Source organism: Saccostrea cucullata, unplaced genomic scaffold (genome assembly GCF_032062105.1).
Source record: "Saccostrea cucullata isolate Sc308-1 unplaced genomic scaffold, CSIRO_AGI_Scuc_v1 ctg1378, whole genome shotgun sequence".
NCBI classification, from domain to species: Eukaryota; Metazoa; Mollusca; class Bivalvia; order Ostreida; family Ostreidae; genus Saccostrea; species Saccostrea cuccullata.
In genome coordinates this window covers 50,592-122,680 of record NW_026922879.1, presented here as the reverse complement: position 1 = coordinate 122,680, position 72,089 = coordinate 50,592, and the positions used below count along the sequence as shown (strand labels likewise).

Here is a 72,089-nt window from a genome sequence, read left to right as displayed (position 1 = left end):
GATCCAAAAAATAAAACATGTTTTTTGATCTTCAGAAACAGAGCTTTCATTATGTATTGGCATATTTTGGATCAGAGGTTGTGCTCTATATGAAATATTGAAAAAAAGCTTCAACTTTAGGTCATTTTCAAAGGAATTTACAGGATATTAGGAAAATGACGCATTTCATGACGTCATAATGCATTGACTAGATGGAAAATTACGTCACAATTAATAGATACGTGGTAACCAACACTCCAAGTGATAAATACTACATTTGCAACCTAAACTGATCAGTTTTGATTTTTCAGAAATTCTCAGGGCCAAATATGGCCAAAAGTGGCTCTACCTCTTAAACATATTCATTATAATGTATCGATTAATTTCTATTTTACCCGTTAGCATTCATAATCAAATGAGAGAACTATAGTGCTCAGCAATACATTTTTACGAGTTTATGATATCAACTCATGTTATGTTCCTTGTAAGGGATTCCCCATGTTTCGAAACTAATCACATTTTAGTCTGAGTATTTTGCATACAGGGTCTTGTGTAACATTTGCTTATTTACAATATCCATGATGTACAGAATATTGATTGATTGATTGTATGTTGTTTAACGTCCCTCTTGAGAATTTTTCACTCATATGGAGACGTCACCGTATGCCAGTGAAGGGATTCAAATTTAGACCTATACTCGGCACTTAGGGCCATTGTGCAGTGAGGGTTCTTTATCGTGCCAGCGCCTACCGTGACACGGGACCTACGTTTTTAAGGTCATATCCGAAAGACCCGTGACTTTCACTTCTAATGCCGAGCGCTTGGCGAAGGAACAGTCACTACCTTTGTTTACGTCTTAGGTATGACGCGGCGCAGCGAACGAGAATCGAACCCGGGCTTCCCGATCACGAAGCGAACGCTCTACCACTAGGCTACCGTGACCGGTAATCTACAGAATAAGAATATGTTTCCTTGTATACTTTGAAGTGTTAATAAAGTTAAATATTTATCATTTATTTTATTGGATTTTGTGTCAATCCGCGAGAGAAAATAGTGCAAGGGACAGGTAGTAAAAAATGTTATATGTCGTGCAAACAAAGTTTTGATTTTAAATCAATAAATATTTTCTATTGTAAGTCAGATTTAAAAGGACATTTTGAAAGAAAACTCATAAAATTGAATGTTGTAAAAACCAGATTATTTTTACAAGATTGACGTGTTTTTTTGGTATATAAATAACTAATCCTTTCACTGATCCTGTAGAATGCAATTTTTCCGCGATAACTAGTGATGAATCATTTAACACATAGAACACAATCTATGATTGTAAACAAAGCGAGAAAAACATAGTAAAGAAGATAGAAGTAATTCAAAGTTTAATCTTAAAGGGAATAAATGGGCTGTACAAGTTGCAATAAAATGTTTTAAGTTAATTTTCTTATTCCTTGTGCAAATAAAAGGCAAAAAAATAAATGGGTAACTGTCTTTCACAATTCAGATGTATCAAAGCAAGCTTTAACGTAGGTCGCGGGTTTGCTGACGTCGATAAAACTGGGCACGCAATCGTTATAATTTTGGCGACTTTCTTGTGCACATCTTACTATGACGTCACATTGAAAAGGAGAAATTTAGTACTTATCGTCATTTAGTCCAGCTTCGCTAGCCAAGGGTTTCTGAGACGTCTTCTCATAAGCCTCAATGATAGATGTGCAGTCAAAACAATAATGTATTCGATTGTGTTCTCTGAGGACAAACAAGAGCAAATGCGGTTCCAGATCTGGTTTCAAGCATAGCAAGCATCAGATGTAAAAGATTCCTCTTTTCTCAATGACTTTAAGTGCCAATCATAGGTCCACTTTTTTCCGCTCTCCACTGGTAATTTGTGGCGTCTCCATATGAGTGAAATTTTCTCGAAAGTGACATTTAAGCAAACAAACAAACAAACAGACATTGTATCTTTCAGTTATCTCCGTATCGTGACTTTTAGGGACTTGTCACAGGATAACATGACAAACATAATCCTCTTCTTTGCCTTCCAACTATCGGACATTATCTTATGAAAATCGGTTGGTTAATTATTTGAATTTATTAAAAAGTCACAAAAAACAGTAAAACTCGGGTTTATGGCCCCTTAAAACAATAAAAATCAAAGCAGAGCAATCGTGGATCTATAAACCATCAATAACCTCAGAGGTGGGATCAGGATCAGGAGTGAGCATCCCCTGCTCACCGGTCACACCTACCGTTTGCTTCATGACATGACTAGGAAATAATGCAAGAAAATCGTAGACAATTCAGTGTGTAAATAATTTAATCGCCTAGCTATTACTAAGTAAAAATCATTTAGCATTTGACTTCATTATAGATTGTGTTTACTGAAAAGACCATAAAAATTACGAAATGATGATTTTAAATGTGACTGTTATCCTTGTGTCATCAACTTGTTTGTTAATACTTATTTTTAGAAATTTTCATAATGTGAGACATGCTCCGGCGTTTCGAATCATCCGAGAGATTTAAACCCTGTATGTTGGTATATGTTAAAGCTCGATAAATTTCATTTTTTTCATTAATTTCCTTATTGATAAACAGGACATCATTATCATCTACATACGATCTTGAAAAGAAGTCAAACCGGAGAAATTTACAATTGCGGATGAAACTTTTATCCAAGATAAATTACTAAATCTAAAAACATGATGAAATGTTGACGTGTGCAGTTCAATTAAAGTCAGTAAAATTCTGGGGACGAAGGTTGCTGTCAAGGCAAATCGCACATAGAGCTGTTCACTGTCATGAATGCAAATATCCTTTAACTTTATCCTTTGTAATCAAGGTAAGTGAAGTGGAATATAATTGAATAATAAGTAAACACCCGAATCCATCCCTGCCTCTCCCATTTGGGCTTGTCTTCCGGATTGTTAAATGTAAAATTAATTTTAAAAATGTTGAATCTTCTTTAAATACACTTTAAAGTTGTTAAAATAAAGATCCTGAAACTTTCAGGCAAGAAAAACCACGTATAAAAAGACGTACCACACCTGTATACATAAACTCTATAAGGGACGCAAGCTCCAATCTTGGAAAAAATACCCCCGCACACTTCAGCGCCTAATCTTTGGTAATCAAAAATATTATTGGTTAGATATTTAATAAATGATTAATAAAAAGAAATGTCAATTAAACTTAAATTAATTTTTTTTTAAGTACAGCGTATCCAAAAAATGTCAGAGAACGAGTCAGAGATAGAAAAAAAGAAAGTTTTTGATTAAGTAATACAAATGTAAAAGCCGTAACGTTTGTCGCATTGTCATAGTTCTAACTACTAGTATTTTGTAAAATTAGGTACCCATTGTTACAGTGTATATATTTATTTAATTTTATGACGTTTTTGTTTAACACAATTCCCACCAAAATATTAATAAAAAATAAATTATATTTTGTTTTATTACACATTATTTTTATTTTATGTCAATTAAACTTAAAATAATGTTTTTTAAGTACAGCGAATCCAATAAAAATGTCCATTTAAACCGTGAGACCTTAGATTGATGCGGCATTGCAAAGAAGTCGAGTGCAGTTATGGGCCCCGGTAAATGTGAAAAAATAAACAATCAAATTAAGCAAAATTTTTCATCCCAAATCATTAACTGATATCTAAACCGTACGATTCAGCAAATTTAACCGCTGAAATTCACGAATATACAAAAACAAAACCATATAATGTGGCAGGGGTCAGCCTACATTTGTGATTTTCTATAGTAAATCGAGAACGGTCATTCATTTCAAAGCTTTTGTTTATTATGAGCCTAACTTTGTACAAACTTGTGCAAATGACAAAAGACGAATAATACATTTATAAAACTTGTGTGAAAGTAGGAAATTTGTACACGATTAGGCTGGTACTTAAAATATTAAAAAGTACAAAAAGCACAATATTTTTCCTATGGCGAGTGAGTGCTATTTACCTGTATGACCCATGTTGAACCCACGTGTGGAATAAATTATTTAAATACTGATAGTCACGTGCGTTCTTCTCAGGTAAACATTCCTCAAAGGGTTCCTTACTATAAAAAATCGGCAGGTTTTGTATTATTTAGTCAGTCGTGCCACTTAGAATTTGTATTAATTTTGTGTTTAAGAAAACGGAAGGATAAAGAGAATTTATAAAAGTGTCAAACATTTTTTACATTCTTGCAAGACAATGAAACAGGTATTGAAAGCCACCTAAACAGCTAAACACTCCTATTTCATTTCTAATTCAATGAAACTGTTGTTGTTGTTTTTTTTCAAAGGCAAGAGTATATACCGATTTATTTGTTTGATCATAATGGATACAGGCAACTACACTACTTCATTTATTTTTTTTTTAAGCAGATTTGACAAAAAGTAACATTCCACAACTATGATCGACTTCGATCCACCATCAGATTGTTTTAGTGTCGATTTAAATATATATTCGCTTTGATTTACATAAACGAAACTGAAAGAAGGTTCGGTACGACTTTTTCGGATTTAGGGTATCCATAGGCATTTAAAAATATTTAATTGTTTCAAATCCATGCTGATTTAGGTGATGATTTACGTGCATTTTAATCAGAAATATACACTAGTATCTAAATATTTCCGAAAGAGAACGATTTGATAAGATATTCTAAAGTAAAATGGTACATAAAAAGGGCTCATTCAGTATTGCTTATGTGCACTCGTCCTTTGGCATAGTTATAAATACTAAGACGTCTGAAAACCTGAATAGGTTATTTGCACCATATGACTTTGGCGAAGACCACCGCGGTCATTATCACATAATAAGTGGAATTGGAGGGTAATGGTCCATAAAAAGAGAACTTTATGTGGAAAAAGCTTATATGCTAGATGTCAGCTTCTGATTCAACACCGATCATGCAGCAAAATTCGGCTGAAAGATGGCTGACCCTAATCTTTAAGGACAGTTAACTATCTTTAACTGCCGTAGATTAACGCGTGATTCATAAACTGTTTTATGTTTTCAACTATTGTTTATGTCCCCGGCATACATGGTGTTTTTTTTATTATTTTTTCATTCATTATTTTAAATATTAATAAAATGCATATATATAAGAAATGCAAGATGCATTCTATGTGAATTTCCTTTCCTCGTCCACTGACACCATGACAAAAAAATGACAGCTACGAGAAATTTGACAAGTATATTGGGCACTTGAACGTTCACAAGACAATATATCACTGATATTATCTATCATATTATATATCAATTTATGATTCAATAATTCCCATCTTTCTGATTTGCTGAGATCCAACTATATGGAAGGAATATAATACGTTATATTTAACTGCACGACAATGATTATTTCCTCTAAATTTATCTAAAAATAGATCGGGAAATTCCAACGACTATGACTTCTTTCACGTGAACAAAACATCAGGGAATGTATATTTTCCGGTAAGGGTGTTTATATGGAATGCAGGGACTTCCCTCCAACACTTTACTGAACAACAGATTTTACTTTTTTAGTCTTTCCCTGATAATTCTCCTTCCTTTCAAAATCTGCTCTATGAAAAGACTGACATTCTATCTTTTTTTCTGGCAAATGAAATAGATTTAAAAATGATTAGTTCTCCTTCTCTTTTGTATATGGCTAGAACTTAATTAACAAGTAATGATCTGTATCATTTTATCAGTGAATCAAATAATAAAACAATTATTGCTGTTTCTGGTCAATACAATGATTTAGACATCTATAAAGTACAATATTCACCTCACCTTCGGCCTCGGTGAATATTGTAATCCTCAGATGGCTAAATCATTGCATTTACCTAAAACAGCAATAACTGTATATTATATATTTTGAAACCCACTTATTTATCTTCTGTTCTCCGTTGAGAACTTTTTACATATCTGCATCAATAAATTTTCTTCTTTTTTAATAAAATATCATTGAGGTTAATGACATAAAAGCATAAGGAAAAAAAATTCTTTTTTCAGATCTTTTTTCTCGTATGTCATAATACAACGGAATGCATCACGTCCCTCGACTATCAGAAGCGGTCTATGTTGGACTGTCCCATGAATTAGGGACGCCTACAGAAGTGAAGATTAGAAGGGATGTGATGGACATCTGGGAGTTAATACAGAAACTATTAAACATCGTGAAAGAATGTGACAAAATGCTGAGTGGTAGTAGCCGTGAGGGATTCAGATTAAAGACTTCAGATTCCGATAGCATGTTCTGGCCCACAGACCACAAAGTAATTTGTAATCTCTCTCAGATTAATCACCATGTGCTACAGCAAACTGTGATTCTGATGGAGTGCAATGATCTTCTACCCGGATTTACTAGATTAATTCTGATGTCCCCATCTCAAAATGCGTTGATAAGATTCTCCTGTGTAGCTAGGAATAACAAACTATATATCAGTAGTAAACTCTACCGCGATAATTATTTGCAATCCCTTCGAATCTCTAGTCGAAACACTACAATGGCTTTTCAACATGGACCTTGTTCTTCGTATGTGATAATGGGAATCATAGAAGTAGACTATGCTTTCTGTTTTGGGTCACACTTCTGGCCGACAATGGCTTTGCCATGGATACAGAGATGTCGTCAAAAAGGGTGGTCATCCGAAAGTGTTGTTTCAAATATATTAGGTGGAGGATTCCATGTTGTTCCAATCGGCAGCGCACCTGAAAATGAAGAAGAATGGAGAATCTCATTCTCGCAAGCAGAAAACAAAATTGTTTATTCAATGAATCATACTCAGTGTTTGTGCTATGGCCTCTTTAAAATAGTTTTAAAGGAAGTAATTAATTTTCAAAACCAAACGCCTGTTTTATGTTCATACTTTACAAAATCAATTGTCTTTTGGGCAATTCAGAATGATAGTGCTTTGACATGGACCCCTGAAAATTTACTGCCTTGTTTCTGGAAATGCTTCAAATTATTGATATACTGGGTACATATTGGGACATGCCCAAACTTTTTTATACCTCAATGTAATATGTTTCGATTGAAAGTGACTGGGTCTGTACAAGTTTCATTATTCAGTCATTTATTTGCCTTATATAGCAAAGGGGTATCATGTCTACTTCTTAGTTCAGCCTTGAGATCTTTCCTCAGTAAAGCCATTCTAAATAGAACATTTAGAGTTTGTACAGACGAGAGCAGAATGATATCCAAATCTGAATTAGAACTTGGTTTTTTTAATGAAATAAAACCATTAGGTATTCGCATTTTTCATCTTGAGGAATTTGCAGCTTACATGACACAGACAGAGAGAGTAGTAAGGTTAACGTTGACGGTGTATCAGGCAGTTGCTTTACAATGTACGATATCCACTGTGTTACGAAACACTGCCATCTTTTTACAGGATAGCATTAATGTAGATAGAAATCGCAATAAGATATATTATAAGGCTTATAAAATACCCAATTTGCTAAGACTTTCCTACAATTAGGTTATGTTTCGGAAATTCTGTATCTAGCTATTTACCTCTATAAAACACGTAGGTATGAAAATTCACTCAGATATTTATGGAAAGCAAAGGAGAAATTGTGGCTGCCATATAGTATGTATGAAAATATAGATGCCTACATACAATGTGTGGTAAGGATGTCTCTGGGCAATAAAATACGGAGAACTCTATTGAAAGATATTTTTTTTTGAATTCGAGTACACTTACATTGATGAACTAAAATTAGAAGAGAAGATCAGTAGACAGCATGGGAATTTACAATTATTTATACCACCATTAGTGATATTACACATGTTATTTACACTGAATCATCACAGACTGGGTGATACAGTCAGGACACAACAATCTATAAAGGATCTACATGCACTGCTACTCTATGATGAAGAAGAGATGTATGTATCATCTAACAGAAGAGATATTTCATGGCAAATACTTGGTATCTGTCAACAAATCTGTGGGGACTCTAAGGGATCATTAGAGTCCTATCAGTGTTCGTTACAGCATGAACCAACTCATCAAATTCAGGAAGCGACACGATTAAAAATGCATAACCTTGCTCATAAAATGATATAAGGCTTCATCTGGGTGTAACTGTCGATAGATCCTGTTTTTTTTCTGTGTAATGTCCCTTTAACGTTTATCAAATGTAATATCTGTTTTCAGGTGATATTTTGAAGTTTGCATGCTCCTGTATATTTCTCGCTTATATAGCAAATATTGTGCAAGTTACATGTATCAATGCAAGGTTTAATAAAACATACAAAATATGATAAAAAAAAATAATTAAAGGATATTGTCCGATTGTTTCCAAAGTATGCACATGTATAGCGGTATTTATATTTAAACTTTAAATTACAATATATACATTTGTGGTATCTCTCCATTATATAAACATACAGAGAGAAAATATCTTCAATTCTGTATGAAGTTTGTGAGAGGTCAGAGGTCAATATGTGACCTAATCACACGGCGCAATAATATCTACTGGTACATAAAATATAAAATGACTTACGCTATTTGCATTTCATGTATGAAAATGAACAAAATAAGTAAGTAAAATGATAGTTATTTTATTTTCGATGTAAACAGTTCAGTTTTTGGCTATCGATTGAACCTGTGTACATAGAGAAAACTAACGTCTCACTGTTTGTTTACATTTTTCTTCCCTCTTGTCAGCTGCACAGTCTCTAACGTTCATCCTTATTTTTGGGTAGACCTTTGGTTAAATTTTCATGATAAACTATTATTTTGTCTTTAAATTCTACTCACAATAAATATGTAAATCTGTTGAAAAATATCATTGCAATCATGCCATGAACAGCTGCCAAAAACGTCTGTGTTTTCGTAATTCGTAGTTCAATATTAAGCTGTTGCCAGTGTCTCCGTGTTTATCAGTGTTTTACGATAAGTATGCCTTTAGTTACTGAAATCGTAGAATGTTTTTGATCAAATTGCAAATTAATTGGCTCGGCCAAGTGCCTCAATCCATCGGATCCATCCATCCCTTTCCGGCGATCGAAATTCCTCCAACTTTTTATCATCAAACTTCGGACGTGTTTCTTGTGTCTTTTCAACATCGATTTTCAATATTCACGAATAAAAATATTCCCAGACAACAACAGGATTTGATCACGTGACCGACCCACTTCAATTCCCATTGAAGTTTATAAACTTGTTATTTATTTCTAAAATATACATGTATAAACCTCCCTACATATGCAATTAAATGTTTATATATACGTATACTTGTCAAAATTTCTAAGTCCCCAGGCAAGATTTTACTTTACACTGCTCTTATATTGAATTATTTTAACAATATAATTTAATAAGTATACAGGATAAAGAAGTAGCAATACAATTTTTTCTCAATTTATTTTATTGGAACACTTTAACACGATTTGCAGAAACGTTAAGGCACCCTAGAATTAAAGGTTCACAATGTTAAATAATGCATTATCCTCCATTCAAATTGATTTACAACAAGACATCCGTTCCTCAAAGAGTTCAGGCTATATAAAAAAAAATGGATGATTTTGTTGTGTTTGTTGAAAATCTAGCGATTTCTAATGATTATGTTGATTAAAAAGGGGTTAGGTATGCTTTGTTGGTCAGAAATTATGAAGGTTTTAAGTAAAATAAAGTCATATAGTGAAAGGAAACGGAACTCTTTTTAACTTCGACCAACTTTGGTCATTTAAACTTCACTTTTACACTGTTGTGTGGACATACATGTACATCGCATTTTAATCAAACTTTTTTTTCTGTCTTTTGTAATTTGTTTATGAAGGAGAACAAAAGGAAGTGCAAAAAAAAATATGAAAAATACACCAGAAAAACATAGGAAATCGATCTTCATGTTTTACAAAAACGGTCAGAGTCAAGTAATTACGCATTCGATTTCAATTATTTGGGCATAGACAAGTGAATATTGCAAAGTGAAGGCAAAATTGTAAGCAACTAATGAATTGAAGTTGAAGTTTTGAAATTTTTGAAAAATAAAAGTGGGGACTTAGAAATTTTGACAATAATATTATAAAAGTACGATTTCTGTAAAAGGTAAAGAACATACTAGTATATATTATTATATTTGAAACTTGTAAATAAACCCTTGTTTAAAAACGGAGGGAGTTCTTGTTTGTAAATCAATGTGTTTTTAAAAAGAAGTTTTGCAATGTGCTACGATACCCGCAAAGCTGACTACCGTTTATTCATGTTGGAGGACTTATAGATGGACAGCGGAGTAAATTCTGTCAGTATCGTGTATTTGTTTGTAGCTGTGTTTGTTTACTATTTGTAATTATTTATGTTTATCATTAAAACATGTTTAATTCATTTTGGCTAGTGTGCTTTTTTGAAAGTGTGTCCCAGCGAGATATTAATAGATTTGTATTCGGCGCACGTTGCAAATGATTGTTTTCAGTTAATCAAAAACGTCAACTTTTGAATAAAAAAAGAAACAAAACTTACATTTATAGGTGATTCGCCTAATTTTTGATGACAACATTATGATGATTATAACACGTAATACATAATACACATAATGATAACTGTTTGGTTCACAGTGATCTGTTTAAGACGATTTAAAAATTCAAAAAAAGGAAACATGGAGGTGTTTAAAAGTAACTGTTTGTCTTTATTTATTCATTTGTATAATCCAGCGAAGACCTAGACGATGAAACAAGGTGAGGCCAAATAAGTGGCCCAGACATGCTAGATAGGGGACAATCAATTGATTACTATTGGAAATTTTTCAAAAAGTAGACCAGATTCTTTGCAATGATAAGCACCAGTACTAGTGGTATTCGTTAAAACAACACTGTCGTCGATGCGGAATACAAATTAGTTCTCAGAGTAACTTTCGTCATTCATCTGTTTAGCTTCTACTTTTGTATGTGATTGCTGAGGATCTTACTTCATTTCGGGGCACCATAGTTAAACAGCTCCTGGAGAATCCTGTTGTATTTTTATGTTAGATTATTATCATAATTCGTTTTTTTATTATATATAAAAGTATTTATAAGTTTAATTGATTCGATTGTCATAGTTAAAAATATTTTTAAAAGAAACCAAACAAACAAACGACCCCTCCCCCACCCCCCTCGACAAAAAAGTTTCTTATCAGGAAAAGTAACTCAATTTTGTTACTTATAAGAAATTACGATTCAATTATTCCTATTTCATCTCAGTATTAATGTGAAGCATGTCAATATACTGTTGAATTTATTTATTTTTAATAATTAGGGTTGTCTTATCTCTGACAGATTTTTAATCAAACTTTTGTTAGATAGAAAAAGGGGCATATGATGATTTTTGATCTGAATAATATTTCAAAAAATAACAACCTCATTTGCTGCGACATTGCTGATGTGTTAATACACGAATTTCATTCATTTTCTATTTCATCCATTCAATTTTCAGAATAAATATTTCATGCTCGATGTTTTTCACGTAGAAATGCAGGTCTCTAATTGCAATTTTAATTTGACTGAATATAATACCAAAATTAAAAAAAAAAAAAAAGAAACTGCAAAATCAGGAAAAATAAAAAAGTCAATATTTCTATTTGTTTAAATCTACAAGATGAATAATATTTCATCCACCCATATGGATACTTTTTGGTTTCTATGGTAATCATGGCCCAACATTTTTTTCTATTCAACATACATCATTGTTCAAGGGAAAGCTATATGTGGAAAAAAAATTCGAACAATAAAAACTCTGACAAATCGCTTCCACTGAAACCTGTTTTGTTTGATTTTTTACATGAACTGGACTTAATGTTTTTAGTATGTACATGTATGTTAGTTTTTGCAACTATATTGAATACACAACAATGTATAAAGGATTTACATACACTACTACTATATGATGAAGAGGAAATATATTTATAATCTAACAGAAGATATATTCTATGGGGAATACTAAGTATCTGTCAGCAAATCTGTGGGGACTATCTGGAATCTTAGAAAGCATAGAGTTATATAAATTTTTATCTGTGTGTAATAGAATGATTAAATAAATGTCATATCAATGGAGGGGCCGAAAATTATCTCATATGATATACAGTGAAAACTGTTTAATCCGACACCTGAAGAATCCAACACACTGTGAATTCTGACGTTAATTTTTTTCCCATTTTAGTATTTTCTTTGTTTTTAACACTGTACATTCCGACACTCTGTCTATTCCGACATTAATTTTGTCTCACAGTACATGTCAGATTAGACAGGTTTCACTGTATCAATAAGGAGATTAGAGTGAGCAAACAGTTCCAGATACCACCAATGTGAAGATTAGAGGTAAACTAATGATCCATATCAAATCGGAGACTAGAGGTCATCTTATATTTTACATTAATAGGGAGACCAAAGGTCATATTATTTCATACATAAATAGGGAGACTAGAGCACACCATATTTTGTATGTCATCAGGAAGACCAGGGATCAACTAAAAAAGTACATCAATAGCGATATCAGATGTAAAATAAAGTGAACTCTGGTCACCCTATTTATTTACAATATACAATATATAGATGGTTTCATGTCTCCCTAATTATTTAAAAAATAAGTTGACCATTGGTCCTATAAAAGGTGGCTTCTATGGTCTTATGTGCATGTACAATATTACGTGACCTCTGGTGTCCGTTTTAATATGAAACAATATTTACTTTGGTATCCACATTGGTGGTATCTGGTGACTGTTTTGCACATTCTTGTAGCAGCCCGGAGGGCTGCTCTGTACACATAAGTTAAAGTGTTGGTGTAAAAAGATTGACGTGGAAGAAGTTATACAGTATTAAAGATTTTTTAAACATTAAAAAATCATAATGTTCCTTCCCTTTATAAATTACGAGATACAAAATATATTTACTCCATGAAGTGAATGTTTTTGATATTTGATATATAAAGTTGCTTATCATTTACTATTGAAAAAACGACAGGTCCCCTTTTTTTAGAACATCAAATTTCACTTATCGGACAAAAACGAACTCTGCACAGTTCGTGTTTTATATTCTTAAAGTGAAATACATTTTTTTAAAAAAAGGGATGCATGTGTCTAGTTTCAATTTTAATTAATACAGCCGTTTTGTTGCATTTTCATTCGACTATACGTTTTCAAGATATTATACACCTATCCACTGGGTGTGAGTGGGATAGCTCTTTTATCTAACCTGCGACAGAGAACTATCCTACTCACACCCAGTGGATAAGTGTTTTATTATACTGATGTATAACATAATTTCTGAGGTTTGAATTTCAATACTGCAAGAATAATCTGAAATCCTGATGACGTCACAATGCTACTGAAGTGATTATGACATCACCAGTCGATAGATTTAACGCTGGAAATCAAAATTGGAGGCAAAAATTGCATGAAAATTTTCCGAGGGTGGATAGCAAAAACTATACCCCGGGGTAAAGCTTTGCTATGCGTGAACTATAAAAGATAGCTATTTTACCTTCTGAACTTTATATAGGAAACATTTTAACAGAAGTATAATAATCTTGACTATCGTCTCTATCATAGAGACGCATGCCTTTTTCAAACATATCGAAGCGGTTTGATGATCAAGACTCATTTCCATTGTTTACTTTATTTATTTCACGGGCGACAATTGATAGTCACATCAATGTTTTTTTGTCTCCTTATTGATATACAGTTCCTGATGATCTCCCGTCTACGCATTGATCGGGTAACTATAATCAGTAATTGAAATCAGCTGTAGTCGATTAGAGTTTGCTGTGTAATTATTAGTAATCAGTAATCAATCAGTTTTTTGCTAACAAGTAATAGTAATGTAAACAATTACATTGAAAAAATCCTGTGTTCGTCACAAGATGAAATTACACCATTCAGTCGACGGAATGGTAGCTGAATGCCCACCGAATGGTCACTAAAAGGTCAATGAAAAGAACCTTTCCCTTGACTTTTCCGTGATCATTCTGTTACCATTCTGTCGACTGAATGGCAGGTACATTTCAGTGACCTTTCAGTTATCATTCAGTTGCATCTTTTTATTAAATAATCGGCTTATTTTTAACTTAAAATTTTTATTTTACTTTTTCCTGATTTAATAGCATTTATTTTATATATTTTTGAATAAAAAATGAAGAAAAAAATTAATGCAAGAAAATAAAATCTTGCACAAAGCCAGACTCCTGTAAAATGATTAAGAATTGTTATAATGATGTCTTTCAAAAACTGAAATATCCTGCGGTTTTGACAATTAAGAACTATGATTACCAGTTTTAGGTACCTTTATACCTTTATTACGAAAAGTAAACAAAACAGATAAGATTGGATAATAAATCTATGCAAAATATTTTTAAGGAAAAACTACTGATTATAAATTAATAAGCCGGTGAAAAAAAATCGCTGATTTGATACTATAGTGTGTATTAAAAGATAATGGAAAGTTTACCGACAGACGACGAAAAGGTCACTGAAAGACGACGGAAAGGACACTGAAAGTTGACGGAAAGGTCACTGAAATATAACTGAAATGTGTACGCTGAATGGTGACTGAAAGGTACCTGAATTATGACTGAAAGGCAACTGAAAAGTCACGGCAATATACCTGCCATTCAGTGGCTGAATGTCAACTGAAAAGTCACTGAAAGCCGCCTTTCAGTTTTAACTGAAAGGTCTCGTTTCTTCTTGTGTCTATCAGTTATGCATAACTATCCAGCTATGAGAAAGCAGTAGATCAGGCAGGGAATAATAGCGTTCCTGCTTCTTAATAAGGAAGAGTTTTATTCATAACAAATCATTCTATAGTAAACTATATTTATCTATGATTTACTATAGTAAACTATAGTCAACAAAAGGTCCAAAGTTTCCAGTATAGTAAATCAAAGTTCCAAAGTTTTCATTATAGTGAATCAAAATTCCACAATGTATCTATAGTTAATCAAAGTTCCAAAGTTTTCACTAAGTAAATCAAAATTTTTAAGCTTTTACTTACGTAAATCAAAGATCCAAAGTGTTTTACTCAAGTGATTCAAAGTTCCAATGCTTTACAATATCTAAATTGATAGACAAACACGTAGCTACATGTAAGCGAAAACAAAACTTGTCAAACTTCACTTACAAAACTAAAAGAAAGTTGGCTTAATGCAATGAATTGTGGTGAACTAATCGGTATTACGTTTATAGATTTTAGTAAAGCATTTGATTTGGTGAAATATGATATTCTTCTAGAAAAATTAATCCATTACAAATTGACCAAAATGCTATGAAGTGGTTCAAATCATATCTTTACGATATGACCCAGTGTGTTAAATTTGTATCATGTGTCTCCTATATTCTATCTGTCACAGCAGGAGTGCCACAAGGGTATATTTTGGGTCCACTTTTATTTTTATTGTACATAAATGACCTTCCATTATATGTAAACAATTCAAATATTGATATGTTGTTGATGTAACTCTGCATACTAATAATGATACCGCAAGATGTTTAGAAAATACACTAAATTCAGATCTTTATGAGATTGAGAAATGGTGTGCTAAACATCAAATGGTTTTAAATGTAGATAAAACAAAACGTACGTTATAAATTAATGGGAACACAGCAAAGAAATTCAAAATTAGATAATCCAAATTTACAACTTTATGCCTCAAACAAAACAATTGAAATAGTTGAATCTTAAAAAAATTCTTGGTGTATATATTGATGATAAGTTGCAGTATGCAATTTATATTGATTCGGTTTGTAAAACGGTAAATTAATTACTCTTCTAAGGATTAAGAAACTTCTCACTCTACATACCAGAAAACTTTATTTCAATGCTTATAATTTACTATTAACTTTTGTTTGACTGTCTGGGGTAATGCCCCCAAACAGGATATGGACAGACTTTTTACTTTCTCATTCTTCTTCTAAACCATTGTTTGAGAAATTTGGATGGTTAACAGTTTATGTTCTAGCTGATCTATACAAATACATGTTTTTATACAAAATTTTCAGTGGAACAACTACCCAGTATCTTTGTATTTTAATTTCATTCTTCCAATTAGTATAACCTTCGATCTGAAAGTAATTATGATCTACTATTGCCGAAATCTCGTACAAACTTATTCAAGACCTCTTTTCAGTATTCAGTGTACATCTATGAAATAAACTTCCCCAACACATTAGACTCTCTCAATCCCATCGAACATTTAAGCGCAATGCAGAAAATTACATCATTAGCTGTCGCACAATTATTTGAGCATAATAAAATATTGTACAATGTATTTTGATTGTTAATTTTCTGTACATGGACACTTCATTCATAAACTTGTGATTGTAATTCCTTAAACCTATTACTATACATATATATATATATATATCAAAGATGAGCTTTTAATACCTTAGCTTGGAATGATACTGCGCAAATAGATAATATGGCGGAAGATAAAGTATTTTTAGATTACAGACTTAAAAAACACACAAACGCGTCCACCTATGAGTCACGTTTAAAAACGAAAGAAGATCAATAGACATTTAATCTCATTAAAAACATCTAAAATTGAACATGAAAAATACACTTGAAAATGAAATTAATTATTTCTTTTTTTTTTTTTTTTTTTTTTTTTGCTTTTTAATGCATGATTTTATTCACAAAAATAGTAAATGGAATGCACAACAGGCAGTCTTTTAGCCCTCTACCTGATGAGGGCTACTAAGCTCGCCTTTTTATATATATAGTGCAGTCTCCAGTACTTGTGAACATTGATCCCAACCACAGTCATGGACTACAGCCCCGGAGGCTTGGGAGGTTTAAGGACAGTATTGGACTTGATTGAGATTGTCGTATGGATGGAGCCCCGTGGGGATCCGGGTTAGAATAGATCCTCAGTACCCCTGCTTGTCGTACAAGGCGACTAAATGGGGCGGTCCTTCGGATGAGACCGTATAAACCGAGGCCCGTGTCACAGCAGGTGTGGCACGATAAAGATCCCTCCCTGCTCAAAGGCCGTAAGTGCCGAGCATAGGCCTGAATTTGCAGCCCTTCACCGGCAATGGTGACCTCTCCATATCAGTGAAATATTCTGGAGAGGGACGTTAAACAGTATATAATCAATCAATCAATCGTATGGATGGACAATACTAGTTATGATTGAAATGGAGTTCTAAATTGGTTTGAATTATTGAGAATTACACGTGTTGATATTTGATACAGCTGTTTAAACATCTTTTGATCATTTATATTTTTTTTATCATTGTAAATAACATTTTTTTTTGGTACGATCATTTGAGTGAGTGTGTGTGTGTGTGATTGTGTGATTTATTAGTTAATTGTATTTTCTTTATTTTTTTTTTGTAAAGAAATTCTTGTTTTCTTTGAAGAAATTCTTGTTTTCGATTTAAAAGGAAAGCCTTGCTCATTCCACGTTACAATTATATAGGTTTCTATTTTTTAATTTATAAACACTTGTCTCTTTATTAGATCTTACCCATAATAATACAAGGTATTAAACTCCAAATCCGTTGAGTACGCACCTGTACAAAGCTGCAGTCATTCACGTTTTAGGTCAAAATGCATACGAAACTTGTTTACTTACCATTTTCCCTAAAAATAATGCATCTACCCGTTTAGGACTATAATTGCATATTTATGGATACCTGAATAACTTCACCTCCTTATTAAACACAAGACATAACATTCAGTAGAGGAATAGAAGAGGTCATTTATTTACTAAAATAAATGACAGGATAATCAAACAAGACATATGTATATGTACATACAAATAAGACAAAGCAAAACATAATATGACAAATAACCAAACAAGTCATATGTTTAAGTAAACATCAAATAATACAAAGCAAAACATACTAAACATAGATCACAAACGATTATGCAATATTTATAAAAAATGTGATGTACATACAAATCTTACATAATATACTGAATATGATTGAAAAGATGGGGCACATCCGCCGCCGAATATACTAAAAATATTACCTAAAGGTCTTAAAAATGTAGGAGGTGGGGAGGGCGGTGGTTACTTATTTCTTAGGTTAATTTCTCCGTGACTTTATAAAAATGGCGACTGACGCTAGAAAAAACTGCGCATGCGCAGGTACACATACAATCGTTCTATTTAAAGAAAGGGAGCCAAATACAAAAATATTAAAAATCAGTACCCATAAATGTTTTATTATCATAAACCTGTTTTTTTTTTCAAATCTCCATGAAAAGCCTTCAAATTTTGCAAGCCGACGGAAAATTCATTTAACAGGACTACGTACTAGTCCTGGACAGGAATTTTATGTTAACAAATCGTTGGGTTTTAAAATTTAAAAAATCGCCTTTATCAAATATAACAGTTTATTATTTATTATTATTATTATTAATTGAAATATAACAGTTTATCATTCATTGAAAAATTGTCACGGCGCTAAAGGATATCAAAATGACATGAAAGAAGTGCTGCAAAGCTCTTTGTTTCCCTTCCATAACAAAGAGTGATTTTCAAAATATTCTTTAGCCTGTTCTCAGATAGAGAAGCGTTTATAAACCACTCTCAAAGAGATCAAAACTGAGTAAGTTTCCGTAATATGTTGCCGAAATCCATTTTTTAGAATGTTTTCAAGCTCACAAACTTAGCTGTGACGCCTCAACCGCTCAACTATATGATATCATGCGACCTATGACTGCATGACCGTAATCGGAAAATCAAAGAAAATGTAATAATTAAACGGAAAATACAATGTTTTGTCCATTAATATGGATTCATTTTACTCGTGAGACTTGTACCGAAAACATGAATGACTGCAGCTCTGTAGAGGTGGGTAAAATTCAGAGTTTAATACCTTGTATTATTATGGGTAAGATCTAATAAAGAGACAAGTGTTTATAAATTAAAAAACAGAAACCTATTTAATTTCATTTGCAGATTCAATTTTTTCAAAAACAAATATTATGTCGTTAGTTCTGTTTTTTTTCCCTAAGGAAAACTAATTCAAGAATAGATTTGTATCGATGACTGCACTATATATAAAAGGCGAACTTAGTAGCCCTCATCAGCCTCTTGCGCATTCCATTCACTGTTTTTGTGAATAAAATCATGCATTAAAAAGCACAACAAGAATAATTAATTTTATTTTCAAGTGTATTTTTCAAGTTCAATTTTAGATTTTTATAATGAGATTTAATGTCTCTTGATCTTCTTTCGTTTTCAACCGTGACTCATAGGTGGACGCGTTTGTGTGTTTTTTAAGTCTGCAATCTAAAAATACTTTATATTCCGCCATATTATCTATTTGCGCAATATCATTTCAAGCTAAGATATTAACAGCTCATTGGATAATTACTTGTATTCTGAGCAAGGTATGGATATCATCAAAACTGAATATATAATTAACTATTTTAACTACTACATTTATCAGAAAACATATATTCATCATTTTTTTAACTTTCGTTTTCCATTGCACGATGGTAAAATGATTTTGCTTCTAATCATTATATGACTTTGTAAATATATATGTATATTAAACTCAAATCGTCACTTTTCCTTTACGATATATCCTCAAAAGAGGACGAGACCGTTTCTTTTAAATGCCACTGTCATCTTAACTAAGAATGCCTTGTACAGAAAACCTTTTATCTATATAAGATGTCGGAAAAGTTTTCAGACAAGCAAACGGACAGATTCAGGTCATTTTCTGGAAATAAAAAAACGTGGTGTAGGTCAAAAGAGGAATAATCTTTTTTTTTTTTGTTAACTGCACGAGTCTGTAAATTCATTGCAAAGATTATGAAACAAAAGTACTTTTTAGCTTACATGAGCCGAAGGCTCAAGTGAGCTTTTCTGATCAAAATGTGTCCGTTGTCCATTGTTGTCGTTGTCGTCGTTAACTTTTCACATTTTCATCTTCTCCTTAAGAACCTAAGAACCACTGGGCCAATTTCAACCATACTCGCCACAAAGTATCATTAGATGAAGGGTATTTAAGTTTCTTCAAATAAAGGGCCACGCCCTCATCCAAGAGGAGATAATTATGAATTAGTGAAAAATTAATTGCATTAAAAAAAATCTTCTTCTCAAGAACCACCTGGCCAGGAAAGATTAAACTCACGTGGAAACATCCTCGGGTAGTGTAGATGCAAGTTTGTTCAAATTATGACCCCCCGGGGTAGGGTGGGGCCAGAATGGCCGATCAAAATTTTACATAGGATTGTATAGGAAAAAATCTTTAAAAATCTTCTTCTCTAGAACCACTGGGGCAGGAAAGATGAAACACATGTGTAATAATCCTCTGGTAGTGTAGATTCAAGTTTGTTTAAAGCATGACCCCCGGTGATAGGGTGGGGCCACACTGGCTGAAGTTTTTCATAGGAATATATCGGAAAAATGTTTAAAAATCTTCTTCTCAAGTAAAACCATGATTAGTGATATTTATATGGAAGCATCCTCAGGTACTGTAAATTCTAGTTTGTTGAAATCATGACCCCCAGGGATAGGGTGGGGCCACAACTGGGGATCCAAGTTTTACATTTACAAAAATATATTTAAAAAATATTCTTCTCAAGAATAGAAAATCCATGATTAGTGATAGTATTATTTGTATGGAAGCATTTTCAGGTAGTGTAATATTAAATTTATTCAAATCATAGCCCCCAAGGGTAGCGTGGGGTCACAAAGACGGATCAAAGTTTTACATAGAAAAATAAATGGGTAAATCCAAAGAACAGAAAAGCTATGTTTAGTAATATTGACTCCTAAGCATCCTCATGTTTTGAAAATTTAAAATTTGTTCAAATCATGGCCCTTTGGGGTGGGGAAGGAAACAATGGGGAATCAAATTCAAATTATTACAAAGTTATATATAGCATTGATTGATTGATTGTATATTGTTTAACGTCCCTCTCGAGAATTATTCACTCATATGAAGACGTCACCGTATGCCGTTGAAGGGCTTCAAATTTTGACCTTTACTCGGCACTCAGGGCCATTGAGCAGTGAGGGATCTTTATCGTGCCAACACCTACTGCTGACACGGGGCCTCGGTTTTAAGGTCTCATCCGAAGGACCCGCAACTTTCACTTCAAAGTGCCGAGCGCATGGCGAAGGAACAGTTGCTACCCATTTTTTATCGACTTAGGTCAGCCGCGGCCGAGATACGAACTCATGACCTCCCGTTCACGAAGCAAGCGCTCTACCGACTGAGCTACCGTGAACGGTAAGTTATATATAGGAAGAAAATGTTTTAAAAAATAAAATGTTTTTTAAAAAATCTTTTTTTCAAGAACAGCAGTCATATCTGTATTAATACGAAGACATTCTCAAGTAGTTTTAAAATTCAAGCCCCTCCCCATCCCCGTAAATTTTACAGTTCTGATCTGATTTGTGCTATTCCTAGCCGATATTTGCTCAGGTGCCTCTTGTTTTGATTTTATGGTTTGTTTTTATTCCAGTGATCTCTCATCAAAAAAACTGTAACAGAGACAAATATGAATTCAAATTCCACATACCATCCCTAATTCTGAATAAATAGATAAACGGTTATTTCCACGTTAATAGTGTTACATGTACAAACTAAGATGCATAATAAAATTCCATAGTCAGTGGTATATATCTATGTAATTTAATTTTGTTTGTATTTTAGTCTCTCCTTGGTTGATTTCCAAAAATTAACTCAAATTATTCTGTATAATCTGGTTTGTAATGAACACACCACCTTGATTTCCCCTCATTTCAAGTCCTCGGGATTCAATAAAATTTCCAGATTTTATACCTTTAACTTCAAACAGTAGCTCGATCTTACCTCATGTAAACAAACATTATGGCTGTTAGGTCTATGCATCAGTTATTACCTCCCTTGGCTTCCCATCATTTCCGCTACTACGGTTGTATTATTGATTGATTGATTGATTGTATACTGTTTAACGTCCCTCTCCAGAATATTTCACTGATATGGAGACGTCAACATTGCCGGTGAAGGGCTTCAAATTTAGGCCTATGCTCGGCACTTACGGCCTTTGAGCAGGGAGGGATTTTTATCGTGCCACATCTGCTGTGACAGGGGCCCTCAATTTAAACGGTCTCATCCGAAGGACCGCCCCATTTAGTCGCCTTTTACGACAACCAAGGGGGTACTGAGGACCTATTCCAACCCGGATCCCCACGGGGCCGGTTGTATTATTGAGCTGTAGTATTATTAAGCTGCAAATTTGAACTCATACACAGCAACAAAATTTTACATCCACAGATGTTTAATTATTTTAAAATTAAATTATAAGGAATAAATCTAATTCTTGGCAATCTAAATTTTGATAAATTAAAATTTGCGGTATTTTTGCTTATTTTAACCTTCATCTTGAAACAAATATGTTCTCTATAGCGGGTCTTGTATTTTGGTATTTTTCAAAGACACAAAAAATATAAAGGAGTGTGCATTTAGACACAAACAGTGCGATATAACTGTCTTGTGATAACATCTCGTTTAACAATTACAGTCAATTGATTCGTGAGCAGTGTTAAAGGTGCATAGACTCAGATTTGAACTAAATATTTTCTAAAGTTTTCTTTATAATATCACCACTTATATATTGCAATTTCATTTTACACGAAAATATATTGAAAATCTTATTTCATCTAAAAGTCATTGAAACTTCAAGTTTTTAGACGTGTTTGATTGACACATCCTTGTACTCTCACAAATTTTAATTATATACTTAATACGAAGGAAAAGTGGCAATCTTGTTGTGTATGAATGTAAAACATTAAAACAGTTTACTATAATCCAGAAAGTTCAGAGTAGAAATGTTCGAAAGCAAAACATACACACAGTGTATTGTCAGTCCGTGCATTTTTGGTGAGCAGATCACAATTGAACGAACCTGGTAAAACGTAAACATTACAATAACAGAACTCGTCCCCTGTTTATAAAAACTGTGTACGTTTCAAGGGTATGTTCAATTTGCTAAACTCTGTACACATCGATTAGCGCGGACTGAACATTCTTGTGAAGGGGTTTTGCTTTCAAACATTTCTACTGTGAATATAATTATCTTTCTGGATTAAAGTTTTAATATTCCTCATTAATATACAATACACAAGATAACCACTTTTCCTAAGAAATAAGAATAAAATTAAAATTTGTGAGTGTACAAGGTTGTGTCAATCAAAACCGCCCCAAAACTTGAAGTTTCAATAACTTTTAGATGAAATAAGATTTTTGATATACTAAAGTATTTTTGTGTGAAAACATATATAAATGGTGATATTATACAGAAAATATTTGCTTTAAATCTTTGTCTATGCACCTTTAACCCCCCTCCCCCCTCTTACGACTATATACATGTATATATGGTAGTGCGATCCTCAGCAGTTATTTGTTTTTTTCTCCTCATTCGATTTTCTAGGTTTTCTGTTTCCTTCAATATTATACCAGGGTATTGTTTTCTGTCTAAAAAGCTTATGTTATCGTTAAATGACACCACAGATTACAGAAATTACTTTATTGGTTCTATATCAGATGATAATAATATAATTTTACAAAGTTATTTCTACCAATTTATAACCTCATATTTTTCAAATCGTCATGTGTTTTTTATTAAAAGATTATAATTAAAACACCAATTAATAATTTTAATGACAACAATACCTAGTGAAGATAGACTGCAACGCTTAACAAACGCTAGACTGTCATTTAGATTTTTTATGAAGAAAACAGTTTGCAGTTACTTTAAATGATCAGCAATACATTATAGTCTGACTGTATAATTACATTACATTTTTTCAGATGTCATCCATGTTCAATAAGACAAGAGCTGTCAGTTGTCCACGAAGCTGGGATGGATATTTGGAAGCTGCCTCCAAACTTTGTCCTCAGATTGACGGCGAGTATAATTATATTTGTGTCCCAAACCAAAACAAAACAGAGCTTGTTCAATTCTGTTTCAGAAGTGGAAGGTTTCCTGCTTGGCAGTTAGGTACGTGTTATTTGGTTTAAATATTCTCAATCGAATGTTGCTACTGTTTAATTGCTCAGTGTATTTTTGTGTTTCTTAAATCTGAATGGGATTCGTAAAAGGATTTACCCGCCATATTCGATGTTCAATCGCTCATTTATTCCCAGTGCAGTGTAAACAGTCGTCACGTAGCGAGAAAAATTACTGTATACTTCTATAATGCAGAAAAGTAGGATACCAAAGAAACTAACAGTTAACATTTGCATAAGACATGCAGTATACAAACAAATGCACGCAACTACAATAAAATGTAAACAAAATAAATGTATAAGATAACCAGCAAGAACACCAATATACATGACAATAAAGCAGTGAGGTTAACAAATTTGAGCGATATACGCTGGTGCTTAAATCATATTACCAAAACTGGCGTAAATTCATTTACTTGTCGTGTTTAGCTTTAAGTACCAAGAATTTTGAAAACACTTGGTAAATGCTATATTGAAACATTTTCCCTAATATATATTTTATAAAGATCTACTCGCATGAACGCATGAAATGTTTTGTTGTAATAAATTATCTTTTCCTAAGCCGAGCATTGTCCATACCTTCACAATACTGGTCACATGAATGCTGAGAATTGCACAAGATTTTCATATGGATGCCCGAGAAAACATTACATGACTAAAGAGATTTATAAATGTAAGTTCATTTTTATGGTAAATAGTAGATAGACTTTTATTAATTTTTTTTGTCTACAGTTATTAAAATTACCCAAAGGATTTTTTTTATATTGACATGGTTTTCAACTTCTTTGTTCGAACGTTGTTTTCGAAACTAAAACGTACAAAATGGAATTTTGTAAAAATAAAGGTGTCAGTCTAAAAGAGTAAGTGGTAAACGAAATATCTTTTAAAAGATATAGTTTATTAATTTATGTATTTTAGGAGGTCTATGACTTGAAAGGTCGGACATAAAAATTTATCATGGCTTTTTAGCTCAAAATATTGCGATTTCAAATTTGCATTTGGTATCATTAATTCAATAACAATAACCAAATGCAGAGTAATTTGTGTCAGTGTATCAAAACATTTTTGTTTGGATTGGTAAGTGCAAGAAACCATATTGATTGATTGATTGTATATTGTTTAAGTCCCTCTGGAGAATTTTCACTCATATGGAGACGCCACCGCTTTCCGGTGGTGAGCTGCAAATTTTGTCCAATGCTTGGCACTTAGGGTCATTGATCAGGGAGGGATCTTTATTGTGCCAGCACCTACTGCGACACGGGACCTCGGTTTATACGGTTCCATCCGAAGAACCCGTCTCCATGTCCCACAATGGGATTTGAATCAGCTACTTACTTCGCGACTCCATTGATATCATTGATATACATGACTTTGAAAACAGTAAAAAAAGAAATGATCAACCCGTCATACACTTGTTCTAATGGGATGTATCATTCCAAATATAGAATTTAAATATGACACGATCTTATAAGAAAAGAAATTGAACAAATACAATTTATATTTTGTTAAACTGTTCTTTTTCCAGATCAAGCGTGTTTAGATATAGATCCAGAAAGAGGATGTTACGTTGCAGATTCAAATTGCAGGTAATTAATATTTAAAGAGTTATTTCTTCAGAGTCACCATAATAAGGTTTAAACCGCTTTTTTTTTTTCGATTCCATTAATTTAAATTGTTTATCATGATGTATTAAAAAAGGGATTTTCAATGCAATTTTTTCTATAATACTGCTAGCTTTTTTATTTTAAAGGAATCTTCAATGACCCTGACCATTAAATTCATAATTATTAAATGTAAGTTTAAGGTTATGACAGTAAAGAACACCTGCTTTGCAGATATACTCATGTATTCCATGAGACCCTTTAAAGCTTCATGGTTAATACATGTCTACAAAGATATTGGGCATTACCATATGCATCTTCACTGAAATAATGTTACTTTTTATACCCCCGCTCCGAATGAGAGGGAGGTATACTGTTTTACCCTTGTGTGTCTGTGTGTCCGTCTGTCTGTCTAGTTATCTGTCCGTAACAAATTTTCGTCGCACTTTTCTCAGCACCTTCTCATCGCAGATACTTGAAATTTTAACACAATCTTCTCTGAGGCATTCCATATGGTGGGATACATTTTTGGTCAAATCAGATGTCAACTTCCTGTTTGTCTATGCGTCTGTCTGTTTCATTCATAACACAAATTTTCGTTCCAGTTTTCTTGGCAACTACTCATTGCAGATGCTTGAAAGTTTGATGCACTCTTTGTTGAGGCATGCCATATGACGGGATTACTTCTGATATAAATCTGATGACATTTTCATACTTTTCAGTGCATCTGTCCGTAATTGAACTTGTGTACATATTACCATGATAGTATTTATTCACATCAGAGCGAGGGTATTCCTAGTGAGCATTGGCTCACAGATTTCTTGTTAATTATATTCACATTGTACGAAATGGTGATGTTGAAAAGAATATCAGCAATGTTCCTGATTTTGGTTATGTAAAGATTCGACTGCTCGTCTTCATTGTGATCATATCCCATACAATTTTAAGTTCACCTGAGTCACTCAGGTGACCTATTGCTTTCCGTTTTCGTCCGTCGTCGTGCGTCGTGTGTTGTGTGTCGTGCGTCATGTATTAACATTTGAACATTTTAGCTTCTTCTCTGAAACTACGGAACCAATTTCAACCAAATTTGGTATACAGCATCTATGGGTGAGGGGGAACAGAAGTTGTGAATTTTATGCTCCCCGCCTCCCTGGAGCCTGAGGGGTGGGGCCAAAACCACTAAAATTAATGAAATCTTCAAAAATCTTCTTCTTCTTCACTCCTGGATACCCAGCAGGCTAACTGTAGCATGAATTTAATGAGCATTGAGTCCTCTACCATATTTGTAAAATTCATGGCCCCATGGTCAGGGGTTCTAGTGCTAGGGCAGGGCTCTATTGATTTAATATATAGTGAAAATGCATTATTTCTTTGAAAATCTTCTTCTCTGCTCCTGGCTATCAGATAAACTAACTAAGTACATAGTTATGATGAGCAAGAGCGCCTCTTCAAAAATTGTGAATTTTATGGCTCCAGGGTCAGGGGTTCTGGTTTTAGTGCGGGACTATATTGATCATATAGTGAAATGCATTGAAAACCTTCTTCTCAGCTTCTGGATATTGAATAAACTAACTTACTATAAAGTTATGATAAGCAAGAGTGTCTCTTCCAAAAATTGTGAATTTCATGGCCCCAGGGTTCTGGTGTTAGGGTGGGGCTATATTGATTATACTGAAAATGCATTAATTCTTTGAAAAATCTTCTTCTCTGCTTCTGGATATTGAATAAACTAGCTAAGTACATACATGTAGTAATTATGAGCAAGAGTGCCTCATCCAAAATTGTGAATTTTATGACCCCAGGGTCAGGGGTTCTAGTGCTAGGGCAGGGCTGTATAATGATTATATATTGAAAATGCATTAATTCTTTGAAAATCTTCTTCACTGCCCCTGTGTATTAAATAAACTAACTAAGTAGATAGTTATGATGAGCAAGAGTGCCTCTTCCAATTAAAATTGTGAATTTTATGGCCCCAGGGTCAGGGTTCTTGTGTTAGGGTGGGGCTCTATTGTTTATTGATAGTGAAAATACATTGTTTGAAAATCTTCTTCTCTGCTTCTAGGTATTAATAATACTAACAAAGTACATAGTAATGATGAGCAGGAGTGCCTCTTTCAAAATTGTGAATTTAATGGCCCCAGGGTCAGGGGTTCTGGTTTTAGGGCAGGGCTCTATTGATTATATAGTGAAAATGCATTAATTCTTTGAAAAATCTTCTTCTCTGCTCCTTGGTATCAAATAAACTAACTTCGTATTTAGTTATAATTTGCAAGAGTGCCTCTTCTAAATTTGTGAATTTCATGGCCCCTGTTTCAGGGGTTTTGCCATTTGGTGTAAAGGGGGTGGGCTCTTTTGATTATATATTGAAAATGCATTAATTCTTTGAACATCTTTCCTTTGCTCCTGAGTATTATGCAAATGAACCAAGTACATGTATATTTATTGATGATGAAAAAAGTTGCATATAGCAAAATGGTTAATTTTATATCCCTGGGTCAGGGGTATCAGGGAGGGGGGGGGGGCATAGTCTGAAAATAAAGTTATGCTTTGCAATCTGCTTTTTAGTATTAATAAACCATTTTATGATACATTTCCAAAATTTTGAATTATGTGGCTCTAGGGTCAGTGGTTCATTTGGGATGGGGTGCACAACTCCTTATAAATTGGAAGTGCATTTTCTCTCTGTTACTCTGATCTACCTCTGCGTATTAAGTAAATAGAGTAAGCATGCTAAGTTTATAATTATGATAAGCAATGGTGCCTATTTCAAAATTGTGAATTTCATGGCCTCTAGTTTCAAACACCAACCAAAATCAATTGTTGGAAAGTTGTTACACGATACTCAGGTGACCTACAGTGTATGAGGCCCGTGGGCCCTCTTGTAGATTTTACGCATATTGCGTTATAATTTCAGAGCAAACATTAAAATGCCACACAAACGACGTTTGCCTGAAAAAAGTTCCAGGCTTATCTTAAAACGAGATGTCATGAAAGGTTTACTTTCTGTAATTCCCAGACACCTTCTTATCGTTAAATAAAGATAAATGAACAATCATAAATATTGTTCAATTCAACAAAATAAATATGAAAGGTAATTTACAACTTGTATATTCGATACTAGATTAGAACTCACTCACAGGATTCAATTCTATTTTACTTTGCTAGGACCAAAATGAAAGTGTTAAATAGTGATGGTAGGAGGTAATATAATTTGTCTTTGTAATTGAATTGATACATTTCATAGATAGATTCATCATTTATCAGTCTATTTGTCTGTACATTAACATTCATTTGAGTATATGTATTGGAAATTTAGAGAAAGCTAAATGCATGGAAAGAATGTTAAAACCATGCAAAAAGGAAACAATGAGAGTAAAAAAGAACTTCAGGGTGATTTGTTTACCTGATCAATGAAGAGGACATACTATGGTTGTAATCGGATGAAAGTAGATGTTCATTCCTCCATTGCACCTGATCTCACCTTTGATATTTTCAGGGGTTTACGTTTGCTTGTAATGTTTATTATAACTGTTGATTAAATCAAGTTTTGTCTTCATCGTGTTTATTTAATTGATATTTGCAGCAAGTCACTGACCTCAGCAATGACTCCAGCTAGTACATCCCCAGCAGCAGGGAATGGAGTAACAATAGCCCTGTCCGTTGTTTTTGGTGTGATATTTTGTCTGCTTATCTCAGTACTGCTATCATTCATCTATATGAAGAAAAGAAGAAGTAAGTTTAAATACATATAAAGATTCCTCAATCGCATTTCAAGTTACTATCACAGTCAAGTTCAAAAATGAAATTGACATTTAATTTATTTAAGGTATCATATTTTATATGAAATCGGGAAGCACTTTTTCCTTTATGCTTCATTTCCTCAATATCTCCGACAAGTGCGAGGTTTTGCTCTTGTTATGAAGGTCTGTAACAAAGGTTTATCATGATATATCATGTTAAATATGGCTGAAATATAAATGCATTTGTCCTTATGCACTACGCATTGAGATAACGTTAGGGGGACGTTAATACGTTATATTAACGTTATTTGTGTTTATTGCTGATGCTTTTCTAAAAATTGAATTTTATACTTTTTTGAAATCTTCAATGATATTTTTAATCATTGCAGCATTTTTTAAAAATAAAAATGTCCTACCAAAGGAATTTACAAAATTTTGATTACAGTTCATTTGATTGTACCTTGAATCAGCACATGTTTTATAAGATATTGAAAAAAGTAATTTGAATTCAAACACAACTATGCACAAGCTCCCTCTCTATTGAAATATGAAATAAAATCAATCATTTGCCGCACAAATTTTGAGAAATCTAAATTTTTCTTTTTTATATTTCAAGTTCAGATAACTCTTTAAATTTTTTTTTTCATGTGCAAAATGACCACATCTTCACTTGTTATTAGTCTTGTAAAATTTGTTTTATTTTACTGTTATCGTTATCTAGCAAACGTTTTAACTAGTTTAACATTATTTTAAATTGTTCAAAATCCCTTCATTATATATTGAATACATTAAATACAAGTTTAAGAATGCACCAATACACTAGACTAAACTACTGACGCAAAACTTAAGACAATCATTGTCTTACTTTTAAAACCTGTTTATGATGTAATTGATATAAAAATATGTTACTTTAATTAAAAATAAATAAGGCATATTAATGTCAAACCTTATAAAAAACTACAATGTTTACTGAAGTGAGACCAATTAAAAGAAGAAAATCAAAATCGTGTCTTTTCCATTTTTTATGAAAAAAATATCATTTTTTCTTTGTATTTGTGTCCTTTCAATTTGTACTAAATAAAAATTGGAAAAAAATAAAACCGTATGCGGCGTTTGACACTAGAAGAGCGAGCTAATACAGACAGTATGGCGTCTGCAGGGTGTTCCTTTAGAGAAATCTGTAAAAAATGAAAACAATAAAAAGCTGATAAATTCCACTCATGAAAAATTGTTGCAAATAGAATAACAAATAAATAAAAATGTTATCTATAGATAGCCACGTCATTAAATTAACAGGATATATACATGAAGTTGAACAGTGTTCAACAAAACTGGCCCAACCGGAAGTTTAGTGGATTAGGTATGGAAACTAAGTCACCGGATTATTACTAGGCGAAATTCAATGACTGTTTGTTGTTTGATTTATAACTGGGGGACTACTTCTGTGGCGACCTCACAGACCACTTTTAGTGATCAAGAATTTCATATCTGGACCAAAATGGTGCGCAGATCAAAACTGAAAATTGCTTTTCGGACAAGGAGGTCATTCAAGGGTCTTTTCATGATACTAAATCATTTGTCAATCCCACTATTTTAGAAATTATGGCCTATTAAATACACTAGTACCAATACGGCAATTCACAAATAAGAATTAACAAGTGGTAAGTGCAATTTTGTCTAGTGTATATTAGCATTTTTTCTTTCCAAATCTATACCAGCACATCACAAATTTATAACAATGCGAAAAAATATTTTTTTTTTTGCTAGTTTTTTTTTTATCATACCCTTTGTTCTGAATTTGTTGATATGCGTTTATAATTTAATGATTTATTTTAATGCCACTTTTCATATTTTTATCTGAATGCTCGATACTGATTGATTTTGAATTTTGAATATTTTTATGACATGACATGCATTGGTTTACAGTCACACTGGCTTTTATTGTGTTTGTCACTCGTGAAATTGGTTAAATCAAGGATTTTTTTTAGAAGAATATTTTGGATAAGTATTCATATAAAGTGACTCAAAATTGCAGAAAAACTAAGGGGTCACTGTTCATCTTACTGATCTACGGTACAATGAAGTTGAACTTTTGCACTTAAATTTTAACTCTTTGTTTAATTACTTTTATCTTTTTCATTTTAATCAAAAGTAACCATGTCAATAAAAATGAATTTATTTTACGTAAAATAATTTGAATGAAATTTATCATTGAATTTAACAAATCTTGCAAATTAATGCGCGTAAATTATTTTGTGACCCTTTTGCACTAAAAAAGTAACATGTTTGGGGTATCAAAAATTTACATAGACATTAAAACTTTTTCTTAAATCAAGCTTTTTACCGCTTTAGTGCTGATCAGGGAAATATTGGTCAAAATATGTGATTTTCAGGCGAAAATGGTGTAAATTTTATATGGACTTTTTTTTACATACCCCCGGGATCTTCATTTTTGGCAATGTTTGTTGAAGGGATGTGTTAAACTTATTCTAAAATATAAACTAATGCCTATATTAAATATTCCTAGCAATATCATAATCGAAATATTCTCCGAGTAAGAGTATGTGAGGATAAAGTTCCAAGATATTAAATTTAATAAATGATCACATTTGCAGAATTATCTGCTAAATGTCCTTCAACCATGAGAAATAGTTGTCCCTTATAAGTCATCCTTCTTTGTAGCCTTTGAGCAGTTTTTTCGTTGAATATTATAACATTTACATTGTTGAAATTAAATATGTTATATAAATTGAGTTTTGATAAATAGTTTCGAAGTAAGAGGTTCTGCGTGAGCTTTCCCCAAAAGCCGACAAATGACATACCTATATGTTATAACAGATGTTTCGGATCGAGGATTTAACAAATGGTCACTAAATAGCGATTTATTCGTATTTTTTAAGGGTACATATGTACATTTAAGCTCGACTTCTGTTAAAAAGCATTATATTTTAGCAGGTATATTTGTACTCCACACATCAGTGAAAAAGAACAGACAACCTTCTTGTGTTACTTTTGCTCTCTTGCATTTCTATTTGCGTTTTCCATGTTTTATTCAACCTCTTTTAAACGCACAAATTTTACAGATGTTTCATTTTTACTAAATTGAATGAAGATGTTTGACTTACGAACGTGCATGGATGTTTTACTATCTGTTATTAAATGCATCCGGAAGTTCAACAAATGACATTGAACGAAAGGAATCTGAATTAGTTCCTTTTTATTCAAATGGAGATACGTAGTGTTACATGTATACGATACACGATTTCATATACCGCTTATTTCAATAAATTATTTAAAAGTGACTGAAGGGGGGGATGTCATGATTTGAACAAACTTGAAATACACCATCTGAGGATAATTTCATATAAATATGACCAACCTTTGCTCTAGATCTGTTGTTCTTGAGAAAAATAATTTTCCTGTATATTCCTATCTAAAAGTTTAATTATCCATTGTGGTTCCACCTTAGCTTTGGAAGTCATTATATGAACAAATCTGACAATGATTCGACCATATGAGTTTCATCTTTTCTGGCCAACTGGTTCTTGAAATTTTTCAATGATGCCATAAATTTTTCACTATTATTTAATTTTCTACCTTTGGAGGAGAGCATGACCCTTCATTTAAACAAATCAGAATCTCCTTAAGGACAGATGATACAAACAAAAAAATGATTGCCTGGATTGGTATATATTTTTTGGTCTTATTTCATTGAAAATGATGTAAAAAAACAAATTTCTAGAATATAAAGAAATTGTAAACCTTCTATGATGTTCAAAAGTCCACCTCTCTGAAACCATCCTTATTAATCTATGCAAATATTTTTCACTTCAAATCCCATTTTTGTGAGAATTTGAATAGAAATTGAAAATACGCGGTTAAGCTTATTCAATTTACTCATTGAAACATGACTCAAGTTGTTATTTTCAAAGCCAAGAATACTCTGTGTCAAGTTTAGTAGAAATTGGTCCGGTAATTCTGGAGAAAAAGATGAAATTGTGTAAAGTTAAGCACAACGACAACGCCAACGACGGTGACAGTCAACGAACAAATTTCGATCAGAAAAGCACACTTGAGCTTTCGGCTCAGGTGAGCTAAACACTTATGTATACAAAAAAGCAGAATGCTTAGTGAGGAATGAATTTTATATGGCGAAGGTTTCAAGAGTGCTGAAATTCAATTACACAAAAAACTACCATATTGGTTGTTATACATATTTTTCTGTACATATTATAAAACCCCTTTTTTTTAGTTTATTGTAATATATATATATATATATATATATATATATATATATATATATATATATATATATATATATATATATATATATATATATATATATATATACACACACCAATTTTTAGGATAAATCGCCAAATTGTAAATTGTTGAATATTCTCCTCATACGGTACGCATGTTTTAATGAAATCTTTGTTTTAGAATACAGGAAGGAAAAACACAAAGACATCAACTCCCATCCAGCAAAAAAATATAAAAGAACGGAAAACGAATATGTAAAACTCCTAGGAAATTTGGCAGAAAACGAAAGAGAAACGGTTAACGAACCAAATGTGTCGTTACATGAATTAGGTTACATTTCAGAAAAACCAAACGCCAAAATTATGGATTTCAAAGATAAAAGAAATACAAAAGCACATGCTCTTTATTCTGCCTGTGAGAATGGAAATACAGATTTGTGTCGATACCTCCTCAATCACTATCCAGACATGCTTAATCAGGTAGATGATGATGGATGGAATGCCGTATTATATGCTACACAAGGAGGAAACGTTGAAATTCTAGAACTTCTGGCACAAAAAGGCGTCGACATGACATATAAAAATAGGAATGGCAGTAATATTCTTCATATTGCTTGTGTCAATTCTCGATTAGAAATGTGCAAACATATATTCTATCATTATCCAGACATGCTTAATCAGGTAGATGATAATGGATGGAATGTCGCATTCTATGCCGCACAAGGAGGAAATGTTGAAATTCTAGAACTTCTGGCACAAAAAGGCGTGGACATGACATATAAAAATAAATATGGCGGAAATATTCTTCACATTGCTTGTCTTAATTCTAAATTAGAAATGTGCCAATATATCATCCAACATTATCCAGACATGCTTAATCAGGTAGATGATTATGTATGGAATGTCGCATTCCATGCCGCACGAGGAGGAAATGTTGAAATTCTAGAACTTCTGGCACAAAAAGGCGTGGACATGACATATAAAAATAATGATGGCGGAAATATTCTTCACATTGCTTGTCTTAATTCTAAATTAGAAATGTGCCAACATATCATCCAACATTATCCAGATATGCTTAATCAGGTAGATGATGACGGATGGAATGTCGCATTATATGCCGCACAAGGAGGAAATGTTGAAATTTTAAAACTTCTGGCAGAAAAAGGCGTCGACATGAAACATAAAAACAAGGTTGGCTGTAGTTTTCTTCATATTGCTTGTATGAACTCTAAATTAGAAATGTGCCAATATATCATCCAACATTATCCAGATATGCTAAATCAGGTAGATGATAATGGATGGAATTTCGCATTCTATGCCGCACAAGAAGGAAATGTTGAAATTTTAAAACTTCTGGCAGAAAAAGGCGTCGACATGAAACATAAAAACGAGGTTGGCTGTAGTGTTCTTCATATTGCTTGTATGAACTCTAAATTAGAAATGTGCCAATATATCATCCAACATTATCCAGATATGCTAAATCAGGAAGATTATAATGGAGAGAATGCTGCATTTTATGCTGCAAAAGGAGGAAATGTTGAAATTTTAAAACTTCTGGCAGAAAAAGGCGTCGGTCTAGCATAGAAAAAAAGCTAAGCGGTTTTATTCTTCACACTCTTGTTAGAATTCTTAGTTTTTGTGCCATACTAGTATTCACCATTATCCTGATGTACCGGTATCTAAGCAAGTACACAATGCAGGAAGTAATTCCGCTTTTTAAATTTGCCTCCTAGGTAGGCGAAGTTAAATCGAAATTTTAGAACTTCTGGCATAAAAGGCGTCAACTTGTCATGTCTTAGCGCAAAATACAGCATTAAACATGTATGGTGAGTTTGAAGCGAGGCACAAGATGCTGGGAGTACACATATTACAAGATCAGAACAGAAGCAATGTGGTGATTTTGATATTGAGGATGATTGTTTGACCTCTCGGCCCAAAGCCTCTTCAAATTTTGGAAAACACCATGATGAATGCGTTAAATAAAGTGGTTTTAACGTTTGAGTTTATTGACTTCCAACACTACATGTACACTGAATTAGGTACTTTGAAAAACCGTTTATTTTTCCATTTCTCATGTTATATAGCTCAACGGACTTTTTAAACAAACACGGATTTTCGCTCATATTAAGATCACATTTTTCCTGCAATAAAACTTAAAATTATCGAGCTTCAGTACGAAACATAACCTTTATATTATTTAATATTTCATGTTAAAGGTGCATATTCTCTAAAATCATTATCTTAAATTTTGAAACTCCATGTTTTAAAAGGGAATTTGTTTATAAATTGTATAATGTTACAGGTGTATTCTTTTACCATAGGTATTTACAAATTAATTAATCGAGGTTCCTTTGGTACTATTTAGTTGAAATGTTCAAATTGACTTCCTACAGATGAGCATTTTTTGTGCTTACTTTGCACATATTTCATACTTGTCTTGGTTTTCTCGAAATGCAGCGCCTAAAATGACAAAACTGCATATAAAGAAATCATGTCAATTGATAGGATTGAAAAGTATTGTTTATCTTTCAACATAGTAAATTTTTACTATTAAAAAGAAAATTCTAAATAACATATAGGGTCTGAAACTTTGATTTTTTGCGTTGGAAGGTATTTTTCGTGATGCTAGATTTCAGAAAATTAACCTGAAAAAATCTTTTTAATATGGAAAGCAGTCGAACAAATGAAAAGTGCTTCTATCATCTTGCGCCTTAAAGTCTACACTAATTACTCCTACAAATTTATACACGCCAAACAATTTTCTACTGAAGAAAAAATACAATCAATTAATTTTAGTGAATTAATTTCTTAATGCACCCATAAAAAATTCTAGCCATAAAATTAACCTATAATATACATTTAAACCTTAGGTTTCTCTAAATTTTTTTTGTTTGACCGGTACGTATTTCGAAAATATCCTCTTACATCTATGATCCCGTGGGGATCCGGGTTAGAATAGGTCCTCAGTACCCCCTTGCTTGTCGTAAAAGGCGACTAGACCGTTTAAACCGAGGCCCCGTGTCACAGCAGGTGTGGCACGATAAAGATCCCTCCCTGCTCAAAGGCCCTAAGTGCCGAGCATAGGCCTAAATTTTGCAGCCCTTCACCGGCAATGGTGACGTCTCCATATCAGTGAAATATTCTGGAGAGGGACGTTAAACAGTATACAATCAATCAATCAATCTTACATCTATGTCCCTTTTTTATACTTTGTAAAAAGATCTTTGCTTGTTTTAATGCAAAACCATTTGCCTCTTTGTGAGCATTTACAGGTGGATGTGAAAGTATGATTGAGTGTGAAAGTGTTTATTATATAGGATCTTTTGCTTTAAATTGTTGACAAAATTAATGATAACTCTGTGACGATTGCAACGGTGAATTTTCGAGGACTAGCAACACCTCATAAGCGACGAGATGTCCTTTATTGTCATAAGAAAATTGGTTTTTCGATGATATCGATCCTGTGTTTCCAGGATACACATTTTCATGATGATTTGGAACCATACATAGAAGCTCAATGGGGGATATAAATGTATTATTAGGTCACTTGAGTAAACTCAGGTGACCTATTGCTATCTGTTTTTGTCCGTGGTCGTCCGTCGTGCATTTGAACATTTTCACCTTCTTCTCTGAAACCACAGAACCAATTTCAACCAAATTTGACATATAGCATCGATGGGTAAAGGGAAACAAAAATTGTGAATTTCATGGTCCCTGCTCTCCTGGGTTCTGGGGGGTGGGGCAAAACCCACTAAAATTAGTGCAATCTTTAAAAATCTTTTTCTTTACTTCTGGACATCAAGCAGTCAAACTTTTGGTACGATTGTAATCAGCATTACGTTTTCTATTAAAATTGTGAAATTCATGCCCCCAGGGTCAGGGGTTCTTGTGCTAGGGCGGGGCTAAATAGGTTATATAGTCAAAGTGCATTATATCTTTGAAATTCTTCTTTTCTGCTCCTGGGCATTAAATAAACTAACCAAGTGCATAGTTGAGTTGAAAATGACTGCCTCTTCCAAAATTGTGAATTTAATGACCCCAAGGTCAGGGGTTCTAGTGCTAGGGCGGGGCCATATCGATTATTATCGTGAAAATGCTTTATTTCATTGATATTCCTCTTTTTCTGCCCCTGGACATTACATAAAGTAACCAAGTGCATAGTTATGTTGAATAAGGCTGCATCTTCTAAAATTGTGAATCTAATGGCCCCAGGGTCAGGGGTTCTAATGGCAGGGCGGGGCTATATAGATTATATAGTGAAAATCTTCTTTGTTCCTGAGAATTAAATAAACTAACCAAGTACATAGTTATGTTGAATAAGGCTGCCTCTTCCAAAATTGTGAATTTCATGACCCATGGGTTTGGTGTTCTGGTGTTAGGGTTGGGCTCTATTGATTATATAGTGAAAATGCATAAACTCTTAAAAAATCTTCTTTTCTGCACCTGGGTATAAAACCAATGAACTATGTACATAGTTATGAGGAGGAAGGATGCTTCTTTGAGATTTTGAATTTCAGAGCCCCTGGGTCAGGGATTCTTGTGTTAGGGCAGGGCTCTAATGCTTATATAGTGAATATGCACGAATTCTTTGAAAATCTTTTCCTTTGATCCTGGGTATTATGGCAATGATCTTAGTATATATTTTTGATGAAGAACGCTGTTTCTTCCAAAAATGCTTAATTTCCTAGCCCCGGCGAAGAGGTACTTGGGGGGGGGGGGTCTGAAAATGATTTAATGCTTATAAATCTGCACTTTGGTATTAAGGAACATGATGAAATAAAATTTATAAAATTTCCAACATTTTGAAAGATGTGACCCCAGGGTCAGTGATTCCTGTGACAACCGATAATGATAAAGTGGAAATGCATTTCCTCTTTGTTACTGTGATCTACATGTACCTCTGGGTATTACTTATCAAAGTAAGAATGCTGAGTGCATAATTATGATAAGCAATGGTGCCTCTTTCAAAATTGTGAATTTCATGGCCTCTGGATTTAAACATGAATCAAATTCAATTGTTGGAAAGTTGTTGCATGATACTCAGGTGACCTACAAGGCCCATGAGCCTCTTGTTATTTTTTAAAGATCCACTTCACCTGGTGTAGGTGTCCTTTTTAATAACAAGTTTGAATTTAAAATTCATAAAGAAAAAAAAATAAGAGGGAAATCTAGTAGCTCTAGATTTTATGGTTGAGGATATCAGATTGACTCTTACTAATGTTTTTGGTTCAACTCTTCATTGTCCAGATTTTAATGAAAAAAAATTCTTGAAATCTTTTTGGAATTTGATAATGAATATCTTATTTTATATGGTGATCTAAATCTTGCTTTGAACCCTACGGTGGTATAATTAGGACACGCAATTATTTTTTTTTTAAATACCAGAAAAAAATTATCTTGTGAAAACGAGATAATTATCTTCTGAAAAAGAGATATTATCTTGTGAAAATGACTTATTACCTTGTGAAAACGACAGAATATAATAAGTCGTTTTCACAAGATAATATGTCGTTTTCACAAGATAATATCTCGTTTTCACAAGATATTATCTCGTTTTCACAAGATATTATCTCGTTTTCACAAGATATTATCTCGTTTTCACAAGATAATATCTCGTTTTCACAAGATAATATCTCGTTTTCACAAGATAATAAGTCGTTTTCACAAGATATTATCTCGTTTTCACAAGATAATAAGTCGTTTTCACAAAATAATTTTTCGATTCACAATATAATATCTCGTTTTCACAAGATATTATCTCGTTTTCACAAGATAAATATCTCGTTTTCACAAGATAATATCTCGTTTTCACAAGATAATATCTCGTTTTCACAAGATATTATCTCGTTTTCACAAGATATTATCTCGTTTTCACAAGATAAATATCTCGTTTTCACAAGATAATATCTCGTTTTCACAAGATAATATCTCGTTTTCACAAGATAATAAGTTGTTTTCACAAGATAATAAGTCGTTTTCACAAGATAATATCTCGTTTTCACAAGATAATAAGTCGTTTTCACAAGATAATTATGTCGTTTTCACAAGATAAATTTTTTCTGGTATTTAAAAATAAAATAATTGCGTGTCCTAAATATACCACCGTAGAACCCTGCTATTGATACATATAATTATACTTATGTTAACAACCAAAAGGCTAAAGACAAAATGATAGAAGTTATGGGGGATCTTCATATTGTTGATTATTTCAAAATCTCGAACCCAGAAAAAAAAGGTGTACACATGGAGAAAAAATCCAAGTAGGAATATCGGCATAAATATATTCTTATATCTGAATGCTTATCCCACTAAGTAGAAAATTTACATAGTATTTCTAGAACTTAAGATCAACTCGTTTGAGAGAGATAGTGGCTTGTAGAAATTTAATTATATAACATGTCACGTTAAAACATAGCGTCAAGAATTTCTTTAAAATACAGTCCCTATACATTTCACACAGTATAATCCACTCATTAAATCTTTTTTTTTCTAATACTTGACCTTTATTTTTTTTTTAAGAATTCCTCTCGTTGTATGTTGTATAATTTCCTTTGGTAAGGTTTAAATTTCTGGTATTCCTTAACTCTGATTTCACAGGATAAGCAACTCTAAAGCGCCAACATGTATGTCTTTCCGTGACGTTATTTTAGCAATTTAAATTTTAATTGTTTATAACAAGGTAACAGCCAAACTTTTGGGGTCCAGTAAATCATTTGAAAATTAAATATAACATTAGGAGGTGTTTATCAATCAATAACTCTAAATTGTCTTTTTTTTCTTTTTTTTTTTTTTGTAAATGGGACTCGTGGAAGAAAATGTTTGAATGTAGTTGACATGTTTCTTTTGATTTGAATAATATTTGAATGTTTTATGTGTGCTTTTGATAATTGCTTTTTATGATTAGTAAACAATTGATGTAGTGAATTCTAAAAGCAGCCTTTTTTTTTGTCCGTATAAATTCAGTTTAATCCTATAAGTATTTGTAGATATATGAATGTGTCTGCGAGTTAAAAACCCTTTTTATATCGCTTTGTAGATATTAAAATGCAATTATGTATGTGTATAATGGATAATGTAAATGTAAAAAAAAAACATTAACGTTTGCATTTGTGATTTGATTCTGGTGCTTAAGGGTCCTCTACACCGTGTGACTTGTGACGTATATAGAGAAAAAATACTTTAACTTCCGGTTTTATGTAGTTTGTGCACTGTTGATTTGTTTGACATCGCCTGTAAAAGAGTCTTTCAAACGCTTTAGAGATAAATTTTTTGTCAAGGGAAAAGTATGCAGTACACTGAGAGCGATACCCTAATCATACATGTAAACAATGAACACATGGCATGATCACGGAGCGACCGATAGAAAAAGATGTTCGATTATTTTTTTCAATAAAAGAACAACATACCTCTGGGTTTGTGTTACATTATAACTCGGAAACAACGGGTGTCAGTATGACAAGAACTTTATGGCTATTTATACTTTCGGGCCAATCAACCCATTAATTCCCATATCGTCCATTGAGTCTTTGTTGTGAAAGTTGACATTTTTGTTCACTAATTTGCTCGTTTCAATATTACATAATCTCGTTGTCAGTTTATAAATATTGATAGAATAGTATGCGCGCCCATTTAGAACCTATCAAAAATATTTTCGAATTCGTTATAACGATTTTTAGAATTCGTTATAACGAATTTAATTTGTCATAACAGATTCATTGAATTCGTATAACGAATTTAATTTGTTATTTCAGATTTATTGAATTCGTTATAACGAATTTAATCTGCTATTACAGATTTGTTGAATTCGTTATGACCAAATTCTGAAATTGATTATGACGAATTCAAAAAAATTTGTAATAACAGATTAAATTCGTTATAACGAATTCAACAAATCTGTAATAACAAATGAAATTCGTTATAACGAATTCTAAAAATCGTTATAACGAATTAAAAAATATTCTTTGATAGGTCCTAAATGGGCTTCGGTAGATGCGTTTCTTGTTTTCCTCTTTCATATTTGTCCAGTTCAGTAGTCAATAATGAGTAACTATAGCAGGTATGCTGATGTATGCCATGTATGCGGAGACTTGCCAAAGTTCTTGAATCCCGGGCAACAGGAAAGATAACTCCAAAAAGTTTGATTTTTGAAAAAAAAAATTCTACATCAGTGCATTTAATTCAAATTCAATTTTTTAGTGTAATCTATTTCATTGATGTTTCTTCTATGATACAAAAGGAGTCTTCCTTGATTTTTCTCTAGATGTATTTTAGAGAAAATGAGTTTTATTTATTTTTCATAAATCAAATAAACTTCTCTAAAAAAAATACTCACCGTCAATATAAACGCAACACCTTAATTTAAGCGTGAAAATTAAAAACAGGTTATAACTATGTACCAAAAAAGTTAGGACATCTTTTACTTTGCCAAAACAGTTATTTCTTTACGGTTGAATGAATTTCTTTCCATCACCGGAAGTTGCTTTTTAGCCCTCTTAACAGAATTCAAAATTTACCATTTTTAATAAAATTTTAACAATATTTTAGGTTTCCAAGGTTTTGAAACTCTTAATCAAAAGTATTGTACTAAAAGGCTGGGAAAAAATCCTTCTTTCTTTACCGGATGTGATTCCTATATTTCCTCAAAATGACTGATGGCAAGAAAGGGGTAACTAGTTTTAAGAGTTATGTGTTACCTTCTAAAGTTTAATGAAAACATTAAAAATGAATATAGTTAGGTAAAAAGTAAATTTACAAAAAGTTAATGCTCCTTTTAAACATTAAATTTTTAGACCTTAGAAAGAAACAAATACCCGGTAAATCTTAAAACATCCCCCCCTTCCGACCATTTAATGAAAACGTGTACCAACCCTACTCCCTGGGGTCATGATTTAAAAATTTGGAAACTACACTGTTCAAAGATGCTTTCACATAACTTTTATCTTTTTTTACCCCGTGGTTCTAGATCTTGAGAAGAAGATTTTTTAAAGAATGTTTTTACATATCATTTAATATTTACATGTAACTTGGATTTCCTATTGTGGCCTTACCTTACCCTTTGGGATCATAATGTCAACAATTTACAATCTATATAACCACAATATGCTTTCAAATAATCTTTTCAGGCCCAGCGGTTCTTGAGAAGAAGATTTTAAATTTTAAATCCAAAATTAATAATATTTTTTTAAGGAGCAGTAATATCTGGTGTTTTAATTCGTTTCTCTGTACGGGATACCAGCGGTGTTTTAGTACACTGTACTTCTAATAGAATATAGCAAGTTCTCATTGATTTGGACGACGCATTATAACCTCTTTAGTGTATATATCCTTACCTTAATAATTCAAAACAGAAGTTTTGATCTGGGGTTATCCCTAAACTTTACCAATCCCAATATCTGCTGGAGTATCTTATAAGGTCTGTTAAAATTAATGAATGCAACTTTTGGGTGCTTCATTAGGATAAGGGTATTTCTATTAGAACAAGTGTGTGAACAGGGCATACCTTAGATTCTTGAAATGTTTGTTAACATCTATGCAATTTATGGTAATCAAGGAAATATTCATTTGTAAACAGTTTCCTTGGACGTGAAAAAAAGGATCAAACTTCACATAACATATCATCACATATAAAAATGCATTCATACATTACCTAGTAAGTTCTAACATTACAAGGATTGCATGCATAAATATTGCCACACTATTTTCCAGTCAGTGTGTAGTTCAAATATACGTGTTTGAACTTGTATTTAAACTTGTCGTGAATAAAAACTATATAACTGACTAATTTTGCACCATGAATTTGTATCATGAAAAAATAATGCTGTGGCCTTTAATTCTACGTTTAGGTAAATCGACAAGTCTTTCAATTTATAAAATTCTTTTTCTTACCTATGACGACGTTAAATATCCCTTTGGACTTGAAATAAAAAATACCGCAGAGTCCGACACATCTTTTTCATATCTGGATATTTTAATAGAAAAAGGCGTTTATATTTCCAACAGTTCTATCGTCAACTTCCCTTCCCTTTCTTACGTAGCAGTACACTCGTACCACCTGCATTTAAGGCTTTTTCCCCAGTTGATTGATTGATTAATGTTTTAAACCGAATCGGTAATATTTCAGTCATATATCGGCGATTCCCCAGTTGATATGATAATCAAGAGCGTTTCTACGAACTATTTCTGAACGAGGTAAACGATTGACAAACAAGTTGATGAAACTAGAAAATCAACATTCTTGTTTAAATTCGTCATTTTCAAAGATCTTTGGCCGATAATATCACTTAGTCAGTTCATTCTATCATTAAGTCGAATGCTGACTTGCTTTTTCACATTAAATGTGAGGTAATTATTTACACACCAAACTGTCTGCGGATTTTTCCGTTGGTCTGATCGTGACAAGGTTTAATACAGCGGATGTGAGAGGTCGAGAGGAGGTGCATACTCCTCCATAACACCCGATCCAACATTTGATTTTTGTGAAGCTCTGCGTTTGTTATGCTTCCGATTTGTATTGTTATAATGAACTTTTGACCTTGGATACAGTTCTTCATTTCGATAATTTAATTTGATTTATATTCACAAAAAGTCAAACTCAGAAACATAAAAACATATCTGGGAAAAACAGACCGACAAGAACAATTAAAAAAAGACAAAATAAGTTACTTTTCAACATGTACTTAGTTTATAATGCAAAAAGAATTTCCCGAATCTCATTAAATATGAATTGACATATTCATATATATGTTCAACAGCGTTACTTTTTGAATTCAGACTTGGAATCCTATAATGTAAGAATGTATTAACGCAGCTCTTTATATAATGAATTTAGTTTTTGGATTAGGATGCACATCATTTTTGACGTCAAAATGCAAGTGAATATAAAGGCGTTCGAAAAATCGACTCGGCTATATTCGGTATCTAATGTTAAGTGAGAAACAAATGTTGCAGTAACATTATAAAATCACTAGACCAACAAACACCATGCTCTTTGTTCAATTAATATATATAGAAAGGAAGGATATTGTTGGATATTTTAATCAGCATATCGGATAATGCAATTCAAAGTGAACATTCGTGTTTAAAAAATAGAAAAGGGACATTCGAATACTCTCTAGTGTACATATTTCACACAGTTTATAATCAATTATGGAAAAATCCTTCACATGTGTCTGCATGAGTTATTTATGAACAAGCCATCCAGTAAACGATAACCACCCATTTCCCAACACGTAATTTCCACTGACAGAGCGTATGTAAACAACATCACCAACTTTAAGTTCAAGAGGGACAACTCCGGTACAGGTGGTGAAGCCTTGGGTAGCGCCGACCATATCACATCCATTTTTCTGCCGCCTAGCTCCATTCACCAGTAGTTCACTGTCAAATATGTACCCATGGTTAATTTCCGTCGTCCATGCAAAAACATAGAACCCTTTGACAGGAGCGGTGAAGAAGCCAGTCGTTTGGTCGTACGCATTGTGAGAGTCGTGATAAAGAGAATCGTACACGATGGCTTGATGATTACCTGGCCTCAAGGTCTGTTGCGAGTAGGCACTAAAGTAGACGGGGTCAGTACCACCTACAACAGGGTTCACAATTACAATCAAAACACTTAGAGCGAACATATTTACATGTACTATGAATTGAAAGGTTTACATAGAAGTGTTGTTTTTTTTTCATCGAAGTGTTTTTCGTTCCACTATCTTTAAAACTTATTTTGCAACTTTAATGGATATAAAGGAGAGTACGTTTGTAAAGAAACAAAATCGTATTCGTTCCCCCTGGCATTATTTAACATATTTCATGTATTTGTTGAGTTTCAAAACTCTATACATTTCTAATGATTTTTCCCCATATCCCGTATCACTAAAGATGCCAACGTTGCCCTACAATCGAAGACCATGCAGAGGATTGGATAACAATTATACATACTTGATATTGAGAAGGGAATATATCATCACGTTTGATATTATATACACAAGACGATTTTCTCTACTCGTGATGTTCACACTGTTAGTGCAAAAAAGGGACCACAACGGTCACCTGAGTAACTCTGGTCATGCTGTTCACCAGATTATCCCTTGTATTACCTAAATGAGCCCACCCCACCCCAGGGGCAATAAATTTAAAGCATGAGGCCTGGGGGCAACATCGCCCACCTGACCACTGGCTAGGAAAAACGAAAAAAAAATTTGATCGACCATTATAGCCCCCACCTACCCCTGGGGGTTTTGATTTGAACAATCTTGAATACACACCACCTGAGAATGCTTCAATATAATACAAATTGAAAAGTATCAGTAAAGTATAAGTCACATTATCCAACGATGGGGTATACGATGAGAAACCGATGCGTTTTTTGATGAAAATGGCGTGTTTGCCGGCCGGGCACCACTGGTGATCGGACGGTAACTGAGTCTTTTTTGCGAATCGGTGGGGTCATCGGTAAGAAATAATTCGTAGTTAAAATTCAGCGATGTCTCCAACAATGCCTCACATCGCTCCTCATCGACAACCCATCATTAACACATCTTTCAAGGATCGGCCGATGAACGGCCGAGCATCGTCCAATATCCGTTAAATCTGAGGTCATCGGGGAGTTTAGTGGTGTTCAACAGATAACGACCGATCATCGATCGACGTTCGAGCAAACATTGGCCTGTAGTCGACCGATGTACGAACAATGTTCATCAATGTATGAGCGATGTAATATACATCGGCCAATTATCCTGGAACATCGTTTTATGATTAGCAATGCATCGCTGGGCCTTTGTAAGTCCGGCCGGCAACCACGCCATTTTTCTCATAAAACGCATTGGTTGTCCATCGTATACCCCATCGCTGGATAAAGTGACTGATACTTTAAGGACTACTTGGCCGATATGGACCGATGTTGGGGCATCGTTAACACCACGGATTACTACCGATTACCACCGGTCTACGGCTACCGGCCGGGAAATGTGACCTAGGCATAAACAGTCATAGGTTAATGACTTTGCTGTTCTTGAAAAGACGATTTTTAAAGATTTTCCCTATACATTCTTATGTAAAATCTTAAAAGTCCAATGTACCCCACTCTATACTCTCGGGGGTCATGATTTGAACAATCTTGAATCTACACCACATGAGGAATCCAGGATGCTTCCATATAAATATGACCAATCATGGCCTTGCTGTTTTTGAGAAGATTTTGATTTTTTAGGATTTTCCCTACATTCCTATGAAAAACTTTGACCGGCCATTGTGGCCCCAACCTACCCCCAGGTGTTATGTTTTGAACAAACTTGAATCTACACTATACCTGAAGATGCTTCTAAATGAGTTTCATCTTTCTTAGCCGAGTGGTTCTTAAGAAGAGATTTTTTTTTAAATGCTATTAATTTTTCAATAATTCATAATTACATGTATTTCCCCTTCATTTGAACACACTTGAATTCCCTTCACTCAGGAATACTTTGTGGCAGTTTGGTTGAAATTGGCCCAGTGGTACTTGAGAAGAAGATGAAAATGTGAAAAGTTTACGACAACGACCGACAACGACGACAGACAACGGACAGGTTTTGATCAGAAAATTTTACTTGAGCCTCAACATAGGTTTTAGTTTTTCTGGCCCAGCGTTTTTGAGAAGATTTTTGTTAATATCCAATCAAATGTTAAACTAGGATTCTCTTTTCTGTGCCCAGGAGTCATGAATTGAACAATTTAAAATCTCACTACCATAGAATGCTTCCACGTTATTTTAGCTTTATTGGCTCAGTGGTTTTTGAGATGAAGATTTGATTTTTTAAAAGATTTTTCCTACATATTTCAATGTAACATTTGAATTCCTTATCGTGGTACCGCTCTTCCCCCGGGGGATGTGGATTGAACAATTTAGAATCTACACTGTGCAAGGATGATTCCATATAAGTTTCAGTTTTTCTGGCCCAGTGGTTCTTGGATTCCCTATCTTTAATGTACGTGGCCCTATCCTTCTCCGGGGGTCATGAAATAAACGATTCAGAATCGGCATACTACACCAGAATGCATCCATATAATTATGTTTCACCTTTACTGGCCCAGTGGTTCTTGAGAAGTTTTTGAAAAGATTTTTTAATGACCCCAACCTATTTTCTTGATAATATCCCCTTGTAAGTAGACTTTGTCCATCATTTTTTAAAATTTAAATTCTTCTTTACCCATGAATGCATTGTACCAAGTTTGATAAAAATTTGCCAGAAAAGAAGTTGAAAATGTGAAATGTTCAGACGGACGGACGACGGGCGATCAGAAGAACTCAGTTAAGCTACAAAGTTACACAAAACCTTGGTATTTATTCGGGTACATGTTAGTACAATATGTGGGTACCATTTTAAGAGTCTTGTGTTGAGTTAAAGTACGAGTTTTGTACAATTTTGCAAAATTTTACTTAATTTTCAAGGAACCGATGCGAACATAGAAAAGGATGGGGGGAAATCTAAACGAAGTATGTATGAATATTCATGCAGTCAGTAAACTTACCTGCGTGTGTATTTGCCAACTTCGTCTCTAGCTCAGAGATCTTTGTACTCTGCTGCTGGACTAAGGATTCTAAGTGCCCCAGTCTTTGTTCGTACAACTGAGGGTCCTGTACAAGAATACCATAACAAGATCCCACAGTCAAAACGACGCAGAGAGTATACTGCATGACAGGAAGGTCAAGTGAATTATTTAGAACGTTCTTCTGATATCAACTTTAAAGGATTCTCGCGAAAAATTATAAGACATCACCTGCTTTTAAAGATAAAGTTTGATAAAATAGACGGAGTATCAACATGATCAAGGTTAAAGGATTATTGTTGACAGTTTTTCTTGTGTCTGCATACATCTGTCCTGTTTATGCATTCGCACTATCTTTTGTACATATAGTATACAATTGCAGTTGCCGACTGTCAGTCACTACAGCAAACGTCTTAAAAATGACCTAATCGTGCAGTACATTAATTCTAACATGAAATTTCATTTCAAATTAAAAAAAAAATACTTTTACACTTTTCAAATTTATTAGTGCTTTAAAAATAAAAAAAAAACAGAATCTGGACTCGATGTTAGAAAATGAGTACAATTTGTACCAATAAATGGGCAACGTTCAACTTTAATCAAAGAATGTTCAGAATACTGTAGATTTTTACGATGTTTTTTTTTTTTTAATTTTCTTTATAATATACAATGTTCTCATTGTAAATAGGGGGTATATAGACAAAAATTACAATGTGGACTTTGATTTAAGTCAACTTAGTTTGAATCTTCACTACCTTAAGCTGCTTGGAAACCAATATGAGAAATCGTTACCAAGTTGTATGACTTTTATTATTGTCCCCTGTATATTAGACTTCTCATTTTACACTTCCCTCATTGTGACCTTGACCTATTAACAGGGGATGGTGGGGCATGATTTAAATTTAACAGAATCAATTTTTGAAGATAATCATAAAACTTTTAACAAGAGGCCCATGGGCCACATCGCTCACCTGAGAAGCTTTGACCATTCTGTTCTTTACCAGATTTCCCCCTTGTTATACATAATGCATCCCCACCCTACCCCAATGATCATAATTTAGACATTTTGAAATCTACACTACCCCAGGATCCTTCAATGGGCACATATGTCTCAGCTTTTTTGGCCTAGTGGTTCCTGAGAAGAAGATTTTCAAAGATTTTTCCTATATATTTCTATGTAAAACTTTGATTCCCTATAATGGCCCCGCCCTTCCCCCGGGGGTCATGATTCCTACAATTTAGAATTTACACTACTCCAGAATGCTTCCACATAAGCTAGCTTCACTTTTTCTGGCCCAGTGGTTCTTGAGAAAAGATTTTCAAAGATTTTTCCTATATACTTCTATGTAAAACTTTGATACCCCATTGTGGCCCCGCCCTTCCCCCTGGGGTCATGATTTGAACAATTTAAAATCTACACTACCCAAGGATCCTTCCACATAAGTTTCAGCTTTTCTGGCCCAGTGGTTCTTGAGAAGAAGATTTTCAAAGATTTTTCATATATTTCTATGTAAAACTTTTTGATTCCCCATTGTGGCCCCGCCCTTCCCCCGGGGGTCATGATGTGAACAATTTAGAATCTGCACTATACCAGGATGCTTCCACATAAGTTTCAGCTTTTCTGGCCCAGTGGTTCTTGAGAAGAAGATTTTCAAAGATTTTTCATATATATTTTTATATAAAAATTTTATTCCCTATTGTGGCCCCGCCATTCCCCCGGGGGTCATGATTTGTACAATTTAAAATCTACCCTACCTCAAAATGCTTCCACATAAGATTCAGCTTTACTGGCCTAGTAGTTCTTGAGAAGAAGATTTTTTTAAAGATCCAGCCCTATTTTTGCTTTTTCCTGATTATCTCCCCTTGCGAGAGGATATGTCCCTTCATTTTAACAATTTAAATTCCCCTTCACCCAAGGATGCTTTGTACCAAGTTTGGTCAAAATTGGCCTAGTGGTTCTTGAGAAGAAGTCGAAAATGTGAAAAGTTTACAGACGGACGGACAGACAGACGGTATGACAGACGGACGGACGACGGACAAAATGTGATCAGAAAAGCTTACTTGAGCCTTCGGCTCAGGTGAGCTAATTACTAAAAAAGAAGATGTGAATAATTCTTACATACATATATTTTTTTTAATCCAGTAAAAAAGAGCTAAATGTGTACATGCTGTAGGTTATTGAAAGACTTTTAAAAGAAGGTATTTAGTTGTGCCAGTTCAACTCTGCAACTATTTTAAACATATCAAACAAATTGTTATTTCCAACAGTAATTTTTCTTAGGTGTATAGCCACTAACCAAAAGGTTAGGGGTCATACAAAATGTTAATTTAGAATATTATTTTATTTCCCCTCATTTGCAATATTTGTTTATGTCAGAATCAAATCATGACAGCATTGAGATCTACCAGATGGCTTGGCTATCACATTATTGTTATTAATCCCTTGAAGTTTAATTAGTTAATCTCTTAGTCAATTAAGTTGCCTAATTATCTATATCTGAGGCACGACAGGTGTGACAACAATTATCACTCTACCTGTCCATGTCACCTACTCTTTCATTGACAAGACATTTGAGTAAATCACCTTAATTACTTAGATCAACTCAAAGGCAATTATATATGTATATGTAAAATGTTTAAGAAGTAAAAAAGTCAGAGGACAGAGAGTCAGAGTCAGAGATATAGAGTGTGTTAGCTAGAGTTAGGACATGCAGCTAGCAGACCCAGTCTTAGATATGTATTATATATAATGTACATATTCCTGTAATAAAGACTGATAAAGACATTTCTACTTATGTCTTAATCCTTGAAGGTTTTATGTCAAGGACAGTAACCAAGTCTAATGGTTACTGCGTGACCGAGTGTTGTAGGGTGCACTACTTATTCCAAGTGGACCCCTACCCTCCCCGACGGCCGGTCACAGGTTAGACAACAGTGAAAATAAGATTCCTTGATTTTCTCAATCATTAACAAAGTTTTATACAGTAGTGCATGTACCAGAACACATTTAATTACACAGGAAGCATATCAAACAAGTAGTTTTTGCAAATATGAATTCCTCTTTAACAATATAATATATAACAAATTTAAAACAATATAATCTAGTGTAGTCATTTCATTATTTTTGTTTCGGTTTCAATCTAATAGAAATAATTAAGATTTAAACTGTCAATTCATTGATAAACAGCATTTTTTAAAGGGCTTATATACAAAAAATAAGTTTTATATATATAAAAAGTAATGTTAATTAGCTTTCTGAAAAAATAAATGACCTAGGAATACATATCATTCTCCTTTAAACAGTTTCATGATAAGAGGAATTGTCAAAGCTAGAGCACCATACAAAACTGTCACAGATGCTAAACTTCCAATCTTTACAGTCCACTGAATATTGCTTTCAGTTTCACTTAACAAATCCTTGACCTCTGGTCCTACATACACTACATTATCAGCATTTGTCTTTGCTTTGTTAATTCCTGTCACTTTCTTCAAATCACCTAACTCCTTTATCAAAAGTTCATGATTACTTTTAATTCCTTTCAGAACATCAGAGATATTTTCAGAACTCTGCACATGAGCTGTAGCTTGGAGGTCTTTAAAACTTTTAGAGTCATTTGAAGCACCTCTGACTTCATTGAAAAATCCTCGGATCTCTTTCTGCTGGTCTTGTACCATCTTTATCAAGTCGTTGGTCATCTTTTTGTAGTCATCTGCGGATCCAGTTGCGGATAAAACTATATCCCTAAACTCTTTATTCTTGTGTCGATTGTAAATAAAATTAGCTAATAAACCTAAACCTACCGCAGCTATGGACCAACAAAGATAGTACAACTTAAAGTTTTCTGTCCTCAATCTCTCTTTTTCGTGGCTCTCACTCACTTTGGAATTGTAATAATCAAACGCTAATTTTTCCTCCTCTTCCATCATTTCTAATAGAGGTTTGACCTCATTTTTTCTTTTGATTATTTCGTTTTCTTGTATAGCCAGCTGCACGTATCTATCTGTTCCTCTTTCAGTTTGCATTATTTCTTTAACAACACTCTCCATTTCTTTCTGGATTTCTAAGTATTCTTTAACATTCTCTATTCTTTTCTTTTGTAGGTCCATGCATCTTTGACGAGCCTGTAACAAAAGCAGATATTAAATGAACACTGTATAATGTGTATACATACTAGATTCTAACCTCTTTAAAAACATTAGTACCCCTATATTATTGTTCAGTTGCACCAAAATGGGCTTAGCAGAGTACTAAATATTACATACGTATCATGTTCACTGACTGAAATATGTGCATGTGTACAGTACCGGTAAATTGTCTAATATGTAGACTATTCGCTCTATAAAACTTGGACAGATTGGGCAACGTTCTAACTAGACAAAATTTTTAAAATAATTGAATTTATAACATGTATAAGGCAAATTCAAATTCAAATTGCAATTGACAGTATAATAGTCTATTCTCTTTAGAAGTGGACAGGTTTTCACCTACATCCACTTCTCTTCACAATTTTTTTAACCTTTCATGCTATGATTCTGGAAAATGTGTAAAATGTAGAACCAGTGACGACCTACATGTAAACTTCAACAAACATCTCGTCTAAAATATGTATAATTTTACATAATGGACGTTTTTAACTAACAATTTGCAATGAGAAGTGCATGTAGACAAATGTCTGTCCTCTTCTCTAAAGAGGATATTATATTTGTCTTCTCCATCCATGCGAACCATTTATCGAACAGTTAAAGATGATCACACAGACTTAGGACTACTTACCATGTGTAACAATAATCAGACTTGTATAAAATACAGCTACAAACGCAGTGATTTATTCAACTAATTATATATCGTACTTAACCTTAATGGCTTCTTCCTGTGCTCTGCGTACTTCCGACAGCCCGAATTTGTCCTCATACCACTGTATTACGCTGTCAATTTTACCAAACGTGGCTTTGTCGGCTAAAGTATCAACTGCCTGGTAGCCTGTCTTGATTTGCCGTACATATATCACTTTTGATACGTGTTTAGGATGCACATGTTGCCGACACAGACGAAAGGGCAACATGATGCAAACCCAATTTTTTGAAAGTGAAAGTAGACTACTGAATATGTACTACGATCCCGACAACTTAAATGCAAGTGGGTTTTTTTTTTATTCATTACACACGGGATATTCTAACCTTAGTCTCAAAATGAAAAAAAAAATGAATATTTTATTTGCATAATATGAATTTAATAAGATGTGAATAATTTTTTTAATTTTTCAAAAGCAAAGCACTGTTAACTGTTGTTAAATATTTTAATTAAATTACTAGTGAAATTCGAACTTTGCAGTTATATGGTATCATCCCACTCCTCTTCAATGGGAACACAAATGAATGATTGAAAGAACTTTCATCAGTTTTAGTTTTTTTTTTTAATTTAGTATGTATAAAACTCGGATGTCTTACACACAAAGCTGTAAATTTATTATGCATTAAATTTTATCGTGAACGATACAAAATGCTTATAGAAAAGTTTTATTTAAATTATAAATAATTAGGCCTAATATTTTTATCACGTATTTAAACAAAACATTTCTTCCTTGGAGAAGGAATAAGGAAACAAGTGAGCAAAAAAAATTGTTTGAGGAATTTAAATTATACATAATATAGCATATATAACTTTCATGTGGTTTTCATTATTCTTCAAAAAATTCATTCAATATGAATTTCAACGTAGTAATCATAGACGATGAGTCGATGACACCTTGGTTTCATATAGAAGTTATTCCTCTTTAATGCAAGTTAATTTTCTGCTTAATATCCAGATTTCTTCACACAAATAGTGTAAAAAAGGTCATGGTCACTAAATTCTCTAGAATTCTATCAAACGATATATGTCTTGACATCTTTCTCATTTAAGATTATGTCTAAAGAAAAAATAATATTTTATTTACAAAATTATAGACTATTTTCCGCTAAAGGCTGGTTTCTAAAATATACATTTATTCATAGTTAAAATCTTGCAAATACATTATTTACAAAAAAAAACTTACAAAAGTGAAAACTTTTTACTTCCCATGTTAGGCATTCGATTCATTTTGTAATATTTTGCAATATTTCTTTCAAAGAAATTTCTAGAACAACGCACAATAGTGTAATAAAACAATTCTTGTTGCTTAGTTTAGTTCAGTTTAGTTTAGTTTTGTTTTGTTTTGTTTGTTTGTTTGTTTTTTGTATGGGTTTTTTTTTGTTTTTGTTTTTTTGTTTGTTTTTTGTTTGTTAAAGGTGCATGGACACAGTTTGAAGTTAATATTTTCTGTATAATATCACGACTTATATATTTTAATAGCATTTCACACAAAAATATATTTCAAATCTTATTTCACCGTAAAGTTAATGAAACTTCAAATTTTTGGATGGTTTTGATTTACACATTTTTGCACTCTCACAAATATCACTTTTATTCTTAATACTTAGAAAAAGTGGCAATCTTGTTGTGTATTAATGAAAAATATCAAAACTTCAATCCAGAAAAATAATTATATTAAGAGTAGAAATGTTAGAAGACAAAACCCCTTCACAAGTATCGTCATTCCGCGCTAAGTTGTGTACAGAGTTTAGCAAATTGATCACATCCTTGAAACGAACACAGTTTTTGTAAACAGGGCACAAGCTCTGTTATTGTTGATGTTTACTGGGAGCGTTCAATTGTTAAAGCCTGCTTATCACAACTGCACGGACTGACAATATACTTTGTGTATGTTTTGCTTTTGAATATTTCTATTTTGAATTTTTTGGATTGTAGTTTTAATGTTTTTTTATTTATACACAACAAGATTGCCACTTTTCCTAAGTATTAAGAATAAAATTAAAATATGTGAAAGTGCAAGGATGTGTCAATCAAACCCGTCTAAAAATTGAAGTTTTAATAACTTTTAGATGAAATAAGATTTTTGACATATTTCTGTGTGTAATGCTATTAAAATATATAAGTCGTAATATTATACAGAAAATATTAACTTCAAATCTGATGATATTTTAAATTCTTTCGATAGAATAATTTATTTCATGCATGTTCAACCAAGCATCTTTCTGTACTCCTTACTAAGAATATTAACAGTGGGGAAGGAGAAACTTCAAGAGTACTGTGCAGCAGTATATTCGAGAACTTGTGTAAATCAGATGTTGATACAGTACTTAAGTTTTCCAAGGAACTTTTGGGCTATTTGGAATCGCAAGATTTTACAAAAATCAACAGCTTGAAGACTTTTGACTTTTCAACTTTATACACAACCATTCCCCACGATAAATTAAAGTCCAGGCTTTTTTATATCATTGACGTCTGCTTTCTTAATAAAAATGAACTTGTAAATAAGGGGCGGGGGGGGGGGGGTATCTTATCTTGTCACCGGTCATTTGCAAAATTATTACCTTAAAAACATTCTGATTGTGCACACAAGTGAAGTTGATATCAAAAAGATGCTTGAGGTTCTGATTGACAATATCTATTAATTATACTTTCATGTTAAATACTAAAATCTGATTGGTTTAGACGCAGTTAACAATCCGTTCTATTACCCTCAAAAATGTGACAACGGGTAACACAATGGTTATGCTACATGATTGGATATTATGCTGATTGACAATATAAACTTGATGTCAATAAAAGGTTTTTAGAGACCAGGTCTTTCAACAATCGATTGGAATGCCAATGGGTACTAATTGTGCCCCGTTATTAGCAGAAGTATTTTTGTATTCCTATGAAGCAGAATTTATTCAAACTCTTATACGTGAAAAGAAGAAAACACTTGCTCTGGCCTTCAACTCGAGAATTAGATATGTCGACGACGTATTGTCAATAAACAATCATGGATATTTCCATTCTTATGTCGATATGCTATATCCCGGTGAGCTTGAGCTAAAACATACCACACATTTGACACATCTGTTTCATATTTGGATATTTTACTTGTAAAAGACGTTAATGGTAATCTAAAATCCAAGTTCTATAATAAACGTGATGACTTAAACTTTACGATCGTCAACTTCCCTTACTTATGCAGCGATATTTATATATGACATTTGCTGAGTTTTTCTAGTAAGCCAACAGTGAAATTGATTTGAAAACCATTAATTGTCTATATTTTCGATGCTTTAAGACACGAAAAATGTAAATATAGGGAATGTTTTTAAGTTTAGTATAAATTATTGGTGTGTGCATCGCATAGACTTGCACTTACATTGAACGCATATTTTCATGAAGTGCTAGCGCGCTTCATGAAATATGCCTACGTGGCAAGTCTGTGTGATTCACACACTATTAACTCACACAAAACTTAAAAACATTCGTTAGATATTACCTGCATACGGAGTTTATATCTCTCAGTTTACTCGATACACAAGAACATGCTCTACGTATGTACAATTTCTAAAACAAGGTAATTTATTGATAAACAAGTTGATAAAACAAGAATATCAGAAGTCTCGTTTGCAGTCATCATTTCGTAAGTTCTATGGTCCATACAATGTCCTTGTCAGCAAATACAATTTATCATTGAGTCAAATGCTGACAGACGTTTTTCATACTACTTGTTAAAGACGGATCTTACCGTTATTTCCATGACAAGGAGGACACGGCGGGTGTGACCGGTCGGCAGGGGATGCTCACTCCTCCATGGCACCTGACTCAACCTATGATGTTTCGGATGTCCGTGTTTGCTCTGTTCCTTTTTGTATTTCTTCTTAGACTTTCGAGCTTGAATACTAGTACTCTTCGTTATCACCATATATTTCATTTTCCTTGGATCTCAGACATTTACACATTTTTCGATTTTTCGATTAGTATTTGAAACAATATTCAAGTCAATAGATGTGTCGGTAAATATATTTTACGACTGATATTATATTAAAAACAAATAAGATTTATTGAATAACACATTAAAAAGAATATATACTAGTATATGAATACAATTAATAATCTTTCATCTACCTTCACAAACTTAATTTTAATTCACATTCGTAACATTATCAGGCATTTTATAAAATGTGTATATTTTTAAAAATCCAATAGTGTACATAAATGTTCTTTTCATTACAATGTTCAACCTAATTATATTAAAATGCAAAATAATAATGTTAACATGCTAATTTAAAATGAAAAAAAACATGCCATTTATTTTTCTAAGAACCTAAATACTAAAGATGCGTTGCGTTTTATAATTCACACGACAAAATACACTGTCTAACGCTTTAAAATGGTCATTCATTTTAACTCAATAATAGTTGCTTGTCAAAATAAAAAAAAAAATATTAAGCAAACATATTTTACATGTGGACACAAATGTAAAGGTTGCAAGTTGAAACATATCTGTATAAAATTATATTGCAGCTATAGGTAGGAATGTATTTATTTTGTTTCGTTTGTTTCGATTCTTTCTTTTTTATCATTTGATCATTGTTTTAGCATACAATACTTGGTGATGAACAACCGGTAAACACATCGCTGCCCATTTATAATGATGCAAACCAACTACATAATATGTAGTTTTCAGAACACATCTATAAACATGATAAATGCTTCGAAAAATCAGCAGTAAAATGTGATTGGTATTTGTATGACATAACAAGAAAAAAGATTTGTACAGATTTATAAAAGAACGATAATGGTAGAGAACTTTAAAAAAGGCTGCGCCTACAACCCATTTTTTTTTATCAATGAACTATAATTGCTAAAATAAAAGAAATATTAATGGGAAAATATATCTTGTACGATGTTTTGTGAAAATTGAATTAATTTTCATCTGGCTTAAACAAAACCAAACACAGTAAATGAAATAGAAGAAAGACCTATAGATAATTCACAAAATTTACTTTTATGTGTATCTTTTTCGAGCTATGATAGCCATGTTCTATTAATAATGTGAGATCTATAATATTACTGAATGATAAAACTTTTAGCTACCACTGCGGTCTCTTTTGCTCAGGTGTAGCAACCGCCAATGATATAACCCCGCTTAATGATACAAATATCATTAAGCGTTGCAACTACAACGCTTTATGCCATGAATTATTGCTTTAATGGTTGCTAATGCTAAATAGCCGCTTAATGAAAGAATTATATTATTATGCTTATGAGAATGTCAACTATTAATGCAATGATTTATGACATTAAGCGTTGCAATACAACGCTTAATGATTTTTGTATTATATCTAAGCGGCGTTATATCATTAGCGGTTCCTACAGTCGAGTCAAACGCTAAATTTCTACCGTTTTGCTCGGGTAACTCTCTGACATTTACACACATGGGAAAACAGTTTTGAACCAGATTGCTTTCGAAGTAAATGCTGAAGGAAAATGTTTTGAAATGAACCCGTTTTTCCCCGAGCTAATTGTATATAAAATAGCATATTTCTCTTAGATGGATGAATTTTTCCCCCGATATTTTTGTATACAATTAATCTTATTGATTTTCAATGACAATAAAACTTTTTGATTTCATCAAATGAATATAGACCGGTATGGTTCTTTAATAATCAAAAAAAAATACTGGAATTCTTGAACAATATGACAAAGTTTACACTATTTGTTTTTAATTTCAAAAAGAAAAAAAGGGGGGCAAACAAAAACGAAACAAACAGAAAGATTAAAAGAAAAGACCCCCCAAAATTGGTTAGAATCAAGGAATAAACGAATGATATGTACATTTATAAAAAAAAAAATTATACTATTTATGCATAAAAAATGCTTAATATTTTTTAACATGTCTGAAAATAATCCAAACATTTACTATTTACTGGTGATTGCAGTTGAGCTCGTCTGGACCAAATATGGTTCGAAGAAATGTTTCTTCAGTTTCCGGTATTTCTCTCTCCTGTTTTTGTTGCAGCAGCAAATGATCATTAAGAACGTGTATCTGCATTCTGTGTACCTCCAAACATACAGAAATGGGTTAATAAAGGAATTCAGAAGAACGAGAAGTCCTGCGAAACTCTGCCACGTCAGTATAACCCTCTTATTTGATGGATCCGTGTTAATAATATCAATAATGTTTATTATAATCATTGGGGTGTAAAGTAACATGAAACATCCGAGAATGGCTGATAATTTGATTAAAATTCTTGCCTGGTATTTGAACTGTTTTTCTCTAGTCAGAGTCTCCAAACCGGAAGTAGCTCCTGATATCTTGTACATTTTGATGAACATTAACATGTAGAGTACAACGTCAACAACAATTAGAAAGCAGAAAATGGCAGTCACGGTAAGCAGTCCAGTTTTGCCCCTTACGGTGTATTGAGCACATATGACAAAATCTTGATACTGGTACGCTTGGAATCCATCAAAGAAGTTCACTGCTGTGAGAATCAAACCAGTAAACCAAATTCCTAAAATTATACCCAGACTTCTTTCTTTGCCAAGCAGAACAAGGTAACCGAATGGAAAATACAACGCAACAAAGCGATCGACAAGCATGCCAGTAATTGTTAGAAAAGACACAACCACCCCAATACAGTAGAAATACATCAAGAACCGACACAGACCCTCTTCTAACATCGTTGGTAGAAAGGCATCTATCAATATGGCCACCCCGGTCATTAGGTCGGTTACAGCCAAATTAATAGACATCAGCCTGATTTGGTGGTTCATCCTTTTACACTGTGCAAGAATAAGTATTGCTGCTAAGTTAATCAAGGCAATAATGAGTCCTATTAAAGACGGCAGAACTGCCTGTTGAAGGACAAGGGTACTACGTCTTGTTTCATTGGTATCCATTTTGAAATCTGTCTCTTCCTGTTGGATGATGTCCATTTATAATGACAACTGGGAAACTGGGATCGGATAAGTTATGATTCAAACAGCTCAATCTCCAATCTACGTACCTTCTTAATCGACTTTTATTGACTGTGATGCCCTTATTCTCACAATCCTTTTTGTTAATTATTTGATTTTAATGGAATGATTTTCTTTCATGTGCATTGTTTTATCTGAAATAAAGCAAGATAATCTCATTGTAAGTTACGTATCACACTGATGGATGTTAAATTTACAGGCAATGTATTTTTCGCTTTGACTTTCTTCTCATGATCTTCTTTTGTTACAGATCAACTAGAATCCGTAACACATGACTGAGTTCAATAAATATTATAGAAAAAGATTATAATGACAAGATGAAATGAATGAAGGAAAACGTGCACCATAATTCATGATAAATAAAATATATATAATCCACATTAAAGAGTGCGAGATAATTTCTATCAGTATCATGCACTTGTATCGAGAAGGGTATTCTTTTTTGTTTTGTCGATGTCAAATATTTCTTTTCAAAAGCAAAGTCTTAAATAACCTATTGCATAACATTTAACATCATAATAATTGTTGGGATATATTTTGTAAAGATTTATTTTTAGAAATAAGGCAATTCGTAACAACTTGTAATCAGCTTTATTTTATTTCCCGTTTTTAAAGCAAATCCTTCCTGTTTTTTTTTTATGATAGATGCGTTATAGTATTTAATCTATCGCATTCTTTACATTATATATGACTTTGTTGATTGTAATCATAAAATTTTCCTTAATGAAGTCACTTACCCTTTAACCAGCATGACTAATAGTGTTATCCACTTAAACCCATCAATTTGAGAACAAATTCAACAATATTCAATTGCTGAAAATACAGAATTCAAATACTTACCGCATCACCTCCACTTACAAATGTGTAAAGTTTTCGTTTTAAAAATACGGACGTAAACAATGTCATTAAATGTCAGCGAAATATTTATGTAAATTATTGTTCAAATTACATTTTACAGGCCATGCATGTGAATGTCTTCAAGTAAAAAAAAAAGTGTTATCTTTTAATCTTAATGGTCTTGTAAAATAAATGCAGGACAAGAGATAAAATGGTACAAGGCTGTTTAAACTTATCTCAAGTCAGAATCTTTCATTAAAATCGCATCTGGACTCTGAAAAAAAATATCAAGATAAAAGTGCACCATATTAAAATATCTTCTTCGGGCAGAATTTTATAGCAGGTGACCCAAATCGAGAGAAAAAAACATTGTTTACCTTATAGAACAAATACAAGGACGTCTCAGCAGAAGTAAGACTTCTCTCTATTACTACATGACAGCATACAACTACGCAATTCAGCTTAAACGTCCCAGTGCTTTTTGCTGACTTTTTAGGTCACCTGAGTAACTCAGGTGACCTATTGCTATCCGTTTTCGTCCGTCGTCGTGTGTCGTGCGTCGTGCGTCGTGTGTTAACATTTGAACATTTTCAGCTTCTTTTCTGAAACCACTGAACCAATTTCAACCAAATTTGGTATACAGCATCTATGGGTGAAGGGGAACAAAAGTTGTGAATTTTATGGTCCCAGCCCCCCTGTGGCCTGAGGGGTAGGGCCAAAACCACTAAAATTATTGCAATCTTTAAAAATCTTCTTCTTTACTCCTGGACATCAAGCAGGCAAACTGTTGGCATGAATGAGCATTGAGTCCTCTACCAAAATTGTGAAATTCATGCATGGCCCCAGGGTCAGGGGTTCTAGTGTTAGGGCGGGGTTATATAGATTATATAGTGAAAATGCATGATTTCTTTGAAAATCTTCTTCACTGCTCCTGGGTATTAAGTAAACTAACTAAGTACATAGTTATGATGAGCAAGAGTGCCTCTTCCAAAATTGTGTATTTTATGGCCCCAGGGTCAGGGGTTCTGGTGTTAGGGCGGGGCTCTATTGATTATATAGTGAAAATGCATTAATTCTTTGAAAACCTTCTTCTCTGCTCCAGGGTACTAAATTAATTATGTAAGTACATAATTATGTTGAGCAAGAGTGCCTCTTCCAAAATTGTGAATTTTATGGCCCCAGGGTCAGGAGTTCTGGTGTTAGGGCGGGGCTCTATTGATCATATAGTGAAAATAAATTAATTCTTTGAAAATCTTCTTCTCTGCCCCTGGGTATTAAATAAACTAACTAAGTACATATAGTTATGATGAGCAAGAGTGCCTCTTCCAAAATTGTGAAATTTATGGCCCCAGGGTCAGGGGTTCTGGTGTTAGGGCGGGGCTCTATTGATCATATAGTGAAAATAAATTAATTCTTTGAAAATCTTCTTCTCTGCTCCTGGGTATTAAATAAACTAAGTATATAGTTATGAAAAGCAAGAGTGCCTCTTCCAAAATTGTGAATTTTGTGACCCCAGGGTCAGGGGTTCTGGTGTTATGGCGGGGCTCTATTGATTATATAGTGAAAATACATTAATTCTTTGAAAATCTTTCCTTTGCTCCTAGGTTTTATGCCAATGATCTAAGAATATATATTTATGATGAAGAAAGGTGCATCTAGCAAAGTGGTTTTATATGCCCCCCCTCCTGGGTCGCGGGTACATAGTCTGAAAATAAATTAATGCTTTGAAATCTGCTCTTTGATATTAATCAACCATTTTATGATAAAATTTGCAAAATTTTGAAATATGTGGCCCCAAGGTCAGTGGTTCCTTTGGGATGATGTGCATAAAGCGGAAGTGCATTTTCTCTTTGTTACTCTGATCTATCTTTGGGTATTAAGTAAACAGAGTAAGCATGCTAAGTCTATAATTATGATAAGCAATGGTGCTTCTTTCAAAATTGTAAAATTGCGAATTTCATGGCCTCTGGTTTAAAACACGAACCAAATTTAATTGTTTGAAAGTTGTTGCACAATACTCAGGTGACCTATAAGGCCCGTGGGCCTCTTGTTATTACTGCATGACAACATTTCAATGAATCAATATAAAATTGACAAGAAATACAAATAATTTAATTTTGGTTGTAACGCATCATTTGATTGGATAAAAAATTAATCTAAATTGTATAATCTGGTTTGCCTATGTCACGATGACTTACGTCAAAAATGTATTAATCCGCTTGACGTTACGTTTGAAATATGAACAATTTGAAGGCGTTTGTTATGGAGAAGTTTTCTTGTTTTATGTACTTAATGATTGAAAATAAATTATAAGGAATGAATTAAATAGCAACCCACATTATACTGCTATAACCAGGGTTGGAGCCGTTTACGCTTTTTATAAACCGTAAAGTGCCCCAACCCAGGTTATACAGTATAATTTGGGTTGCTATTTAATTCATTCCTAAATGAATCAACTTAAAATTGAAATCACAGACAATGCTTCAACTTTAATTGACAAGATATACAATGAATCAACTTTAGATTAATAACATATACTATGAATCAACTTTAGATAAACAACATATTCAATGAATCAATTTTAAATTGACAACATAATTTATACAATGAATCAACTTTAAATTAACAACATATACAATAATTTAAAATTTACTTCGAATTACTAGTGTTATCATCTGCAATGATTCAAATATGATCGATTTGACAACATATACAATGATTTTTCATTGAATGACAATGCATACAATTATTAAACAATGAATAAAAAACATATATACAAGGATTCAATATATCACAGATGGTGAAAAATCGGCTCAACCGGGACTCGAACCAAGGGCCTCTGGCGTACCGTGCTTTAACCTCTGAGCTATTGAGAGTCAATATATTGACTGACCTGTAAACCCGATGAAAATGCATACACCACCTGTGACAAACATATTCAATGTGTCGAAATTAAGGCATTTAACTTTACAATGACAATATATAAAAAAAAATAAAAATGCGAACATCTGACAAACCCATGGTGGGCAGAAGTAGACTTAAGGGGTTTCCTCCCTTTTTGTTACGTAATCGTTTCTTCACGTGCCTATGGTTAATCATAGTGTGTAAAATACCGACGCATTTCCAATGGTTTTGGAGCACCTCTTTAACAGGTTAATAACCTGAGAGTTCAATTTATAAAATGAATGCATAATTTTAAGATAACTGGTAAATCCCTGTGGTATTTAGGTATTGATTCAACCTCCTCTCGCATAATTAAATTCTTCAGAGCCTATTTTATATCGAACCCTCTCTATGGTCTTTCATATATATATTTTTGGTTATTGACTGGAGAATGATATTATCTAAGCGCTTAAGAAAAACAATCAGAATACACTTATGCAAGTGATTATTTATCAGGAGAAGAGGACTCCAGATTGGTTTGTCTGAAGATTGTCATAGGGCATATCAACTTAAAATAATTCATTAAATTTTTGAATTCCCATACTCTGCCCTAATGAGACAAAGAATCGGACCAAAGCTCAAGTAATCAAGTGTTTTTCTCTCGGGTTTATCCTTTGAGAAACAAATTGATAAAGATTCTGTTAGCTAGTGCTGCAATTTGACACTCCTTTTTGCATATTTTCAATAGTTTAGCTTGATATATGGAGATGATATCGTGATAGGATTTGCTACCTGAGGAGGCTCAAAATTGAACTTTGGCAGACCAATAACTTTTGTAGGTATGTATAACATTAAAAGTATATTTAATAAATCATACTTTTATGTAATTTAGTATAAAAATATCATGGTTGATCTTTAACACAAAATTTAAGGCATTTTAAATTTTAAGTTTCAATAGTCTTTATGTAACTTTCAACTCACTTAGCAGTTCTTTAATTGGATTGTAACGAATATTTATCCAAGTATTATCCGAGATCTGCTTTCCACTGAACATCATATATACCATGTTTTATGACTTGAATCGACACTGTGGAAGAATAGGATTATATATATTTTTTATTCTTATTTGTTCATCAGTTATTTTGGTTACTTAGAATGTTATTTTCTGTTTCTAATTAGCTCAGTAGTTATATTTATTTTTTAAACAAAAGAGTGGGAATCGTTTGCAATCTTGAATACTAGTACTATCACATTTAATTTAACATTTCTTTGAATTTCCAAAATGTCTGCACTTTACTTATTTTGTAAGATCTAATTTGTCTATACATCCTAAAATTAACTACAAAGAATTAAATGGTCAAAAGGAAATATGTAGGTATGAATAAGACATTTTTGACAAATTTGATTTATAAATGAAGAATTCGAAAAACATTTTTCTGTATATTTTTAGCTTCCAATGTGTATCTAAGATCGGACAACTTTCGTCATGAAGATGAAACGCTTTTTCATTACACTCATGTTAATTACATTATGCAAAGCTGGTAACAGATCAGAGTTATTTGAAACACTTTTCAAACAATATGACCCAGATGCCGGTCCTTATGACAATGCTTCCTTTCCACTTGATGTCTCAATGTCCGTCTACTTGCAAAAGATTCTCGATGTCAAAGCAAGAGATCAATCTTTCTCTTCAACGTTTTGGTTTTTCATGTCGTGGAAGGATGAAAGGTTGGAATGGAATCCTGAGATGTACAAAGGAATAGACAGTATTCATACAACGTCTAGTAAAGTTTGGAATCCAGCCTTTGTTTGTATTGTTAATGACATTGGTATGGAAAGTTGTTTTCGAGAAGGTTCTACAGTCTCAGTGCTACACACTGGAGAAGTCATATTTTCTAAATCGTTAGACGGTGCCACACAGTGTAACATTAACGCAAAGAAATATCCATTTGACGTCCAGAAATGCTCTATTGACATAGGAAGCGCATTTCGCAGATCAAATGTAATATTTTTTAACCTAACTTCTTCATATTTCGGTCTAGACTTGTACTCAAGGAGCGAAGAATGGGAAGTGTTGGATACATCGATTTCAAAATATTTCACGCTAGAAAGTCATGATATGATCTTTGAAGGGCTCCAGTTTGAAATCCTTATCAAACGACGGCCAACTAATGTAATTGTTTCTTACTTATTGCCTGTGTTGTTGCTGTCCATTGTTAACCTATGCTCTTTCGTACTGCCGATTGAATGTGGAGAAAAGATGGGAACCTCTGTCGCCGTTTTTCTGACGTTTGCTGTATTCCTCACGCTTCTCAGTGAATCCTTTCCGGTTTCGGAGGACACCCCTCTTTTCACTATTTATCTCACGTTTCAGCTTGTTCTCAGTGGTCTTGTAATTATCATGGAGACATTTGTGTTGAAATACCACATCGACAAAAGGAACTGTCTTGAAGTTGGCGTACTCATGGACGGGATAGATGAACAAAAAGAAAGGCCCAAGAAATCGCTGCGAAACAAGATGACCATTAAACGCCTCGATAACTTAATGATGATTCTCTACATTATATTGAATTTGATTTCGTTAATTACTTTTCTAGCTGGTACTCAGCAGTAAAGATACTCTTTTCCAAATATTTAAGAGATCCTGCCCATTACTTATTTAATGTAAAGAATTCAAACTCATTATGGATCATGTTTATGGAACATACCTTAGGTTGATACATGTATGACTGTGCTTATTTATATTTTGTAAAATAAAAATGTGCAAGTAAAATGATGATTGACATTTTAACTTCTATGTACTTGTTATAAATCCTATCAAAATTACTTTTTTTCGCTAGGATCCTTTATTGTTACGTTATGATGAAGAATGTGAATAAATTGCAAATATTTAAATGTTGCTCCAAATAAAGTCATTTAAACGAACAAAAAATAGAGTTGAATTAAGGTTTTTATTTACTCGTAGAAATTAAGAATTTTTAACTTATCTTTGGCATATCCGTTTATTTTTCTTCGGTGTTTAAGTTTTTCGTTAAACATGCTTGATGCGAATATCCCGTTTGCCAGCTGATTTTTGCTACTTTAGTACGCATGCTGTTTATTCAAAGCTCTTATGGAGATGCCACTACTTGCCAGTGGAGGGCTGTGAATTAATTTCAATAATCTGCACTCAGTATCTTTAGCACTGAAGGACCATTTTCTGTAAAAACCTACTGCAACACAGGACCTAAAGGTATCCATTCTTTTCTGGAAGGACCGGTCTCCAGGCCCCGCAGTGGATTCAAACCTGCGAAGTAAGGATCAGTTCCTTACTCTAGAAGAGAGGCCTAATCAGTGCACCACGTGGGCAATTAGTACTGTTTCTTTGTTAAGTTTATAAATAAAAATTTCAGTAAATCAATTTGTCATATAAATTTCAGTTTCAATTTACGAAATTAATGTATTTTTATTAGATTATTTATAATTTTGAATACGTGATTTTTGTTTTGCTAATAAAATCACGATTCAATTTTAGTGATTGTGAGCATATTAACAAACTCAATTTCAGTTCATAGGATAATAATCTTTCTCCTAAAATATTGTTAAAGAAAATGTCAATTGTAATATTAATAATATTTGCGCAAATGAACTTCCCAATTCTTTACATACTTCTGTGCATTTCCCTTTGGAATCAGAGCATGATTGATGATATTTCATATCACAACTGCTTAGGTGTAAATAAGATCGTTGACTGGAATTCTTACTCACCACATTAGTCGCCTTGTTTTTGTTGGTTCTTCAAAGAAAGAAAGTTGGCTCGCATTCAGTAGCTTGTTTTGAAAACAATAGGCGTTCCTAGAATGAGATATCAGTTTAGTTGCGTGAGTAAGGGATTTTTGTCAAAAGGGTTGTCGCCGGAAAGTGAGTATCAGTTATTAAATATCATTTAATTATTCATTTATTCTAAAGCTACAAGTAGATGATTAAACTATAGATTTTTATTCGCTTAAATTTTCCAACATTTGTTCATGGAATTTACATTTATTTAGCAGGTTTAGAAAAAAATGGACTGAAATAAAATCAGATAGAGTCAAAATATTTCTCCTTAAACGACCTAAATTGTTAAGTACATTACAAATTCTTTAGCCTATAGGAAATTATTTTAGGCATAGATCTAATTTAGGAACTGTATGGCTGTATTCAGTAATTTTTGAAAACTAAAGGTTATAATTTTAAACCGATTATATCGTTTAGTTTCATACAAAAAAAAAACCTATCAGAACTAGTAATGTTGGCAATCCGTCACTTAGATTTACAATTAATTGTCCAAACTACTTCATAATGCATATTCAGAGTCACTTCAATTTAGTGGAGTCTACTGAAGTTGTCCTTTTGCAGTAAATCGTACAAAATGTCAATTATCGACCACAAGCATTTAAAATAATCAAATTTAATAAAATTTGATAAAATAAAGAATTTTTTTTCACTTTTCTTCAAAATTTAAACAACGGTGAAGGAGAAAATTCAAGATTGAATTACAACAATATATGTTAATCAGATTTGGATACTTTATGAACAATGGTTCCATTGAAGTTTTAAAAAAATACGTCTTACAAAATTTTACCAAAATTGATTAAATATTAAAATTAATTAACATCAACACTTCACACAACCATTCCCTGCAAAAAAATTTTTTTTTTTGGATACATATACATGAAACCCTATCGTTAGTTTTCCATTGCCATCGGTCTTTTGCATTTTTCTGTTTCCAAACCTTCCGACTGTAAATTTCATATTAAAAAGATGTCTGAGTTTCTGATAGACAATATCCATGTTTTACACACAATAAATCTTCTTACAACCTGTTGCGACTCCTAAGGATACTAATTGCACCCCTTATTAGCCTATCTATTTAATTCATATTAAGCAAAATTATTCACAAAATTCTGACAATATTTTTTTTGCTATTGCTTCAGTTAGACAATTAGAAATGTGGAAGACGTTTTATCAATTATATATTCATTTTTGTTTTTACTTTGACTCGGTTTATACGGTCTCATCCGAAGGACCAGTCTCCTTGTCTCACAGTGGGATTCGAACATGTATAGAATTAGTAAAGTGTCTTTTTAAAAAGTTGTATATGATAATATAATTGCATAAAATAAATATAGTATATGTACCAGGACTATCCCCCATTCTCCTTAATTCATTTAAGTTCACGACTAGATTTATTATTAGATCAGATTATATTTTAAGGTAGAAAAACAGTTGACAACTCAGCTTGCATAAAATCTTTGTTGTTGTTGTTGTAAAAGAGTGAGTGATTTTCAGAAATCTGTAATATAAGCAGATCAGTATCAACAGCTTATCCACGAGGATTTCAGAAAGACGATATCTGAACTTAAATTGAACTGAAATTGAACTTTTAACCTACCGATAGGTGTTTTATCATCAACCACGAAATTAATGTATTCAAATAGGAAAAACCATTATAGAAGACATCAAGAGAGTAAATGCTTAAGTTACTTTAATTAAAGAGCTGATGGACGGAATAATAGAATAAAAATACATTTGCCAGGTGTATAGCTCGAACCCTGATTATGTTTGTTTATCTTCGAATTTTCACATCATTGTTGCTTTAATATACATTGGGTAATGTATCTTCATCAACAAAGACAAGGCGCATTCGATTTGACAAAAATGAATAGAAGTCGTCAAATTTATACCATATAATGAACAATTACTTGCTGAAAGATACAGAACATTAAAGAAAATCACTTACTTTTTGAAATTCTTTAATATAAGTAGAACATTAATAGATTAATTATCAAAACCTTGTTTCCGTTAACAATTTTTAGAAAATATAAAAATGACATAACTATATATGAAAGTTGTAAACTCGCATCGCATTCAAGTAAAGTAGTTGAAGTTTAGGACCTACAAAACGGTAAGACAGCTTCATCCTCTTATAAGTTTAAATGAAAACGGGTTTTGTGATTAAATAGAATAGGAGTAGAGAAAAGTTTTGACATGTTTAGCATAAAAGTGGTTACGTTTTGGTGTTTTCAGCCTTCAGATGGAGTGTAATTTGGTATAACAATTTTTTACAAACGAATATGATATTTAAATCTTTTCTAAGACTTGAACAAGACATGAAATATATTATGTTCTATCTTCAAAATAATAATTGTTATTTTACGAGTAATTATAGTAGAATACAAAAGCTTGATTTGAACTGACGGATGGATTGCAGAAAATTCACGCGAGTTTATTGCTTGTAGAGGCGATTGTTAAGGGTTAGAAGTTGGATAAAATACTAGTATACAGAATTGTTTTAAATGTGTCTAGAATTAGGGAGTTAAAGGTAAATGATTTACTGACAAAACGTTAAACAGTTCTTTCGCCCTTAATTGCATATTTTTGCATTTTGTAATGGTCAAAGAAAAATATAAAACCACAAGTTTTCTTTTAAAAAAGTTGTTAGCAATTTTTAAACAAATAAGTGATTTATTTTGAATACTTTATTGTTTATCTTGGCTGGAGTGTGATAAAGTTATAATTTTTTTTTTGTTGCATTTTAACATTAAATAAACTGGTGTTGACATTTTTTCGAATGTGAAGTACCTTGCTCTTTTCATCTTTGTTTATAACACATAAGATTTTTTTGATATAAATAATGGATTTGTGTAATTTTAATGTAAATCCTTGTGTTTGGTATTTTTTGCAGGCCTACATTGCCGTGATTGCCATCATATAAATATACTTTTACTGTGACTTGGCAAGGATGAACCAGGAAACCACTAGGCTAAGGTTAGAATAGTAAAACATGTTTTATGAATCAATGGAGAATTGTGTTAATTGAGAGAAAAAAGAATGTTAAAATATGAAGTCTGTATGTCCTATGGTTCAAAAGTTATGGTGCAAGTTGGATAAAGCTATTTTTAGCATATGTAAATACAAGGTGATTGATCTTGGTGTCATTTTTTACGAGTGTGTCTTTTTATTTATTTCTTAATTATATATAACAAAACAAAACAAAAAAAACCAGTTAATCATTTACACAAAAATAAAAAGATTGAAATGATACACATATATATCATTTATTGCAATTTTGCAATAGTTATTTGTCAGCATACATTTTTAAAAATTGAATGTCGTTTATTTGCTCGGGTTTTTCCGTACAATAGACGGAAGCCAAATTGAAAGTGGAAATTATCATGTGTATCGTAAATTTTTCCGAGCAGTTTCCCGCGTGAATGTCGTTTTTTTTTTTTTTTTTTTTTTTTTTTTTTGCTCGGATTTTTCCGTAAGATTGGCTGAATCGACCAATCAGAAATTAGAGTTTATTTTGTGCTTAGACGCAAAAAAAACCCTCTTCGTTTTTGTTTGGAACAATCAGATAATTACTCCCAGGACGGGCTTTTCCGTCAAGAAAAAAGGAAAATTTGCAGTTTTACTAAAATAAATAAACAAAGTTATTTAATGATATAACGAAATTGTTATTGAACGGTCTATCTTTAGTAGTTTTCACAGTTCTCCCAGAATGCACCACCGTGAAGTCGAGCATGCGTATTCCATCAATTTGGACTAACGTAGTTGCTAGCGCTCGAGAGCGCTAGCAATAACGCTTCAGTTCTGCTGCTTAGGTCTCTGAAATATATAATTTAATAAAATTTGAATTTGATCAATTAAATAAAAGAGAAAATATCAAAGGGCATACTAAGTATTGCGACACGTCCATCTCGAGATTTTTTTTACCCTCATGGAGACGTCTCTAGCTACTGGTAAAATGCTTTAAATCTTAAAGTAATTATTTCATGAGTAAGAAGTTGTTGGCAACATGTCTTAAAGTTGGAAAAATGGCATTTTTTAACATGTTTAGAGCTCCATAGTTAACATTTGCGGCAAAGCAAACAATTGGCAATGACTGTTTCCAAAAGTTGAAGGTCAGATGTCTCAAATGCATGATAAACATGTTTGGTAAATCAACTATTACATACGTTACTATGGTAACAAAGTATTCAAAAGTAAAAAAAATATTCATTGAATTTTATAAAGTCATACACGTAAAAATAAAAAGCAATTATAGGATGAAATGTGACCAAATAATAGAAAAAAGAGTCTTAAAACATATACCAAGAACAAAATATGATATTTCATTTTGGTTGGCAATGGTTGCCAAGGTTTTTATACCACAGAGAGCCTTCAAAGTAACACTCTGCATGTTTAAATCTGATGCTATCTTTTAAAAAAAAGCACATTTCCTCATAACTAATGATCAATTTTTAAAGATGTTTGTATGCTCCTAGTTTTCCAATTTGAAAAAATTCAAATTAGATTTTTTAAATAGAGCGTTGCTATGGAAATAAGCAGAAAATATATGCTTAAAAACCTGGAAAATATTTTCTTTCCTTGGATACATACCCTTAAATGTAGATTCCCAAAACTTTTATGGTTGATATTTATTAACAGCTTACCTGACTTTTAATTTTAACTATCATCCAATCTCTAAGTGGATGCAAGAAGTTGGCAAACAGGGTTTAATATTGA

General features: G+C 32.9%; 5 protein-coding genes across 6 annotated transcripts; 2 read left to right on the top strand and 3 right to left on the bottom strand.

Annotated features, from left to right (window-relative positions):
* Window positions 1-19,208: 19,208 nt before the first annotated feature.
* LOC134262664 (putative ankyrin repeat protein RF_0381) lies at window positions 19,209-35,510 on the top strand. Its single transcript, XM_062745039.1, has 6 exons — window positions 19,209-19,271; window positions 23,690-23,879; window positions 24,450-24,560; window positions 25,413-25,473; window positions 29,075-29,223; window positions 33,675-35,510. Exons 2-6 carry the CDS (start codon window positions 23,690-23,692, stop codon window positions 35,075-35,077), a joined length of 1,914 nt encoding a protein of 637 aa, XP_062601023.1. The 5' UTR covers window positions 19,209-19,271; the 3' UTR covers window positions 35,078-35,510.
* A 9,011-nt stretch (window positions 35,511-44,521) lies between these two features.
* On the bottom strand, window positions 44,522-48,199 carry LOC134262663 (uncharacterized). The gene is made up of 2 exons (XM_062745038.1): window positions 47,993-48,199; window positions 44,522-45,071 (listed from the first exon to the last, which is right to left on the bottom strand). The coding sequence occupies exons 1-2, from the start codon at window positions 48,156-48,158 to the stop codon at window positions 44,671-44,673; spliced, it is 567 nt and encodes a 188-aa protein (XP_062601022.1). The 5' UTR covers window positions 48,159-48,199; the 3' UTR covers window positions 44,522-44,670.
* A 2,732-nt stretch (window positions 48,200-50,931) lies between these two features.
* Window positions 50,932-53,100, bottom strand: LOC134262662 (uncharacterized). The gene is made up of 2 exons (XM_062745036.1): window positions 52,867-53,100; window positions 50,932-52,132 (listed from the first exon to the last, which is right to left on the bottom strand). Exons 1-2 carry the CDS (start codon window positions 53,071-53,073, stop codon window positions 51,296-51,298), a joined length of 1,044 nt encoding a protein of 347 aa, XP_062601020.1. The 5' UTR covers window positions 53,074-53,100; the 3' UTR covers window positions 50,932-51,295.
* Window positions 53,101-58,610: 5,510 nt separating this feature from the next.
* Window positions 58,611-60,768, bottom strand: LOC134262661 (beta-2 adrenergic receptor-like). 2 transcript variants are annotated; one of them, XM_062745035.1, is made up of 2 exons: window positions 60,681-60,768; window positions 58,611-59,974 (listed from the first exon to the last, which is right to left on the bottom strand). In XM_062745035.1, exon 2 carries the CDS (start codon window positions 59,796-59,798, stop codon window positions 58,779-58,781), a length of 1,020 nt encoding a protein of 339 aa, XP_062601019.1. In that variant the 5' UTR covers window positions 59,799-59,974; window positions 60,681-60,768; the 3' UTR covers window positions 58,611-58,778. The 2 variants fall into 2 exon arrangements, with proteins under 2 accessions (XP_062601019.1, XP_062601018.1); XM_062745034.1 differs by having other exon boundaries at window positions 60,578-60,709.
* A 4,278-nt stretch (window positions 60,769-65,046) lies between these two features.
* Window positions 65,047-66,174, top strand: LOC134262669 (neuronal acetylcholine receptor subunit alpha-3-like). Its single transcript, XM_062745043.1, has one exon. The coding sequence runs from the start codon at window positions 65,047-65,049 to the stop codon at window positions 66,172-66,174; it is 1,128 nt and encodes a 375-aa protein (XP_062601027.1).
* The last annotated feature ends 5,915 nt before the right edge of the window (window positions 66,175-72,089 follow it).

What these genes read in the sequence shown, in the direction of transcription:
- LOC134262662 (XM_062745036.1), bottom strand. Translation starts at nt 53,073, where the DNA reads ATGTTGCCCTTTCGTCTGTGTCGGCAACATGTGCATCCTAAACACGTA. An exon ending in CACAGGAAGAAGCCATTAAG is followed by an intron (nt 52,133 to 52,866) that starts GTTAAGTACGAT and finishes CTTTTGTTACAG; the next exon opens with GCTCGTCAAAGATGCATGGA.
- LOC134262664 (XM_062745039.1), top strand. Translation starts at nt 23,690, where the DNA reads ATGTCATCCATGTTCAATAAGACAAGAGCTGTCAGTTGTCCACGAAGC. An exon ending in GTTTCCTGCTTGGCAGTTAG is followed by an intron (nt 23,880 to 24,449) that starts GTACGTGTTATT and finishes TCTTTTCCTAAG; the next exon opens with CCGAGCATTGTCCATACCTT. An exon ending in GACTAAAGAGATTTATAAAT is followed by an intron (nt 24,561 to 25,412) that starts GTAAGTTCATTT and finishes TTCTTTTTCCAG; the next exon opens with ATCAAGCGTGTTTAGATATA.
- LOC134262663 (XM_062745038.1), bottom strand. Translation starts at nt 48,158, where the DNA reads ATGCAGTATACTCTCTGCGTCGTTTTGACTGTGGGATCTTGTTATGGT. An exon ending in GTTGGCAAATACACACGCAG is followed by an intron (nt 45,072 to 47,992) that starts GTAAGTTTACTG and finishes ACCCTGTTGTAG; the next exon opens with GTGGTACTGACCCCGTCTAC.
- LOC134262669 (XM_062745043.1), top strand. Translation starts at nt 65,047, where the DNA reads ATGAAGATGAAACGCTTTTTCATTACACTCATGTTAATTACATTATGC.
- LOC134262661 (XM_062745035.1), bottom strand. Translation starts at nt 59,798, where the DNA reads ATGGACATCATCCAACAGGAAGAGACAGATTTCAAAATGGATACCAAT.